The sequence below is a fragment of the Apteryx mantelli genome, chromosome 1, assembly GCF_036417845.1.
Source record: "Apteryx mantelli isolate bAptMan1 chromosome 1, bAptMan1.hap1, whole genome shotgun sequence".
NCBI lineage: Eukaryota > Metazoa > Chordata > Aves > Apterygiformes > Apterygidae > Apteryx > Apteryx mantelli.
Window position 1 is genome coordinate 20,310,048 of NC_089978.1, and position 58,603 is coordinate 20,368,650.

Here is a 58,603-nt window from a genome sequence, read left to right on the forward strand (position 1 = left end):
CAAATGTCAAATTCTTGCTTCCTTGTTCTCTGCTGAGAAGAAGATTCCCATGCTAATTTTCAGTCATGTCTCTGCACATACTGACAGTGAATAATTCTCCTTTTTGCTGATGCTTTGGAATTTCTGAGAGCAGAGAGCATGACCCGCTCTGACCCACTTCAGGGATCCCCCAAGTGATGTCTCCCAGCTGCAGGAAGCAGGTTTGCATTTGCTTGATTTGCTCGCCAGCAGGCACAGCAAGGGAATTTCTTGACTGGTTCTCCCTACCCCCAGCATTATTGACCCATTTTGTGGCCTCAAAGTGCCTTAGGATGTTGATTTGCTTTTTCATGAACAAGGGGAAGGTGGTAATGGAGGCAGGCATCTGCCCATGTTGTCTAAGTTCATGGATGTATGAGGCAATCAGTACTTTTTTTACTAACAAAAATGCTCTGACTTGTCAAAGGCAGATTTCTACCTCCTGCTTTATTCTTTTGATCGCTTCCCAGGCTATGCATCTCCCTCAATGCTATAAGGTTGCAGAAACCCAACCCAAGGCAAGTCAAAGAGTTTCAGAGCTTTCTCAGTAATTAGGCTTATAAACAATAAAATGTTTATACAGAGACAAACGTCAAAGGTCCATCTAGCCCAGTGTCCCATCTCTGACAGTGGCCAGCTGAAGACGTCCTGTGCAGAACATAAGAACTAAGCAAATATACAAAGGATCCAGCAGGGCTGGAAATTAGTGCTTGGGGCTCTCTTAGGGACTTCCTGAACCAAAAATCTCTGCATCTTTGTGTTTAATAGCTCCAGATGGATTTTTATTCCATTAACTTGTCGACTTGCTTTTTGAACACTTTGCAACTTTCAGCAAATTTCTCCTTTTGTTTCTCCGGAACCTAACATCTGGCAATTTCATTAGATACCCCCTAATTCCTATATTATGAGAGACAATGAGTAATTGTGCTCTATTTTCATGCCATCCATGGTTTACAAATCTCTCTCATACTGTCTCCTGGCTGTGTTCTCTTCAGGCTGAAGAGCCTGTTCTGTCTGTTCAGTCACATTTCATAGAGAAGCTGTGCCATATCCTTGATGATCCATATTATTCTTTTCTTGTTCTGTATCTTTTCTGAGATGCAGAGGCAAGAACTGCTTGCAGCATTCAGAAAATAGGAGCACAATAAACTTGTACAGTGGCATAATGATGATTTTTGTTTTCTGTTCTTTTCTACTTCTGTCTTTCAGCCACTGCTGAACACTGAGCTAACGTTTTCATTATAACTCCAAGGTCCTTTGCCTCACATGAAGTCCTATGATAGTTCTTCATTTTGGGTTTTAGTTTTTATGACCTGAAAAAACTAATATTATCATGAAATTTTGCTGCTTAATTCCTCACCTCCTTTTCCACATCACTTATGAGTATGTTGATCAGCACAGGTGTAAGTGCATGGGCCTGTGTCAGTAAATGAAATGGGCAATATGTGTTCTGTGTGGAAAAGCATGCTATTAATCTTTAACAGGGAATCAGTAATGGAAGAAAATCTTCATTCTTTAAAAGGATAAAAAACTATACAATTGGACAAAGTTGTCCTTAGGGGGAAAAATTGTTAGGCTAAAACTCCTTGTGGACAATGTCATTACCAGCTCTGCTGGTAATTCATTCAGCACTGGCAATTACTAAAATAGCTTTTTTAATTCTAGGGTGTCCAAAATGTGCATGGGTTTATTCTCATAGGCATGCTGATTAAAGACTATAATAGCAAAGCTAATAGAAATAAATAGTATCTTTAATTAGACTAGTTAACATGGTTGGGAAAATAGAAAAGCTATCAGACATACTGTTCCCTTATCAGATCTAACACATAAACAAATGCCAATTGTTCTTGTTATAAACTATTTATGTGGAATTGTAATGTGTAAATGAACATTAAACTATTTTTTAATTATATAAGGCTTTGCAACAGCAAATCATGCCTAGAAAATAAGCAAAATACTAAAGTTCACATTAAAAAGTTCTAAGGGTTCCTGGCAGTGAGGATGGGAGAAATTAGTATTGTGCGCATGAGGTAGGTCTGGAATACAAATAATAAGTAATTTTATCTAGTTTATGTCTATAGAATCTCATGTTTATGTTAACATTACGTAGGGTTTAATATGGAATGTGTTTGAACAGACTGACAACAGTCATCTAAATAATTTTTATTTCATGTTTGACTCGCATGAAATTATCAGAGTTACCTCAGCAGGTCACTGCAGTACAACTCACCAATCTGCATGCAAGCTAGGAAAATAACAAAGATCTTTGAGCACACTCAGAGAAAAATGTGACAAAATATTTTGTGTCCTCCAAAGGGCACAGGAATGACTGGGGATCCTACTTTTTAAAAGAAAAACAGAATGTACAATGGGGCTAGATAAACAAACGATGACTAATCAGGAACCTTGGATTAGATATAATCACAGAAAAATGAGTGTGGAATGGACCTTGATTAGTCACCTACTCCATACTCCAATTCCAATGCCAGATCAACAGTACTTACTATTTGTCCAGTACATCCTTAAAGACCTCCAGTAATGGAGACGCTACTACACTCTGTGTAATATATAGCAGTGCCTCACTAATGTTACATCAAAAAAGCTTTTCCTTCTTGATGCAGTTTAAGCCCATTACATTTTACTCTACCCACCATGATAGACTATTGCCTTTTTCTTTGCAATGGCCTTTCAAGTGTATGAATACTCCTAGCACGTCTTCCTTCTGCCTTCTTTTCTTCTGTCTGAACAAGTCTTCCTGGTCTTATTCCCAGTCCTCATTTTGTTGCCATCTGCACTGTCCCCTGTTGGTTCACATACTTCTTGAACTACGGTGCACAAAACTGGCTCTTCAGCTGATGTCCTACCAATATTGTACAGAGCCAACAGATCGCTTCCCGTACGAACATCCTGCTGGGATGTTTACTGTTTTTGCAACGGCATCATGTTGCTGACTCATGTTCAGCTTGTGACTTACTGGAGACTCCAGATTCTTTTCTGAAAGATTTCTTTCCCACCAGTTGTTCCTCTTCTTGCATTTGTGCAGTTTTTTGTACCTGCCTAAGTTTAGCAGTTTGCTTTTTATTCCCCACTTCATGTTTTCTAGACCAGTTTTGCAATTTTTCAAGATCCTTATCCCCTCCTTCAACATGCTTTTAATTCTTTCCAGAACTGAATAGAAACAGATTTGGATTCCTAGAGGATCCCATCTGGTACCCCCATTTTGACATGAGTCTTTTGTATCTACTCTGCAAGCATGGTTGTCTACCTAGCTAGGCATGAGTTCCATAGTAGCTCTATCCAGACCATGTTGCTGTAGCTTTTTATGAGAATAACAAGGTGCAGTATCAAACAACGTAATATTACATTTTTGCATGACTCAGTTGCTGTGGTAACATAAATTAACAAAATGTACATTGTCGTAGCAGCTTTGTCATATAAAGTATGTAGGCTTTTCTACACAAATAACGGCAGAAGCAGCACAAGATTTTTAGAGATGAAAAAGTAACTCGAAGAAATGTGGAGCTGAGAAGGAAAAATAATACCTGTTGGAGATTAAAGAAAGAGCTAGATTAGCTGGGTATTTGGAGGATGTCAGTTTTGAATCAGGGACCACAATTGTGTTTTGAGTGAAAAAAAAGAAAGGATGAGGGTCTACTTGCAAAAGTTACTTGAAAGACTGAGGCAGGAGGCCAGCAGGAAGTAGACTTAATGTTCAGGACCTTAAAGTAAAGCAGCAGTTATTTAAGAAGATAAAAGCAACAGACTTATAACCATGACATTCTGCTGAAATTATCTGCCATGGCATATGTGATAATCTCAAGAACAGGCTGGACCAAGAGAGACTTTTGAGCAGGTGTTACATGAGAGAAGCAGACTGCTGTAAAGGAAGGCACTACACACAGGTTTCTTACGCTGGAGGGTGGGTAGGTTCAATTAAATTACTTGGCCAAGCAGGACACCTTGTTGGACAACTGCAAGAATAAAAGAGGCATTCTTGAGGCTATAAGCAGAAAATTAACAAGTCAGAGAAACCAGCTATAGCTAGATAAGGAGAGAGCAGAAATGGCAGACTAAATGCACAACATAATAGAGAAGGTACAGAAATTTGATTTTTTTTTTTTTTTTGTAAAAAAAGGAAACTGTGATGTGAAGTTGCTAAAGCAAGTCTTACTTAACAGAGATTTCTAATCTCAGGAAAGAAGACACAGTAGGGAAACTAGAGTTAAAATGTACAGGAGGGTGGTTTTAGAAAAAATGTGTTTTTTATGAACATATTATTCTCTATTGTTATATTGTAGTTATACAAATACAGATTCTGGAAATAAAGGAGATACTGATTCCAGAAAGGGGCAGCTGATCCTATTTTCCTTTTTCTTGTTTGTAAGTACTGATTATGCTCACGGGTACTTTTTTATTAATAACAATTTCTTCCTCTATTTGCTGACCAGGAAAACATTGTGCAACATGTGAAAGTCTCAAGGAAGCTGCTGAAACCCTGGGTTTCAGCAGAACCTGAAGAAGAGTGATGTGAGAAAGATTGTGAACATGCAATGGGGAACAAAACTCAGAGGGAGAAGAGAGGTGTGGGAAGTTCTGGGCAGGGGGGATGAATCCCCTGCCCCTGGCTGTCCTAGTGAGAGGAAGTCTTCTAACTCCTGCAAAGATCCCTTCCAGATACTACACCCATATTTGGGTTTTGTGGTGATGGGACAGAAAAATCGTAGGCTGTGACTCCCACACTTCTATCTTAATTGGTAAGCAACTTCTGAAGCTAATAGAGAGGAAACAGGCATTGGGGTTTTGCCAGTCCCGTGACATCAAGCAGCTTATCTCATTTTGAGCAAACCTCATATCTGAGCAGTTACTGAATTAACTCATGCTTATAATCAGCATGTTTTAAAGTGCAAATGTACTGCAGGTTTACAGAATCTAGTCTCAGAATCTCTTCTGAAACAGAAGATAAGGTCAAAAAGATCCTTCAGACAAAACTCACTGGAACTATAGTTTACTAAGGAAAAGAAGTTAATGTGAAACTCTCTTGTGACTTTAAGTAGTTTTAAATCAATTCCATTCTGTATTACTCTGTTCTCTTATTCTGATAATTGACAATCATTTTCTCCAGTACTGTAGTGCTTTTAACTGACTCATGCACTCCTCAATCAAAGCCAAAGACTTCCATAATAAGCACTAAAGTAGCACTGCAAATGTCTGTTTAATTCTTTAGTTCTGCTTTCACTGATTTACTCCTTTAAATTAATATTCATAGCTGCATTTGGACACCACTCTCACATTTCTGAACCAGCCTCAGCATGTCCAGGACTAAGGGAACAAGCTTTTTTTAATAGAAGAGGTCTCAAACTCCTTCTGCACAGTTAATTGAAGAACTAAACCAGAGGAGAAAGCCAGCCTCCCACACCATGAGCTGAACCCTCCACACTCATGCTGAAGCCAACTGGGGATGAGGCACTGAGAATTTTGACAAACTTTGGGTTGAGTGAGTCAAATGCGCAAAACTGTGTCATCAAGCTTACACGCTATGTCAGCTCTAAGAGGGAGAGTTTACTGAAACATATATAGGAAAGCAACATAATTCCGCTCCTCTAGAATCTTTTGTCCAAGCAAACCTTTCACATTTTGCTGGAAAAATACAACCTGCAAAGTGGCCTTTTAGGTAACTATCAGGCTCATATTTCTGTTCAGGGTTTGGGTAATTAGGTGCAAAATTTAAAAGTTTAGCCCCTTCTCTGCTGGGCACCTGAAAAATCTTTTATGAACTTCAGTAGTAGAAGAAGAGTGAATAACAATTAAATACACATTCTAAAGTCTGTGAGCAGCAATAGCTTTATGTATATATAATATGTGTATAATAGCTTGCACACACTCAGCCAACTAGCAGGGTGTAATCGCAATATCGGCGTTTCATTCATAGCATCTAACCACCTTCCTGGCATTGAGCCACGTCTATGGAACACAGGCGGCACAGTAGGATGGTGCGAGGTAGATCACTTAGTCTGCAAGAAAGTAACAGTGAGGTGGGAGGAAACGTGGCATAATTAGAGCCCGGGACTAAAGTTAGCATTCCCAGGACCATTACCAACTCTGCCACAAACTCAGCTTGCGATCTTTGGCAATAAGCTCTCATCCGATCTTCGTTTCTTCACATGTAAAGACAGGGGCAATAAGGCATAGAAAATTTAAATAGTCAGCGTCTTTAAGCACCTTGAGATTTTGTCTGGGCATTAAAAAAAGTACAAGGACAAGCTTGCGGCAGCCGGGCGGCAGCTCGCCCTGCAGACTCGATACCCCGTCCCCTCGGCGCGGAGGGCCAACCGCCCAGGCCACGCGCCACCGCGGCTGTCTTGGCCAGCGCAGGCCCTTGCTGTGCGCTGCCTGCCCCGGGCACGGGCCGGAGAAGCGCGTTGCTGCGGCGTCCCGTGATGGCCGCCCCCGCCTCCCCCGCGCTGGCGACCCGCGACATGGCCGCCGGCCCGGCCTCCCGCGGCGCCCCACCGCCGCCACCGCGGCTGGGGACGGCGGCCGGCCCTGCCGCCCGGCCCATCGCCCCGGGCGCTGCGTTTCACCCGGCCGCGCCCGGGGCCGGGCCCTGGCGGGGGGAGGAGGCCGCGCGGCCGCCGCTCGACCCGGCGGCAGGTGCCGCCTGTGAGCCCAGCCTCCCTCCGGCGGCGGCGGCAGGCGGAGGAGGGGACGAGCAGGCGGCGGCGCAGCGCCGAGGGTGGCGCCCCGGGCGGCGGTGCCGGCGCCGCCGGCGGAGCGCCCCGGGCAGGCGGCGGGCGGCGTGAGGGCGGCCCGCCCGCCCCGCCGTGCCGCGGCGCGGCCCCGCCGCTGGGAGCCGGGAGCCGGCGCGCCGCTGCGGCTGCAAGTGGGTCGTGGGACCGGGGCCGGGGCCGGGGCGGGCGCGGTAGCGGGCGCGGCCGCCCGCGGCGATGGCGGCGGCGAGGGGGAGTGTCCGCGGCGGAGGCTGCCCCGCCGGCCGCCCGCTGACGCCCATTGCCCGGGCCGGCGCGTGTGTAAACGGGGCCTCCCCGAGGTCGCCCGGCGAGGTCGCCCGGCCGGCGGAGGCCGCGGCGAGGCGGAGCCGCCGCTCGGCGCTTCCCGGGCAGGTAGGAGAGGGCCCCTTCCCCCGGGCGGCGGGGCCGCGGCTCGCTGCCCGCCTGCCCGTCCGCCCGCCCGTCGGGGCCTGGCGGCGGCGGCGCCGCGGGAAGTTTCCGGCGGCCGCGGCGCTCCGGCCCGCGTGGGGCCGGCGGGAGCGGGCGGCCGCTCTCGGGGCCCCTAGGAGTGGCCGTGGCCAGGGGGGCGTTTCGCTTGAGGTACTGGGCGTTTAAGAAGGAATTTAGTAGTTGCAGGTACTGTACTTATTCTTCCGTTCCTGTGCTTGTGACTTTTTTTTTAAGTAATTTTGTGAGAACAGTGACGATTTACTTTCAGCCTCTCTGCATGGGCTCAGCCAGGAGCGCTCGCCATGTAAGTTGGCTTGTGCTATTTAACGAAACCTGTGATAGACAGAAACCCCCTAAAAGCATTAGCTGAACCATTTTCAGAGCTAGCTGGAGCTTTTAAGTTGTGGTTTCTCTTAAAAAAATCGTTTTCATTCAGCTGTGCGTCTTGGACTCGATTCTGCAGACAGGTACGAGTAGTGTCGGGCAGGTACCGTTGCACTGGTAGAGCTGTGATGTTGTTTTGCCCTCCCTGCAGGGGAGGAAGCTCTGGCGCGATGTTTGTACAGCACCCACCGCAGCTGGGCACTCCTGTGCCCCACCGCTCCGGCAGCTCAGTAGGGCCCGATGACCCTTACTAGGGATTACTGCTGAAAGTTGGCTTAAACAGGTAAACGCACCTTGCTAGACTGTAGCTCGCGTCTCCTTAGTGGGAGATGTGTGAAAATGTCGTGTTTACTGCACCTTGTCCTCTTGGTCTGTGTTTGCAAAGTGGAGACGTAATTCATAGTTGGGGGGTCTTGGGAATTGGAGTTACGCAAATACCAATGTCCTTGAGGAAGTGCTAGGTGTGTAACAGTCTTTTGATATCTAAAGGAAATAAACAATTCGAGTATGTGTGGGTTTTCAAAGTGGCAAGGTACTTCCTTTACCACTTAGCATTTGCCCATATGATAATCCCTTGAGTTTACTAGAACAGTTCTTTGGTACAGTGTTAGATAAATCTTAATGAGCTAATTTTTCTCTCTGGTGTTGCTCCATGGTGAGGTTCCCATTCAATGAAGTGTAATGTAGTGAATGAAACAAATCCTCTTTAAAATGGCAATATGCTAGAACTTTGTTATCTCAGCATAAAATAAGTTTACAGCTATTTTAGTATGTTGACACAGTGATTCCACTGCTTCATAAAAGATTTTTATAGAGAAAATGGTTTTTTTGTTGTTGTTGTTTTGGGATTTTTTTCTTGCTTTGAGCTTTCCCTCTCTCCCTCCCCTTTTTTTGTTAATTAGACCAATCAGTTTTGAGAAATCAGAAAAACTCTTTGGCATACCACTTTCCTGTTTTTCCTAATGGAAGTAGTGAAACCAATTTTTTGATATTTCTTCTCACCACAAACCTTGCCTTATTTATGGTTTTAATACAATATGGCTGTTACAGTTATTACTACACTAGACTTCTGTAGGGCAGCAGTCACTCAGTGGTCTTGTAATTTTGCTTTGTCGTCTCAATATGGTATGTTAGACTTCTGCTCTGAGACTTCTTGCAATTTAAAAATAATGTACATATTAAAATTTCTAATAGAATTTCTGAGCAACAGTTTTGAGTTGTGTTCTGCAGACCCAGAATGTCCATGGACTCTATTTCTCAATTATCATTTGTGGTCCTTCTAGAGAAGCAGATATTATTTGAGATCCTGGTCCACAGACCTCCAGTAAAAAAATACATTATACATCTGTAAATCAAAAAAGCTTTAACTGTTGTCTTATAATGTAAATGCAGGGAGAATTAGAGGTTATTTAAGGTATACATTTTAAAAACAAAACACATGGGCTCAACTTGATACAGCGTGAAGGGATTATCCAGACTTGACTCATCTGTGTAGACTCTGCACTTTATGCAGAACATTGAGCTGAGCAGCAGTCCTTTGGAGTGATTTCACCGCTTGCATTTCTGGATTGTACCAGCCTATGAAAAGAGGAGTGGTATTCCAACGCCGTTTATTTCTTTGATGGAAACTAGGCTAGCAGTTGATGGGGCTTGAAAAGATTGGAGATTCGGTGCAGATCTGATGAAACTATTTACTGTGCAATTTTACAGGGGTAGGTCAAAAGCCTTATTTTTTCCATGAGATTTTATGCATTCTATGTGCAGCTGAAAATAGCCTGTGAGTTGAAACAAGACAACTGAAAGTCAGATTGAAGTGAAATTAAGAACTTATTTAGATCAGGTCAGTTCTTAGCCATAGCCGTTTCTGGATAAAATAAGCAACTCCATGTTTGATATGTGTGATTTAGTTTGATTTCTTATTGAGCAAGATTTTATGATTTGTAATATATTTTCTGCATGAGATCCATAACTCCAGGTTTGAACTAGTACTTAGTAGAACATTTCTGCTCTTGAACACTTCAAATCTGTAGTTTTTTCAGTGGATACTTTCTTTTTTATAGGAGATACTAGTCTGAATTTGGTTAGTCTCAGCTTCTAACCATGGACCTTTTCACAGTCTGTGTTATACATATTCTTAAAAGCTGAAATACAATGTACTTGAAGGAAAGTGACAGTAGGAAGAATGGGAGTGTTATAATAATTAAGAGGAAAGTTGGAAAACGTGACAAAGTTGTGGCTTAAAATTTATCATCTTTTTCCTGTTCTGTAAATATTATTCTGCTTCCTTTGCTATTCTGTGATGTGGTGTCACTCATATATCTAGGAAGTAGTGGATAGAATTTTTTTAAGCTATTGAAGAGATATTTCTTCGTTCACTCATTTCCGTACTGTTTGTTGCCATGGCAGCTAGCCAAATGCCTTATTAGTGATTAAGACAGTTACTTTTTTTTGTTGTTTTTGTTTAAAACTTGTGGTCCTGGAAACTATATCTGGGTTTTCATAAGAAACAGATGTTATACAAAATGAGTTGCTTCTGTGAAGAGACTGAAATGTTTGTCCTTTGACTGAAGTTATTGTATAGTTATGCATTATATCTCTTATTATATACTGTATGGTTGTGTTTAAAATCCTATCTTCAAGCATGCTAAGTATTTAAAGTAAATGTATTACTTCTACCATATGCTTGAAGTGATAAACCCATCGACTGAACAAGCTTGTATTTTTATGCTTGAAAGAATTGGCACCTTTTTTAATACTGAATTGTATGTTAAAAGTAGTATATAAAAGAAGTATATAACGAAAGTATGTAACAAAAGTAGTAAGATGGTGTAACAAGAAGTGGAGTCATTTTTCATACCTCGTGGTCTCAACATGTGTTCATTTCCAGTTGGCACACAAATGGAAAATCAATTGTAATCTGTTCAGAACTGCCTTCCTGGTAGAGCCGTGAGGCTTTCCCCCCTCCCTGTGTTTTTGCCTCTGTGTGTCTTGTGGAATATGCGGCTCTCCAGAGTTAGAGGGGGAAAAAAATACAGATGTTTCTCACTGTAAAGCTCTGCATCTTTACATGTTGTTGTATAACAACTTCAGGCTTTGTCAAAAAACATGTCATTTTAATGATGAGCAGAAACTGATGAAGGTTTTTATAACCTTGGGGTCTTCTGCTTAGATAAACCAGGCTTTCTTCTTTTACATATCTCAGGATTGAATACTTCTGCCTAGATCCTACTTTTTGTGTAAAAATGCTGAGCTTACACTACCAAAAATTCAAAAATATGAAATTAGACTTGACACTCCATCCTTTTACTTTCCCTTTCTGCAAGGATATTGTATGCCCACATTAGGGATTCGTTTTAGCTTTTTGGTAAACTAAAGCTCCCTTAATTCTTGATTCACAGCTATAGAATAAGAATGTTTTTAAAGAATACTTTAATTTTCAGACTTGTTGTCCTGACTGGAGAAGTTCAAAGAAGACCTTTTCAAAGTTTATGAAAGGCGAATAGAGAAGCTCACCCTGTGAAATTTCAGGGTTTCTTTTTTATTGTTTCCTCTCTCCAGGTTCACCTCACGGGCACACTCCAGACTGTACCTGTCTTGACTGCCTTGCTGTTTTAAGGTGGTTCTTGCTCTATTTATGATACCAGTGTCACACTTGAAAGTTTTACGTACGTCATTTTCCTCCCTGGGAGGGAAGATGTCTGTTTATATATCTTGTTAGACCATTTCCAGGGTCAGTCTGTTCTTTAAATGTAGAAAACTCATGTGTACTCAGGAAATGCAGCTCCCAATACCTCTATTTTGGACCAAAGTGATTTGGACCTGAGCCCTTTTAGGTAAATGGGCCCCTTGCATAAACCTTCTATGGCATTTTACAAACTCTGTAAAATGTGTTCTTTCTCAAAATTATAGTTTACTTGAGGGTGGATAGTAAGGAAACTAAAGCCATATTGGGGAGAAAGGATTTTACTTAATCAAAAGTTGGTATTTTGAGAAAAGAGTGGAGACGGGGAAAATGAGGGATAAACAAAGCAAGACGCTCAGTGGTTGGGAGTGCAGGAGACTTCAATTGATATTAATGATCCTCCCAATGGAAAAAATAGAGTAATTTCTTTTGGTATGAAAGGAATGTCTTAAGAGGTGGTTGAAAGTTGCAGAATAGTGCCAAGAATGGAGAAGTTAGTGAAGCTGGAGGTGTAGTGCTGTTGAGCAGAAAACGTGACACAGGTTGTTGCAAATGCCTGAAAAGCAATCTGCTTGCTGTGGGTAGGTAAAGCTCAGAGGCTGGCTAGGGTCTTAAATCTCTGAGTGCTTTAGCAATTGACAGAAATTGTCGTAATAATTCCTAAATAACCTTTTATGTGTGCCATCCTCCCATATGAGCTGTAACACATAACGCGTTAAGTTGAGAAATTAATGAATTGGCTTTCAAAGTAAAATGCAATCTGACTGATCGTGAAGCTTTCAAATTTTGTGATGAGTTGAAAATCTCTGTTCTGCTGTGACTTAGATCTTTTATCTTAGGACTAATAAAATTTGGTGTTTTGGCTGAGCTTGGCTGGAAAAGGGATGGATTGCAATTCCTTCAGCAGAAGCTACTTTTAAAGTCTCCTTTTGTTCTGCAAACTGTTAACATAAGGAGCTGATATTAAGTCCTGGTCTCTGGACTTTCCTAGTAGCAATTATAGTTGGTGTCCCAACTCTGATAGGTCTCTTGAATCCTTCATCATCTGTAAAGATATTTGAGCCACTGAGTTACCTGGTCTTTCCAGTGCCAAGCATTGATGCATGGCCTCATCCCTGGTAAGAAAAATTTCCCCTGTAAGGCACCATTAACGCTCATGGAGGTCTTCAGTTTATCTAAGTGGTGGGTCTGAACGCCTCAAAGTTTGTAGCAATATCACCTAAAGTCTTTCCACTTTAAAATATTCAACTGATTTGAAAACCTGAGATGATTCCTCCTTCTGCAGTAATTCCAATACATACTATTTGTATTGCCGGATACACCTCTGGAAATGGTTTGTTCTGGCTAAGTTGCAAATGCCCAGGGCAGTGCACCTGGGTTAAAAGTCTCTGTAGCAGCTGCTTCTGGGCTTTTTGCTGCTATTCTTGCTGGCTGCCAGTTGGGTTTTTGCCACTCTTGCTGAGCTGTAAATTGGACTTGTTACTGTTTCTGGAACTGTCACTGTTGGATTGCAGTTTGGATTTCTTGAAGCTGTTGCTGAGCTACAGCCTATGCTTACTGCTGAAAGATTAAAATCTGAGCTTCCTGCTTCAGCTGTTGTTTCTTCAGTCAGTTGCTCATTTTTCTGGTTTTAGCTTTTATTTTAGCAGTTGGGGGTGGGGGGAGGGGGAATAACACCTGGTATCATGTGTGCATTGATAGGACTTTCATCATGTTCAAGCAAAAGACTGCATGGCTCATGACTACATTTAAGTGGTACCCCTTAGCTGGAGTTTGACCTTATTACCAAGACTCACTCAAAGTTTAGACTGTTTTTGTGAGCTTTCTGCTTTATTCTCTGAATGAGCTGTCCCTTACACCCTTGTCCGGTGAATTACAAGTAATTAGACTACAGTTCCTTACAGAGATTTAGCATGTGCTTGCATTGTAGAATTATAGCCAAATCCAGCCAGTCTTTTTCAAGACTCAAAATAATTATACTTTCGCTTTAAGTTTAATTATGTTAGTTCCATGTATGGCCTCTCCATAAGGTTTTGTGCAGTATTTAGTGATGGTCTTCCATCTGATTAGTTTTATAAAGCTAGCACTTCCCAAGTTTCATGAGACTGTGATTGCAGTCTGTAGTTCACATGGAACTGCATAAAATAAAATAAAAAATCTGTATTATTTTCAATTCTGTCTTGGTGGTACCAATGCACAATAGTCTAGCAGTGTTTGAAACTAGGGTTGACAATGGTCTGCTTACTCAAAAATGACTTTGGCTGTGTCGCTTTGCGGGTGAGAACATCTTGCTAAATTTCAGACGGTAGTGTGTTACTCATTAGTTACCTTTTGAGGTGTTCATCTGTCATAAGAGAAACCCTGGATAAACTCATTAGTATGCGAACAAGTGTCATCATCCTAAGTCTGGCCTGTCTTCCTATGCTCGATGTACTTCCATAGGCAGTTTGAATTGTTCATCTGCAGTTTGGATGCATTCATCGGTATATCTGTGGGAACACTGGAAAGAAAACTGTTTTCAGTGAGACCGCTACAGAAACTGCCTCCAGCAGGCTCTGTAAATAGTTTAGCTCATCCCTTCCAACTTGATTATTTCATTCTAAATGTTAATAGCATCACCAGTTCTGAATGAAATTTTCACATTTCCATCTGTCATTATCATAAGATCTAACTTCATGACAAGGTAGAACTTTGAAAAGCAAAATGTGTGAACTGAGAGCCAAAAAAAGGCTCAAAATATTATCCTTAATGAAAGAATCCATGCAGGTAGTCACAGGACTAGAGTCTAGTCTGCTTACCAACTTAAAAAAGAAAAAAGATTCATAGGGTGGAGACTAAACCTAAGGAAATTCATTCTGCAACATTCACTTCTATTTTAAAAGTTGCAAAATTCTGAACTTAGAATGAAATGACTCTAATTAAAGACCTACAAAGATTATGTAAAATCACTGACAGATGTTTTGTCTTTTTGGGGGTGTATTAGGTTATTAAACAAAAGCGAACAAACTGCTTTGTTAATGGATAAAATATTAGGGTTTCAAAGACTGATGTACCTAGTTTTGTTTGCAGACTTTCTGGTGGTCTCTCCTGAGTTCTGGGTTACAGTAAATCTGAAGAAAATCCATAATGGCAGGTAGTCAAATAGACTTCTACTGTGTAGCTGTTTTCTTTTTGTTTATTTCTGAACTTGGGTTTACAGCTACAGTAACTCTGGCTATTGTTAATACTTGTCAGTTCTATTAAAAGCTTCCCCAGAAGGTAAATGAGAATTATATACTGAGTGTGTTTTGACAAAGCATCCTACCATCTCTACCTTTCTTGATTCTTACCTTTCTAAATCTGAGTAAAAACATCAGGCCTTGGTATATTCTCTGGCTCTTCCAGTCCAAAGGGAGTAAATTGCAAGGTTGAAAGTCTTGTAGAAAATCCACTGCTGGCAGCTCTCTCTGAGAAGGCTCCAGTCCAAAACGACAACTGCAACAGTGTGGTACAGGCAAAGGAATTGTCTCTCAAATAAGCATAGCCCTGTGAAACCATTTAGGGCTACATAGAGTCCAACCAACACCTTGAACTCAGTCCAGAAACCCGGAGATTATGGAACGCTGTTGCCAGCAGCATGACCTGAAACACAACCTGGCCATGTTACTAGACAATTTAAGGGGCCTATTTTCTGAAGGTCCTTTCAAACTCTTGATAATAGTCTGCAGCACAGATAACAGCTGTTAGGTTGACTAGCTAAGTCTCTTAAATTTGTATTTAAATGAAGAGAATACTTTTTCACATAACCATGTTAGTTTCGTTAGAGGATTTTGTTCTGACAGATCAAATTTGAATAAATGTACTTTGCTAAGCATGACAGTGTACACATTGTATAGTTGTAGGTATTGTCTGGCCGCCCAGTATTGTCACAAGAAAAGTTAATTAGACGATTCAAATTTTCATGTTCAGAAAGCATCCAGACAGCATGATTCATTCTGAAAGTGGGAAGAGATCAAATCTAGTGTGCATTGCTGGAAACTTTTTTTTTTTTCCTAGAACGATTTGTATCTCAGTGTGTCTGCTTCAATTCATAAATAATACAATTAAGAAAGAAATTAAACAGAGTGCCCTCGGGCATTCCGCTTAAAATAAACACCGTTGCCTGTTTTGTTCCAGAAATCTATAGCGTGTTCTGTGCTGTCCTGATGTTGATGAGAATGGTTGCTCAACAGCCATCTAGATTAGTGCATGACAGGGGTTTTCAGCGTTTTCTTGCAAATTGCTGAAAAAAATTCCAGTAGAGATAGAAGACCCAGTATAGATGTAGATTGACAGCAGGTTGACTCTTCTTGGCTTTCTTTTGCAAAATGTGTAAAAATAGGGTTTACCCTTCAGTATTTGTAGACTGGAATTCAAAAACCAGTGGTGTGTGATTTATTTTATATATATATATATATATATATATACACACACACACATACACACACACACACATATATATATCTTTCTTACTCTGAATATAATTTTTAATTTGAGTATATTTTCTTAATAAATTAAGGAGTTTTAGGCTCTTGCGTACCCTAAAAGGGCAGAAATAAATACAAGATATTGGATTAACGTGCAGTCTTAAAGACAGCTAAAAGCTATTATACTTACCTCTCTATTCCTTGCATTTTAGACAGGAAACACTGAGACATCAGTCCTGAAGTCAGAGTTGCAGGATGGGTTCTTATGCTCACACGCAGCTCAAGTGGTGTAAGGAGTAAATCCTCTTAGTTAAACATGGTGATTCTTTTTGTCACACCATCAAAGCTATTCACTTTCTAAATGAAAGTCTTTGTTTCAGAGAATATATTTCATTTCAGGAGTTACTTCCTAGTGTGATACTGAAGGGCGATTTCACTGTTTTTCCTGTTGCAGAATGCTTCTTACTGCTTTCTGGACAGTTGATTTTTATGGCTCAAGCCTGTCGGCCTTCTTACGTAGGCAAACTGTTAGCTAGATGCAGCTGCATGTGGGCACCACATCATCTCATGACAAACGGCTCGCACGCTCGTGGCCTTTGTCTACCCACAGGTGAGGAGAGGCTGGAGCTACTTATACCCATAGTCAGCAAAGAAGTAATTGCTACTTAGGGTAAGACTGAAGTTTTTTCTCTTCTCTTTAAACCACGTGTTAGAGGATGTAATGATGAATGTTGCAACACTTTGTGCAAGTCTTACATGCAGTCAATACTAATGATTTAAAAGATTTTTTACTAGAATTTACAGACCTCCTAACCCTCTTTTAAGATGAGGGCCTGTTGGAAAATACATCTCTGCTTTTTTAAATGTTAAGGATAACTACAGACAGCTGAGTCTTCTCTCTAAAAGTGAAATGTGAAGTGTTTCTATATATTTTTCTACAGATAAACATACCATTCTTGAAATTATAGTTGATACTATTTAAATGAAATTTTGAAAAGGGCTAGATAATATTTTTTCTTTGCCTAGAGAATAGCATCACTCATCTTTATCATAATATCAGGGGTTTTTTTCTGAATTCCGGAGATGTTTTACTGGTCATGTAATTCATTCCTCTGCATGGCTGTAGAGTTTTGGGGTCTTTTTTGTGATTGCATATAGATGCAGTCTAGAAAGAAGTTTGCTTAGTTTTGAGGAATAGTAAGTGGTACTCTAAAGTGTTATACCTGGGATAGTTTGCGTCACTGAAGATACAAACTGGTGAAGAGGAATTTCTGTTATATGGCCGCTTCTTAATTTGAAAGATAAGCAGTTCACTTGCAGTTCCCAAGTACAACAGTAAATGTAGGATATTTTGCAAAAGCACGGGAGTATATTGCAGACAAAGTTCACAAGCTTTGTCTTTATTTCGTAAATGCAATGGGATGTGATTAATTTTTAACTTATGCAGTGTATTCTTGCAAATACATTGTTTATTACTGGAGATTTAGCCTGAAGTTCTACAATAAAAGATAATGAAATATTTTAATGGGATAAGTCCTCTTTCTAATTGCTGCAACAATCCCACTAGAATTACAGAATGACTATTCTGTATGCTTGTATAAAATCATTTCTTTTTAAATAAGCCTTTGTTTTCAACGTGTCTGAAATAACAAGAGTTGGCTGGAACTAGCAGCTTTTTTTTTTTACTTCCCTTATAGCAGCACTTCCCTAATATTTTCAGCCTATGCTGTCTGAATTTCCCAGCTGTTCCAGCTCTCCCTCCTTTGGTCTTTCTGATCCTCCCCTGCATGCTTTTCATACCAAACTGGGCACGGTGGGGAGGGGACTCTCTCCTCCCCATCCCTCGCCCAGCTGAGAGATTCACCCCAGTCAGTGTCCCTCTGCAGCATCCCAGCGTGTCCCCCTTCACCTTGCTGTGCGCCGTCCTGAAACCTCCGTCCCCCATTAAGTGCTTGAGTAAGCTCATGGGGCGCGTCATCTCCAACCAGTTCATAACTTTGTGTTAGCCTGCTGTTTAAATAAATGATGCTAGGAACCTGATGAGCACATTGTGAGGTACACACAATGTCTGATCTTTGAGCCAAGAAATAGAGGTGTTTATTGCTTAACTGATCTTGAAAGACCAGAAATTTGAGGGATTGTTACGTATGCCGTATTTCAGTGACTGGATATAACTTAATAACATTTCTGTGTTTTAAATATGGTAATAGGAGATTGCTAAACTAGCCAGGTTACTGGATTTGAAGGTTTTAGCAAAAGAAGTAGCGCTTTCTTTGTTCATCTGCTCTGTGTATTTTCTAGTGATGCTATTGTAGCCTGTCACAGATGGACAAGAGATTCATATTGTTTCTTACTGGGGTTTCTTTCTTGACCTCATCATTCCCAGTAGGAAATCTAGTGTACTGGTTAAAACCTTAATATGAATGCTTTTTTTGTCCCAATGTTTTTCAGTCATCATAAGCATTATTTAATAGAATGATCTGACATCTTGTAAACCTTGGACATCACAATTTCTTTTAGGGAAGATCTGAAAAAAATTCTTCAAGAACAGTCAGCTGCTTTAAGTAATGGATACTGTGCAAAAATTAGAATTAGAAAATGTTTTCTTAATTCCGCGCAATTACAGCTTGTTAGAATATTTTATGTAAATGAAACGATATAGCTTAAGTCTTCAGGTTACCTAGTTTCAGTTTGGTTGTAGTCAGTGCTGCAGTATAGCAGTAGCATGAAGATTAATCAGCAACTGAAGTTTAGACTTGGTTCCCAGAAGACATGCACTTGGAGTATGGAAACTTATTTTGTGGGATTTTTATTATTATTGTAGAAGACATCAGAGGGGCATGTCTTCCCAAGTAAGCCTTTTACAACATTATTTTTAATACAGACTTTTAAGCCAGATCATATACTTGTCCTCGTTGTGCATGTAGAGCCCTAAGTACACCACTTTTATGCCAGAAAATTATCAGTTTGTTATGGATGTACATAAATGGCATCATATGTATCCTCTGCCAAAACAACAGGAGTTTCTGGTATCACAACAGGAGTGCTTGGCTCTGTTCAGAGGGATATTAAACTAATGACTAGCCAACTGATCCCGCTTGTGTTTAAGGGCAGTTCCAGGACATAGGTAAGCTAGACTGGCTTCTTATTTTGCCTACAGAAGTTTTAATATGCTTAACATTATCCAATACCGGCAACTAAGGTAGTCTAAATACCACAGCAGGGACTGATTAGCTTTTTCAGATCACTGCTTTTATTCGCTGTTTGCAAAGAAGCTTAATCCAGTGCTGGAGATCAGGCTTCCCACTGTGCTCGTGGGTAGCTTTCTCTCAGTCTTTGTGTTCACAGTGACAGAAATTAGTGAGGAGTCTCCTGCCTCTGACTTGAAAAACTCCAAAAAAGTAGTGTTAGTAGCTAGCTGTTCTTAGTGTTTAATGGACAGTGCAGAGAAACTGTAGTTTGGGCTTTTGATTTGCAGCTTGATATCTGTGTACATGATAAATGCATCAGTGTAATAGCATGCTGGTATGTGATTTCATTTACTCTCCTGAATAACTTAATATCCACATAAAGCTTGGGAAATTACTCATATGGTTCTAACAAACCTATTCACATTCTTCTAAATGCTTCCCAGTAGACTGCCTCTCCACCCAAGCAGAGGAGGACAGCTACTGCTGTGGTTTTCAGTATTGCTCTTAGTCATGTAATGATGCTGAAGTTCAGTAAACGTACTTTTGTCACAGTCATTCAGATGAAAATTTGCAGATGGAGAATCTCCTCAGAATTGCATACTTATCTGCCCTGAGCTATCCTTACTAAAGTCACCAGGACTTTTTATATGAAAGTCCACATCACTTTTTTCAGCAGACATCAAACATGGCTATTCTTATATCACTAAACATATAAATTGCAGGACTTGTGATATTGGACATGTTGGAGGGAGAAACACTGGAATTCTTGTTTTTTATTTTGCGCTTGGGTTTTCTTGCAGCTTACCTCAATAAAAATAATAGCAATAAAAAGCTGGCTCTGTCCTAGCTCCTGACTTTTGTTCAAATCTTTCTTCATTGCAAAGAAGCAGAAAGATCTTGGCATCTAGAACAGACTTGTGAAATAAAAGGGAAAAAGTTCTGTTGCAAACAAGTATGAGTGACTCCAGAACAAAAGGATGGTTCATAGTTCCTCTCTATCAAGTGCCCTAATGTTTCAATGCCATTGGTTAAAAATATCCGGTATTCCATGAATTAATATGACATGTTTTCAGCGTAGTCAGTTTCACTTTCCATTGGAACTGGAAATATACCTCTAAATACTCTGTTATGGTTGCATACAAATACAAGCTTATTACTTTTATTGACTGTGCACTAAAGTGTCAGGAAATTCAGAAAGCAGTTTCTGAATACATTTCAGTGTTTGGTATGGGCTCCTTTCATACTTCTTTGTGCATTTACCAATATGATTAATTTTACTAGCAAGAATAGGGAAATGCAAATAGCTACTGATAGATCTTATTTCTCTTAATATTTTTCCATACAAAGAACTCTTAGCTTCCATTATAGAAGGGATTATATTCTTTAGGATTGTGGCTTGGGGGGGGGGCTTTTTTTTTTTTTTTAATAGGAACTCACAACTTTTACTACTTAAAAATAATTCCTTTCTTTGTTTCATGAATTAGAAACAATGAGGAGAAGCTGAAGTCTGCCCAAGCCAGGTGTTTCTTGTTGGCAGCCTGCTCCCTAATGACTCTGGCTCTCATACAGCAGCTGCCTGCTAGTCTCTTTTGTATGGCCTATTGTTGCTGCACACCCCTCGTTAATACACATGCTGCCCGGGGCAGACCCTGAGAATGACATCAACTTGCTTATCTTAGAAACCTCCAAACCTGATGCAGGGTGGGGAGGTTGCCTTGCATCTGCCTGGCCAACTAATTGTGAGCTGTGCGGGTTGTGATTGGCTCCGATGCCGCTCGGCAATAGGTTAAGCAAAGACGTTGCGGGTCCATCTGTTCATCCATTCATTGTTCTGCTTGCTTGCCTGAAGTCTGCAGCCGAAATCGTGTTAAGGAGTTGCTTCTGGAACAGCTACAAGAAGCCAATGTCTGTGTGTTTTCCAGCGAATGTAAGTATATGGGTTTCTCTCTGCAGAAATAGGACGTTTCACCTTTCGGATGTTTTGGCACATCAGTTTGTATTCTGACAACATAACTAGCCTGTGTGTCAGCTGAGATTTACACACTTTGTATGTGTCTTGAAAAAAACGGAAAGAAAAACATTTATGTTTGAAGACTAAGAGTATTAAAGAGTGATCTTTTAGCACAGTGCATTCTGTTAAGGAACTTTTAAGAGCATAAATAATGCTGTATTTCCAAGAATTTGGAAATGGTAGGCAGTATACCAACAGAACAAATTTTCCATTAGCCCCTTGGGGAGAAGGGGAGGTTTCAACTTTAAGTTATGGATGTTCACCCCTTTTCCCAAATATACTATTACTTAATTTGGGAGCGAGAGAAAAAAAGCGTTTTTTTTTTTTCTTTTTTTAAACTTTTCAACTGTACCATGTGATGAGTGAAATTTCCTATATTTGTGAAAATAGGAAGGGCTCCATGGTGGGATATATGAAGTTACTACAGTGTAAGATGCAGCATTAGGCTACTCTTAGGTGGAAACGTTTTCCAGTCAGAGACTTTGTGCCTCTTAGATATGTCAAATCTAGCCAGGTTATTTTTATAAAGTTTGTAATCTGTTTTGTTTTATGTTTTGAGTTCAGATGTTAGGCTGAAGAACAAACACTATATACTCCATGAGCCTGTTTTCCAAGGATCCTGTAAAGAAAAAAAAAAAAAAAAAAGACCTTCAGATATCAGTTGGGAGGAAAAGAGGGCATATAAAAGGGTTAAAAAGAGGTTTGCATTTCTACCACATGCCCTATTGTGTGAACATATGCATGAGTCTATTGAAAGTTTTCAGAAGATGGGCAGGCCACCAGTTGCTGGTCTCCTGCAGTTCCAGTAGACATCTGTTGCCCCAGAGCATTAACCAATCTGTTCAATGGGACATCCTTCCTTTGTTAGATAGAATGATGCAGACAACAGCACTCGCTGAAATACAATGGTAATTAAATACATAGAAACTACAGCAGTAGGTATTTATTACATATTCATTATTTTATTTGCATTGTTGCAGTATCTTTACCACTTGGATAACTAATACATTCATTTTTTCCTTCTGATCAGCTATGCACTTCTTTTTGTGACAAGTAATTACAGCATTTCAACAAGCTGTGATCTAAATATTTCCCATTTACTGTTTAGAAGACTTAAAAAACAATCTTCCTGTGTGAAAACAAGATGAACTATTTCACTGTAGAGCGAATCTTCAGAAACTTTGAAGCTCTTTTGAGAATACACAATTGCTGTTACATTTTGCTATAAGATACTCTGTTTCACTCTTTGTTATATTTTCCTTCATGTACTAAGTTTGCATTAAACAACTATTCTTATGTTCGGTTGGAAGTGGAAATATTCAGAATATAAATTAAAAGATTAGATGATCTATTTGCCCACATCCCTTTTAGAAATAGAAGTGTTTTGTGTGAAGTGAATTAATGAGCTGATTACTCTTAATGGTTAGTGGAAAATAGTGGTGACTTAAGAAATGGAGAAAGAATATGGTTCTACAGTGTAGTGGCACGGTGTTCATCCAGAGTGTTGCATTTATGCTTGATAAATATCTTTGAGTCAATAATAGAGTATTTTAGGCCTTTAATAGTGAAGCTAGTCTGAGGTCATAGTTTAACTTCTTAAAAGTTTATGATGTCATAGGTATGTCTGAATTGGGGCTTACTGTTTTATTAATTTTTTCATAAATAAAAAAATTTTTACTCAACTGTGAGTGTAACCAAAAATTGAAGACTTTTTTTGGCAAGAATTTTTTGACTTTTTTTTCCCCTGTCTCTGACTTGAGTCAGAACTTGTAGCAGATATTTTTCTTATCTATATTGCATTGTATCAGGAAGCATACTTTAAAACCATATGTGCATAATGAGTTCCTTGTAAGTGAAGAATGTAAGGAGTTCTTCACATTTGATGTTACCCCTTGAATAAATGTGACCTTTTCTGTTTTTCTGTGAGCTTCATTGTCCTATGTATAGGTGCACTAGTGTTTGTTTGGAACATAAATTCATTCTAACAGACTAGCTGGCAAATCACTCTTCACTAAACAGCTCAGGATAAAATAATCAACTCCAACAGGGTTTAGCAGTGACAGCTGATTTTCATGGTTCTAGTTAATGACTCTCATAAAGGACATGTGGGGATCTCCAAAGTCTAGCATTTCTAGGAGATGTTACTGACCACAAATATGGTGTGCAAAGTTCACAGATGTTGTAAAAACTTGTCTGAAAATAAATACAGTTTGCATGCAGGGTGTAGGCCAAATTCCGGGAATAGTGCACTGCTTATGCAAAACTATTTCAGAAATCTTTAGCTTTGGGTTTGCAGTAGATGCATCACTTAATTACCCTTTTAAAGCAATAGTGTGGTGATTATATACTATCAGTGGCAGATTTTAAAACTGCTGCTCTTATTACTATCTTCTCTAAATAGTCTCTGAAAAACAGTAGTGTTAGGCAAAGGAAGCAATTCTACTGGAGCAAGATGGAGACTGACAAGAGACTTAAAGCCACACTCATTATGTATACATTCCCCACAGTGGACAAGTATCTCTGCTTATGGTCTTTTTCACACGTAGTTAATGTACAGATCATCTGAAGTGTTTCATATAACATCTTATCTTCAAGTACATCTATATACTATTTTTTTAATTGCAATGGAGGATATTATGACTGTAGTTGTAAATCATTTACAAAACTTCAATAAGGAAACAGTTGGAGAATGACTTAAGTATTGTTTTAACTAACATTAAAAAAACCCCTCCTTCTGATCTATGCATTTTCAGATTTGTTTATTCCATGCTGTTAATGTCCAACCTCCTGCCCCCTCTTCCAAAAAAAGAAAACCAAAAAAACCCTCCCTCTACTTTTAGTTCAATGCTAAAATGACATTTCACAGTACATGGATTTAGGCAGTGACCCATTATCTCAGTGTATTCTGTAGCGGCAGTACATGAGCCAGCTCAACTTTTCAGTCCAGTTTAAAAGTGTTGCCCATTAACTATACTTCCTCCAGCCGGAGCAGATTGTGGCTTTGGGGGAACAATGTCGTCGGCGCTCCCAGATTGGCTTGGCAGCTGCATTGTTCGCCGAGGGGAAACCAGACGCACTTAAGTCCCAGTCTTTTTCATGGGCTTTTGTTCATACCAAATTATTCTTTCACTGTGCTAGTATTCATGATGGTATGTTAAAGGAGCGCATCCTAGCAACTAAAGGCCGGTTGCTAAGCAGCCTTGCTTCCAATAGATTTTTCTTGTTTGAGATTTTTTTTTTTTTTTTGGTGTCAGTTCTGTGAAGGCCACAGTGTTGGTTTTTTAACTGTATCCTTTTATTGGGATATTGTTGTGATTTGTTACTAGCACTGTTCTATCAAGTGTATTACATTAGTTAATAAATCACCGTGTGAAAAGGCTCACTTCCTAAATTCTCATTGTATTTAATCTGTGGTGTTGCTTAAAATCCTAAAGCTTCAGGTTAAGAGAAAGTAATGTTCCTTGATGTGCTACTTGAGAGAGTATTATAGCCTTACTCTCTTCTACCAAGATCAGATCTAAATAAAACTTTAAAGTAGCATATTTTATTTCCTAGCAGTCTCAGCTGGATTAAGGTGTTGGAGAAGAAAAAGCTGATGATTGATTTTAAACTTAAAATGATGAAGTTATCTGGTGCAACAACTTAATTTACCAAAACGCTCTACCACGCTGGTGATGTCTTAACCTTCAGTGCCTATAGAATCTGTTTTTACTAAGTCACAGGTTGGAATTATTACTTGATTTTCCTTTGTCTTGAAACAAGCCTGAATTAATTTCTCCATGTACGCTCTGCAGCTTTTTATCCCAGATAGAGGAAAGTAGACTGTATTTTAAGAATACTTGGTCACTCTTAAAAATGCTAACTTGTAAGGGGAAGGGAGAGTTAATGTCCTTGCTGACAGAGAAAGATCTTGGCTCTTGATTAAACACATCTATAACTTACATAGTGTAGATCAAGAAATTCTGTTTGATATAGTGATTTTTTTCTCAGTATAACCTCCTTTATTAAACTGGTCTGTACAATATTTGTCAAATTTAAGCAAAGTCCTTTGCATGTATTTCTTACTTCTGTATTTTGCCTTGTAAAATGAAAGTGTGAAAGAGTTCTTTGTTTTGTAGTCTTCCCTTAATGTAGATTTTTCTTTGCAGTACAATTGGTCGATATGGTCCATTTTCATCTATGAGAAATATTTTTTTTTTTTTTTTTTAATTGAAGCAGTTGAGACTTTAGCCATCTAAAAGAATAAGGGAAAGATGTAGTAAGTTGCCTTTAAACATACACTATGGAGGTAAACTTTCTGACAAAATGGGTAGCTATTTTCTGTACAACTGCCACTATGCAAAATCCCTCCAGAAAAACTGATGTGACTGGTGTTAAGAGGTCCACAAAAATGCAACTTTTCTTCTTCCGTTTTTCCTAGATGACTTCTTTCTATGTATTTAGATTTTGACCTAGTGAAAGGCTTGCATAAATCTAGTGCAGTAGGTGAAATTAGTTTTTAATTTTGTTGCTTTATTGGCTTGATTAATGGCTTGTTGAAATCATTAAAAGACTTCCATTAGTTGTATTAGGCATTAGATCAGTCCAAGTCTCCAAATCCAGCATGTTTTAGTGATGCTGCACTCTGAGACCAATTAGTCTGTCTTAACTATCACTTTATAAGGTAATTAAGAAATAGTTTGATTGCATTCAGTTGAATTGATAATGCATTTTAGGGCCAATCGGTTTTTATTTAATTGCTTTTTTCTGTCACTAATTCATTTTCTGTATTATGACATTTTATGTTTGCCTAACAAGCCAGATAATCTACTGTTATGCTAGTTTCTATTCAGCAGAAAGCCTGAGCTATTTACTCTGAAAAGCTTTTCTAGTACTCTTATCTTATGGCTGCATTAGTTTTTAGGGTTTTTTTTTCAATTGTTACAATATTATCTTAAGTTAGATGGAATATCTCAGTTACTTTAAATCTGGACAGGGGTTCTATCTCTGAGTTACAGTAAGCAAAGTTGTAATCTTTGGTTTCCCATTCTTTTATGAACCCATTTTATTTCTGAAAGTGTTTAAGTAGAAACATTTGATACACTCAGAAAACAGATAGTTAGGTGTTCATCAGCTTAGCTGTATATATTCCTTATGAAAAGTTTTTTCCAAAAAAAGTTTTCCATGTCTTAAAAAAAATACATCATATTTCTCTCCTGGGAGAGAATAAATCCAGGCATTAAGCAAACAGCACTTTTCCTTGGAAATGAGAAAATTTTGAGTTAGCAAAAAACCTAGTTCTGAGTTCTGAGAGCAAGAAAAACCCAAGACACGTAATCAGCTGCAACGTTTTTATTCTCTCCTTAGGAATACAGAACACTTTATATTCAAGAATACAAGAAAAACGGCAAAGTGGAGTCAAGTACATGCAGCAGCTTCATGGGCTTGAAGGATCATCTGGGGCATGATTTAGGCCATCTTTATGTGGGGAGCACTGGCACACAAATAAATGCAATTGTACCTTGGTCAGTGGTGGAGAAGCCAACAATGGATAAGGTTAATTCTAGGAAGGAAGATGCAGACAAGGAGGCATCTGAAGAAACATCTGGAAGCTCCAGCTGTGACTCTGAAGAAAGCACAAATTCTGATAATGAGTCAGAGAGACTGAATAATACTGCATCAGAAGCACACTTATTGCCTAAGACTCACCGACAGCTGTGCCGATCTCCTTGCTTAGAGCCTCATATATTAAAAAGAAATGAAATTTTGCAAGACTTGAGGATAGAAGAGGCTCAGATAGTACCTAAGGAAGTCAAAAAGCCCCCTGATGTGGTGAAAGAATATCAAACCAAACTGGAGTTTGCACTTAAGTTGGGTTACTCTGAAGAACAGGTTCAACTTGTACTAAATAAACTTGGTACTGATGCTTTAATAAATGATATTTTGGGAGAACTTGTCAAACTTGGAAATAAAACTGAGACTGACCAGACCGTAAGTAATGCGAACACTAGTGTAATGCGTGAAGCGTCTTCCATAGAGTCTCAGAGGTCAGAGTCTCCACCGCAGGAGGATGTGACAGAGGATGGTGACAACCTGAGGCCAATAGTTATTGATGGCAGCAATGTGGCAATGAGGTATGTGACCCTGAAGCTTTTGCTAATATATTTAAATGGAAACAGAATTACCTTGTCCAATTCAAGCACTGATGTTCTGTATAATTACTTAAAATTGTATGCAGGTTGCTGTATGCGGCAGGCTTCTTCCTCAACCAGACAGGATGCAGATCTTTGCAATCAGGCTAGAGGCCAGTAAGAGTGCAGTGGTTTGTACTCACTGTTAAAGCAACCATAGGTTAATTATGTCAATCACCCTAATTATGTCAATTGCCCTATGTTGGAAGCTATCAGAGCTCTCCTTCCCGCTGCCTGTCTAGTACTTACTTCTTGTTATGCTTAGCAAACCTTTAGTAGGCAATATTGCTAAGGGCAATTGTTGTATCCAATTACATATAGTAGGGTAAAGCAGATGTGAGATTCCTTAATGTTATAAAGCAGCAAGTGACTTAGAAAATAAGTGTCTTAAGTGATACTTCTTGGTAGGTTGTTCTATGAAAACCAATCTGTCTATAAAATTTCAGTGTTGATTGTCAGATTGGGAGTTAGGTTTTACTGCCATTAATTCCTGAGACTAGTGTACCTTTAGACTTTCACTTACATGCCCACAGGTAATGCTTCTCTACAGCATTCACCCGTTCTGGCCACTCATCTAGGTATATAGCAAGAAACTTGAGTGCATGGGCAAGCTCTCTCTTCCTCAGTGGTTAAAGATGGGAGAAAGGAAATGGCAAAGAGATCTTGAGAAATGGTTTTATGTCTAATATGAATGACAAATTGATTAGTAACTAATTGGATGACTCATAAGGATTATTTTATTATTAGTGTCACAGTTTAAAAGGTTCTTTTTAGTTTCCTGATGACTTGACATGGTTTTTATTAGCTCAGTAATAAAAGTTGGTGCAAGATGTTTCAGGGCTAAAGGTTTCTGGGTTTTTTTTAGCTCCTAATCATGTCTGTTTCCTTTAAATAGGACTTTTTAAAGTGAGATTTAAATATAGGTCTTATTTATGGCAACAAGATGACCTTTTTAGACTTAAGCAAAACTGATTAGCCCGTAAATTATGGGTATTGCTTCTTTCCAAATGCAGTATTCCTGTGAGTTCTTTCTACCTGCCATATCATGCTAATCTTTTGGTCCAACTTGAGTTGTAAAGGAAGTACGTTCCAGCTGAGTAAACACTATTTGAGTATTCAACCTAAAAGCCATCTAGAGACTTCTAAAATGGGTTGGAACTGAATTTCATGTAAGTTTGAATCACTTCTTTAAATGTTCAGAAGGTTCTGATTTCCTGAAACAGAGCTGCTGGTTTGGAAACTTATCATTTTAATTTTGCTATCTTTTGGTCTGTCATTTCTTAGTGGTTTGTAGCTTCATCGTTCTGTGATGGCTCTCAGCTGCTGTGAAATGCCTTGGGGGGTGTTATTAATTAGCACAACTCAGACTTGATGGGTGGACTTAAGTGTGACTTTCCCTGTGAGCTGCAACAAACATATTCCAGAAGTAGCTCAGGATCAGCCACCTTTCCTTAATGTTTACTCAGTTACTACCACGATAAATATTTAGGATATGCATCTTCCTATGCTTAATTATTTTCTTGTCCGCCTTTACAAAATGAGCCAAATATGAATGCATGCTGTATTCCACAGGGCCTTAAAACAATTCTGTTAATTGATTTAATCTTCTGTGTCCAAGAATCAAATCAACAGGTCTGCAGTTGGTTTCCACCAACTTTTAATGACAAAATCATTGAGATTGGAAGGAACCTCTCGAGATCATCTAGTCCAACCCCCATGCTCAGAACAGGGTCAGCTAGAGCAGGTTCCTCAGGGCCATGTCCAGTCAGCATTTGAATATCCCAAGGATAGAGACTCCTCAACCTCTCTGGGCAACCTATTCCAGTATTTGACTGCCCTCACCATTAAAAAACAAAAAAAATATATCTTTTCTTATGTTCAAATGAAATTTCCTGTATTAAAGTTGGTGCCCATTGTCTCTTGTCTGTTCACTGGGCACCACTGAGAAGAGTCTGGCTCTGTCTTCTTTACATCCTCCCATCAGGTATTTATACACATTAACAAGATCCTTTGAGCCTTCTCTTCTCCAGCATAAACAATCCCAGATCTCTCAGCCTCTCCTCATATGTCAGATGCTCCGGTCCCTTAATCATCTTTGTGGCTTTTCACTGGACTCGCTCCAGTAAATCCTTATCTCTGTTTTACTGGGGAGCCCAGCACTGGGCACAGCACTCCAGATGTGGCCTCACCAGTGCTGAGTAGATGGAAAGGATCACCTCCCTTGACCTGCTGGCAACAGGATGCCATTGGCTTTCTGTGCCACAGAGGTGCTTTGCTGGCTCATGTCAGTTGCTGTCCACCAGGACTCCCAGGTCCTTTTCTGCAAGCTGCTTTCCAGCCTGTCAGCCCCAGGGTTTATTGGTACATGGGGTTATTCCTTCCCAGGTGCAGGACTTGGCGTTTCACTTTGTTGAGCTTTATGAGGTTGCTGCTGGACAATTTCTCCAGCCTGTTGAGGTCCCTCTGAATGGCAGCACCATCATGTGGTGTATCTGCCCATCCTCCTAATTTTGTGTCCTCTGTAAACTTGCTGAGGGTGCTCTCTTCCCCAATATCAAGGTCACTGATGAAGATGCGAAACAATATTGGCCCCAGTATCAACTCCCAGGGCACACCACTATTGACTGGCCTCCAGCTGAACTTCATACAGCACATCACAACCCTTTGAGCCCTGCAGTTCAGCCAGTTTTCAGTCCACCTCACTGTCCACTTATCTAGCCCGTACTTCATCAGTTTGTTAATGAGCATGTTATGGGAGATGGCGTCAGAAGCTTTATTAAAGCAAACAACATCCACTGCTCTCCTCATCCACTGAGCCAGTCGTATCATCATAGAAAGCCATCAATCACCTTTTTATCCTTCATATGTTTGGAAATTGTTTTCAGAAGGATTTGCTTTTTCACCCTCCTAAGGATTGAGGTGAGGCTGACTGGCCTGTAGTTCCCTGGATCTTCCTTCTTGCCCTTCTTGAAGATAAGAGACGTTTGCTTTCTTCCAGTCCTCAGGAAACCCCCTGCCCAATCACCATAACCTTTCAGAGTTTAATGAGAGTGGCTTTGCAATGACAGCATTTGTAGGTGCAGCCCCACGGACTTGTGGATGTCCAGTTGGTTTATTTGTTCCCTAACCTGATCCTTTTCCACCAAGGAGAAGTCTTCCTTGTTCCAGAGTTTCCCATGGGTCTCAGGGGTCTGGGATTTCTGAAGGCAGACCTTACCTGTAAAGACCAAGGAGAAGAAGGCACTGAGTACCTTGGCCTTTTCTATGTCCTTTGTCACAAGGTCCCCTGCCCCATTCAGCAGCAGGCTCACATTTTCCCTAGTCTTCCTTTCACAGCTGATGTACTTGTAGAAGCCCTTCTTGGTGCCTTTCATCTTCCTCCCCTGATTCAACTCCAAGAGAGTTTTGTTTTTTCTAACACCAAACCTGCGCGCTTGGACAGTGCCTCTCTGTATTCCTCCTGGGTCACCTGTTCCTGCTTCCACCTCTTGCACACTTCCTTTTTATGTTTGAGTTTAGTCAGGAACTGCTTCATCATCTATGCAGGTCTCCTGCCACCTTTGTTTGACTTCCTGTGCATTGGAATGGACCAGTCTTAAGCTTGGAGGAGGTGATCCTTGAAAGTCAACCAGCTCTCCTGAAACCCTCTTCTCTCCAGGACTCTATCCCATGGGATTCTTCCAAGCAGATCCCCGAACAGGTGAAAGTCTGCTCTCCTGAATTGCAGGGTTGTGATCCTGCTTGCCTTGCTTGTTCCTCTCAGGATCTATTGACTCATGGTCACTGCAGCCAAGGCTGCCTCCAACCTTCACATCACCAACCAGTTCTTCCTTCTTTGTAAATATGAGGTCCAGCAAAGCACCTCTCCTCATCAGCGCCTTGATCACCTGTGTCAGGAAGTTGTCATCAATGGACTCCAGAAACTTCCTCGATTGCTTGTGTCTTGCTGTGTTGTCCCTCCAGCAGATATTGGAGTGGTTAAAATCCCCCATGAGGACCAAGGCCTGTGAGTGAGGTTTCTTCCATTTGTCTGAAGAAGGCCTCACCTAATTCTTCCTGATCAGGTGGTCTGTAGCAAGCACCCACCACAATGCTGCCCATGTTGATCTGCCCTCTAATCCTGACCCACAAGCTCTCGGCTGGCTCATCACCTGTCCCTAGGCAGAGCACCATGCATTCCCACTACTCTGTCACATAAAGGGCAACTCGCCCCTCCATGCCTTCCTGGCCTGTCCTTCTTAAAGAGTCTGTATCCTTCCATTGCAGTAGTTCAGTCATGTGAGGTATCCCACCATCTTTCTGCAGTCCCAATGAGATCATAGCCCTGCAACTGCATGCAGACCTCCAGTTCCTCCTGTTTGTTCCCCATGCTGCATGTGTTAGTGTACAGGCGCTTCAGAGAGGCACCCAGTCATGCCAATTTCCCTGTAAAGGTAAGAGAGCTTCCTCCATCATGCTGTCCTCTCAGCACTTTCTTATTTATGTGCATAGGCTTGAGATGGGTCACCTTCAGCCCTGTCTTGGTTCATTAAGAGGTCTCTCCTCTCCATGTCACACTGCACCCTTTGCTTACCATCCTGGTCTACTACTTCCTTGCTTGTTTGGGTCATCATCTCCTTCCCCTGTCACTCCCAGTTTAAAGCTCTTCTCCCCAGGTTGACGAGCCTTTTGGCAAAGATGCTTTTGCTCCACTTTTGACCAGACTGTTGGCAAAGATATTTTTGCTCTACTTGGTCAAGTGGATTCTGTCCCTTCGTAGCAGTCCTTGATCCCTCAAAGGGTGTCCCATGGCTGTAAAAACTGAACCCTTGTTGTTGACACCAGCTGCCCAACCAGTTGTTGACCTGCAGGATCCATCCTTTCCTCCTCAGGAAATTAGGTAATAGTAAATAGACACTTTAAACATTAAAAGGGAGTAGTTCAGCTTTTACATGTAAAAAGAACAGTGTTCAAAACAGTGTAGAATGTCTGAACTGCAGGTGAATTTCTGTATAATCTTGCTCAAATTTCTGTATCTAAATGTCCAGGGTGCTATTATGAGTACCTAACACCTACAAACTGGCAAATCTATTCCTTAATTTCCTTTTCCAAGGTATTTTCGATTAGCTCACTTGAATAGCTAGCTAATGGGAAATGGTGCCTGTGCTTTCAGCAAAATTGTAACTAGTCCTTTGGGAGACGTTGTTGAGAAGTTTCTCCCATGTGCTCGGAGATAGGCAGACTGCAGTCTGTGTTCTTACTCCCATGTTATCATAGCTGCAGGCAATAAGACACATTCTTGATGACACCATTTACTATTACAATTATTTTAAAGAGGAACTAGTAATTTCCCATTAAGGGGTTTATTTGATGTATGCAGGGGAAAATGGTGTTCTGAAGAAGTTTGAGGTGAGTGATATCCAATAATACAAGTGGTGTGAGACACTTGTTCTGTTTTGGAAGTATCAAACACTGTGGGCTGCCATGTCTCCCTACTGCATGACTAAGTGTATGTCCACTGAGCAAGAACGTGGTTTCATAAACCATCTAAAGACTGGCACAGAGTGACAGTCTTGCTCTCAGCCTCCCCTCTACCTGACTATCAGGGGTACTGCCCCATCTGCATCTCATCTAGTGACTGAGCAGCTGCAAAATGAGTTGATTCAGCTTCGCAATCCAGGAGAAAAAAAATTCAAAAAGCATTGTTTGCCATTAGACTTGCTGATGAAACCAGCCACCTATGTGGTTGGGAGAACAGCTAGTTCTGACACAAGGAAGGAAGGAAGGATTTGTCTGAATACATGACTAGATGTGCATCTTTGTGTAACTGGTTGCATCCAGTCAAGTGACAGTGGGCAGATTTGTGAATTCCTGGAGGATAAAGGGCAGCACAGAGCACAGCTTGGGCTAGAATAACTTGTTTTGGCCAGCCGGATCCAGCCTATATGCTGTCTGGTGACTAATCCTGTTCTAGAAAAGCTTCTTTGGCAAGCTATAGTAAAAATAATAATAACGATAATCTTGATTACTCTAGTGGTCTTTCAGTAATGCTTGGAAAACCTTCATTATACTTTGAGATGGCATTGCTTGTTATTGGTCCCTTAAACTGAAAGCTGTTAATCAAATGCATCTTGGGTATTTCAAGTTTTAATGCTCCAATATTGGCTAGATAATATGACCTAGTTAAAGTGTAAAAGAACAAAACAAACCTCCTCTTTCAGCTGAACAGCAGAAAGGTGGCTTTTGCGGCCCATGAGTTAGAGAATTGCCATTTAGTTTCTGTTGGATGCTTCAATCTGTTCTTGTTTTTTCATTGTTCTAATTTTCATATTGTTGACTTAATCCTTTCACAGAACAGGAAAATTGACTGTGTTTAAGCCTAACACACAAAATCTTTTGTTAGAATATTCTTAGAGGCAAGACTGGTTTTTAAACATATAAACTATATAAACATATAAACTATATAAATTAGAGCTGAACAGAACATTGTGTAACCCCCTAGAGCAGCTGTAGAGCACTTGGTATACATTTACCCCCAACTGAGACGGAAGTGGGACTAAATGTTAGGAACCTAGGATTCAATTGTACCCTACTTGAGCAATGATGCATGTTCCAGAGAACTGTGCAGTTTTAACACTGCTACATAATATGGTTTTTTTGCATGTAGATGGTATTGTAATTTAAGATTTTAATTTAGAACCTTAGTCCATGTGAGCAAGAGAAGTATTTGTCCATTAACACTTTAAAAAAAAAAAGAGCACTCAACACCTTATTTAGCATAAACTTCACAGTATATATACTACAGGGATAATGAACACATTTCAGTCGACAGTAATTCTGGGTCCCTCTTTGCTGAAGTTCAAGCTACCTTAAATCCTGCCTTTATGTAACTGAGGTAGGCAAAAGAAGCAAATTTTGCCTATGCAACAACAGCAGATCGTCACCACTCTGTCGCTTTGTTCTCCAGTGTAGCCTTGGACCTGCTCTTCACAGATACCGAGGTTCCTCAGCTGAACCTCAGCAATCTGGAGTAGAGAGGAGAAGGTCATTTTTCTCCAAGTCTAACAGATTATAAGAGAAGAAACACCTGCTTTCTGTGTTTTTTTTTTTTTTTTCCCCCCTAAGACAGAAGAAGCAGCAAGGCAAGAGAAAAGCTGTGCAGCATATCTGACACTCCTTTTCCTTTGCTTGTCCTTTTCAAAGGCAAGGTTGGTACTCTGAAAATTGCCTAAAATTAGTTATGAGATGGTCGTGATACTACTTTTGCTGGAATCAAAAACAGGCTTTTGCCACCAAAAAGCAAGGAATAAGGAACAGAGCAGTTAGTTGCAAAGACAGCTGGAAAATTTATTTTATTTATGTGCTTCTGTCTTTCATTTGTAGTTTTTAGTGGTTGCCACGGGTGTCTTTAAACTTTCTTCACTAACAGGAAAAAGAATGAATTTCAGATTTTACATAAATGTACTGCTGTTGAGAAATTTCTTGCTGAAAAGCTACATCTAAACAAAAAAAAGTCCAGTTCCTTGTTGCTGTGCTTTCCATGAGAGCAACATGAAGACAGCATTGATAAGCAAATAACCAGATGTGTCGTACTTGTATTTAGAAAAAAATTTTTTTTCAGACAACCACCTTCAGAATTATATAGGCAACCCATGTCATCTGAATTTATATATAGAAAACATGCCATCTGAGCTTGCAGCTTAAAATCAATGAATTTTGTTTTGAATAATTAGATTTTACTGAAAACCTCACCCTTAGGATTCCAAAGGCATGTAGGTAATGAACTTTAATCTCCCCTTTTGGAAAATTTTGGCTTGTATATTTAAATGGTGCTTGATGGTGCTTCATTGCACAAAGAAAAGGCAACCTGAAATAACCATTGCATATGTAGTTTTTATTTGGAAGAGGAAGATGTTGGTTTGGGTTATTGTTTTTAGCTAAATGTGCTCCCACTTCAGAAAGACATTTCACACTGTACTGATAGCCTTTGTTCCCAGCCTTCCCTGCAGCTGCATGTTTTAGATATATCTGAAACTTGCGCCTTGGCTTGGCAGATGGGACACAGGCCCAGACCCCCATGCCATTGAGGAGTAGCAGCTGGAGGATGTACGAGATACCCAAAGGTGCCTAAACCAACATTAGACATCTCTGTTTAGGCCACGGAGTCTTGTCCCCATGTGCAAGCCATGAGGCATGTCATTTGGTGGTAGTGAGAGGTTCTCAGATACCCTGTCTGTGTAGAAGTTTTGCCACATCTGTAGGTCACTCTATGCAGTGGCAACTGAAGGATGATTTGATTTGTCACATCTATGCCAAATGTTGTTTCCATTTAACAGTTTAACTGCATTAGCCACTTCTCAAACTGTGGCACTGAACTTGATGGGTACTACAACCTCGTTTCAGACGTTCATCTTCCAGTGACACCAGCAGTCTAATGCAGCGTTTTCTTTGTAGTCTGATTTGGTTCTTAAATTGTTTTGAGAAGTCACTTTAAGGAATAGATAAAAATATTTTTCCAACAAGTAATGATCATGTGGATAGGAGCTTGTTACTGGCAGCTTTGAGTATAACTTCTCTTTGTATCCACTTCACATTTCCACCAAAACATGTATATAAGGAACAAATGCAAGACTGACAGAAGGCCCGGGTTACTGAGAAATGCTTTGGTACAAATTATTACTGTGGTTAGGAAATTAGAGGAACTTTTAATTTAAAAAAAAAAAAAAAAAAAAAAGCCAGGCTAATGAGTCACCAATCTGATCCAGGATGGAAATTCTTATATTTCTATATTATGAACCGAACACTGTTTTCCTTCCCTGACAGGATGGAAGAAAATAGTTTGGCAGTTCTCTAAATTTATCATTAGACTGATACCTGTTTTAATTTTGTTGTTCTTAGTTTTAATTAATACACTTTTACCTGTGAAGTGTCTTGATATGTAACACATTTCCGTTGGATAAAAACCTGCATATGTATTGCAACAGAGCTTATTTTAGACCTTGGCTCTAATGTCTCTTGCCATTATAAAATAAGTGTATAAGTATTCTGTAGTTTTCAAAATTTGGTAACTCCATGGTGGTCTGAATATTGGAGAAGAGCACTCCTGAAATCCTGCAAGTATTGTAAATAGTCAGCATTTTGGAAGCATACTACAACTCTCTTCAACAACTTAGTCACTTGAAAATCTAGTCTCGGGGCTAGGAAGGTAACAGAGAAAATGAAAATGTTTTCATCAGATGTTTTACCACACTTCTGCTAACTCTGCTAGCCTAGAAATGCTTCACTGATTTTGCTCAGGAAGTGTTCAGTGTTGTACTACTTCTTTTCTCATTTAAAAATAAAACCACAGCTATCAATGGGCCAAATATAAAAATGGTGGTAAAAAAGAACCATTTGTGCATGATATGAAAGTGAACTAGATATTTCTTAAGGAGTTTTCTTGATCTATCTTTCCAATCACAGTGGTAGATTAAATATAGTCGGCAAGCAGAACCAAAGCAGAATACTCCAATGTCTCAACCAGTGTTACTGCCTGTCATCTTGAATGCTCTCAGCTTTCATATACTTCTAATATTTGGGAAGAGATATTTAAAAATATCTTTCTTGACAAAGAAGTACAAATATTTCTTCTCTTCTTTACACCTCATCAGAAGGAAAAACAAGTCAGAGGAAGAAGCATGATTTCAATCTTTTCATCATATGATGTATCATAAAGCTGATGAAGCAGAAAGACTGCAAAAAAGAAAGCATCAAATCTACATAGCAACAATACAGAAGAAAAGGGCAAATTTTAATCACATGTCATCTTCACAGACTTTCTCACTGGTCATTTAAATTTCTTTGGAATTTTTATCAACTCAGATACCAGCTTAGGCATGTGTCTGAAAAAATGTGAAGACTTATGTGAGCTATAAATCTCCTTGCTCAGCAGTGCAGAAAAGTTAGTATGCATTGTAATATATTTCCCATTTCTGTTATACACACCCACATGTAGAGATTAAATATATTTCGCATTTATATTCTAGATGAAAAGATTTTAATGGTCTGTATTAGGTGAGAGAGAAACCAGGGAACCGAATTGCCTGATCATCCCTCTGGCTTTAAAAGTATGCCTAGAATTTCGATCCGATGGAAAGCAATAGGAAGGAATTTCCATTTCTTTCCATGAGGCCAGGATTTCATTCCAGAAATGACTTCTCAGATTTACAGGAGGAAACATTCTGTTTCTAAAATGCTGTATAACAAAAACCATGTTCACTGTAGGGAGTGAAAAGTGTTTTTATCCCTTTGAAACCATGGAGATTGTTTAGAGTAATAACAGTAGAGCAATCACTCTTTCACTGGAATTTGACTAGTAGCTGGAGCAACCTCTTCTCAACTGTTTTAAAAGGTATTACAATATGTTTATTGCACATGACTTGCTTATAGCATTAACAGTAACTTACTGTATCAGGCTTTGCAAAGGAGGCCTTATAGCAAGGGAGGCTGAAGCACATAGAGAGGAAACCTCAGATTGCTCAGCTGAAATAAAAATGTCATGTTCGGCCTGCATCCTGAGTGCACCTGTGTCCTGTGTTTGTGTTGTCCGATGACACCTCTCTGCAACCTGCCGTGGCTGGAGAGGCTGGTGGCCCTTTTTCGTCTGTGTATGTGTGTGTGCGCATTTCAGATGTCTGTTCATGCGTAGCTGGGTTTCCTGTTCCTGGGAAATCATGAAATATACAAAGTTACTGCTCTTTCAGCCAAACAAACCCAAGAATAAATGTATAATATAAAACCATACCTAGAAAAAAGTGTTGCTGTGTTTTATTATTACTACAATGTTATTACACTGTAATAGTGTATTACATATTACTGTATAAAACAGGGAATGTATTATTGCAGAGGGCTATACTCAAAGCTAAATAGGATATTAAGATACTTGCACCTCTTGCTTCTGATAAGCTTCCTAGTATAATCCTAAAGGCACAGAGAGAGGCTTAAACTATCTTTAGAGTGCCCTGCGCCAGCTAAAATTCACAAACTTTGATTATTGCAGTCTGTAAGAATTGCAGCATCTTAGTATGTGATTATGTCTCCAGATCCTGTCTCCAGCATCTTTAGAAGAGGATGTAGTATAGTTATCTATTTAAATCACGTATGTGTATGCCGTATTCGTTGAAGGCTTCTGCAATCTGAATATTATTTTTAATTTTTTTCTCACTATTATTGTGGCACTTCATCCATTTCACAATTACACAAGCTCCCTCAAGGTATCAAGGAATGTATAGGCAATGCTGTATTTTAGAAAGCTGGAAATAACAGGTATTTTACAATGGTCCTACTGAAAAAAAAAGTTTTAAAATAACTTGCTACTGTTTTTATTCACCTAGAAACATGCAAGTAGGAGGAACTTTTAGGATCAATGTGTCTAGTCCTCATCATATTGTCCCTTTTACAAATCACTGCTTGATCCAAGAAGTGTTTCTTACCTTTCTGGAAAGCAGATTATGCAGTATGCATGCTATACCTGACAAGCAAGTCAAGTGAAAAGTAATGGGCCCCTGTTGTGCCAGTGTGCTTTTTCTGCTACACAGAGCTGCAGGGCTGGGAGAGACCACAGAAGAAATTTCTGTTCTCCCCATGTGCTTGGGACAGGATGTGGCCCATCCCCTGCAGAGCCGTTGGACTCATTCTTCAAAGCGTCCATGAGGAGACTGCCAAACATCCCTAGGCTGGTTGTCCCATTCATCAGTTAGAAAGCCTTTTCTAATATACTGCTTAACTCTTCCTCCTGCAGGTTAGGCTGACCTCTCTGCTCTTATGCAGTGGAACTGATCAGTCATTGATCACTGTTCTCTGTTTTAATGACATCCTATGTATTGAAGACTGTTTTGTTCCTCCACAGCCTGCTTTCTTTTTTTTTCCCCCCCAGATTAACTAGATGCACTTCCGGCAACCTTTCCCATAGATCTTGTTTTGCTTTCTTTTGGATTCTTTCCAGTTTATCTGTGTCTTTCATAATATGTGGTGCCCAGAATTGGATGAAGAAGTCAGCTGAGGACTCATCTGCCTTTGGAAAATGAAATAATTGCATCTCTCATCTTACCTCAGACAGTTATTGCACAACAGATGTGCATCTTTGTTTTGCTTGTGTCTGATCATATTCTGCTGAACTTCTGTCTCTCCACATTTTTTTTTACGTGTGCGTTTAAGTTCTCTTTCTTAAGTGCAGTACTTTGCAAAAGCTTGATTTGGTCTTGTTGATTTTGGACAGTCTCTCCAGTTTGTCTAATCTGTCTTGCAGAACGCTTGCCACCCCTTTTGGCTTGGAGTCGCTCTCATCTATTTCCTCCTCTGTTTAGATGGGATCTGGAAGATTCCCACTGCAAAGACTCTGCTCTCTTTTCCCCAACTGCCTTTGCCCACAAGCGTTCAGTGTATCTACCAGCTTTTCCTAAATAAATTGCGCTCTTTCACGTCAGTATTCCAGCCCTACTGTTTTGCCTCATCAAGTTTCTGTGGTGCCTGTTATATATAATATGTTTGAGAATTTTTAACTCTCTCTGCTTATATTTGCCTTATTTGTAGAATCTATGTACACATATTGCAGGCTTGGGCAGATTCAGTATTCCTTCTTGCTTTCTCTCTCTTTGGCCTCTACCATTTTGCAAGGGATAGCTATGTCTGGGCAAGGTTCAAATGGGTAGATATGTGTTATGCTACATTCCATTTACGGTTGTATGAAATCAAAGCCATATAATTAGGAATTTTAATGTGTGTTTCAGCCATGGGAACAAAGAAGTATTTTCTTGTCGAGGAATAAAATTGGCAGTAGACTGGTTTTTGGAAAGAGGACACAAGGATGTTACAGTGTTTGTGCCAGCATGGAGGAAAGAACAGTCGAGACCTGACGCTCTCATCACAGGTAAGTTCGGTTTTGCTTTCACTGGTTTGTTTTGTTCCTTGTGCAGCGTAAGTGGTACTGTTCAAATGAACAAATCCTTAGAAATGAAAATTTTTATAGTAAAAAGTTTCTTTGGTGTATTAGTCCCATTGCAATCTTCAGGAAGGAAAAAGACAAAACAGTGCCCTGCCCAAAACCTGCTTTGCTGCTTGCCTCTTAAGTTTTCCCTGAACATTATTGCTTATTTCTTGAAGAATGTAATTGTCATTTTTAATAATTGTTATACCTATGGTGTATTGACAGGGAAGAGGTTTCAGTTTTTGATTCACTGACTGATCTTTCTTGTGGTGAGTAGATTTTCCCAGACTTGTCTGTCTGCTGGTCACCTGCAGTGAATCACTGTGCCTTATACTTGGAATTAATGGAATTATCCTCACAGAAAGGGAAAAGTTCCCCTTTTGATCATTACTTTTAACAAGTGAGACAGCTTTTGAAATTTTTATTTGAAATATGTTTATCCAGGAAAAAAATAATGAGGTAGAGGTATTTATTTCTTTATCAAATTTCTTGCTTTTTTTTATGAAGGCTAGAGGGTCATCCTCCCTGCTGCCTTAAAGTTTAAGCAGAAGAGGATTCTGGAGTAAAAAAAACCCCCTGGAATTTAGAAGGTTTTGGGGGGTTGTTTTGTTTTGTTTTTTGAAGACATGGCTGCCTTTAATTAAGGTGAAAAAAAGTTTATGAGAATAGTAGCTGCTCCTTCTAAAAGAAAATGGAAGCATGTTTTGATCTTCACATGCATTTCCAAAGACCTGGAAAGATCTTTACAATACTTCATATCATTTGCTTGATTGCTACTAGAATGTACCTTGTTAATGCAAGAAAATATTTGGAAAGCTGTTGTTGTCGCCTCATAACAGGCAGTTTGGAGCCTTTCTTTGAAGTTACTCCGATAAATCTTTACTATAGATTATTGCAAAGGTAATAAACAAAACTGTAACCCAAGAAGGAAGAAGTATTAGCCCATCATAAGAGGTGGTCTTGCTCAAGTTGTTTCACTGTTACTAGTGTTTGAGGTGTGAGAGAGAGCATTAGCCAAGTAATAAAGATTTGACTAATCAGAATTGGCTTGTAATATCAGCTAGAGCTATGAACAGGGCTACAAGACCAGGAAGGAGTTTTGAGAATTTTAGAATTTTAGTTTAGCATTGACAAGCTCTCTAGCAATGAAAAATGAGTTTGCCATATGTTGTTATGGACCTTGAAAACAGGGGGAAAGCCAAGCTTAGTTATTGTATCCTCTGTAAAATAAAGGTTCTTCAGTTGTCTTATCAGGATGGAGGGAGCCTGATTGCTGCTAGTCTTGTGAGATAAGTTGTGTTGACAGTCCATTTCCAAAGATATGTACTTGAAGTATGTGGCCATTTGGAATTTTGAAAAAGTCTGAAATGACTAATGTAAGGATGATTCTAAACTGAATATTTGTGGAAAACCTCTTAGACTAAAGAACAACTGCATCTTTCTTATTGTTACCTGCCATTCATCTAAACATGGCAAGTATTTTGTTCTTAGTGGGGAAAAATATCACCTTCCATCAAACTCTTATTACCACAAGGGGGAAAAGTGAATACAAAATGGCTGGATTTCAAAACTTGTGTTTTTTCTAGTAAGCAGATAAACATGTATATCAATTATATTACTCACATGTAACATTAATGCAGTATTTCTTCCTGTTGGAGTCTTTTTTCTAGATGGAAGATGTTCCCTGTCAAGTTTCTTGTGCTACAAAACAGTTGAGTTGCTTGAGATGTAAACCATTATTAAAAGCCAGGAGTTGTATTCACTGTGCAAACATATTCTGCAGTTTTAGATATTGCCTGGTTTTTTATTTATTTTCATTTTATAACTTGCCTGCTCTGTGGACAGCAACGGCCAGCAGAATTGACTGGGGTATGTGCCCCAGTCCTTGGTGTGCTGCTGCTACATCCAGTATCTTAGTTCAAATTGCCCTCACTAGTAGCCCGAGCTCAGCTTCCCAAGCTCCTTGGGAACTCCAGATTTCACACAGAGAAAGAGAAAATGCTATTGGCTCGGTGATTGAAGGGCAGTGTAGAACAAGAAGGAATTATGCAAAATGTTAAATACATGTATTTAGCAGAATTAAAGAGAAATCTGTTTGGACTTGGTACAGTTTTTTATATAAAATTTTATGTCCTTCAAGGAAAAATACATTCTGAACTGTTACTGTCACCAAAAGACCTGTTGCTGTTGCTATTTCTTTCTGTAATTTGGTTACAAGATGGCATCAGAGGTCTTTTTAGAGGAAGCTGTTAAAGTTTATGAAGAGCCTGAGTGTTTTTACAGGATATAGGTTTTCTAGGCCTTGTGTGCACTAGTGGCAACCCCTCTCGTGATGGGGAGGGACTTTTATGAGGCAGCTCCATTAATATGAGCAACTGGAACTATTTCAGAAGCTTCCTCTTGGTGGGTACTGCACAGGGATGGAAGAGGTCTGTCTTTAGCAAGGAGTTCAGTTATGGGAAACTCTTGACAGTAGTTGGAGATAGCCCTCCTATTCACTAAAGCATCTGATAAGATTAAAGGTTGGGGTTTTTTTCTTCCTCAACCAGAGGAGGTTTTCATGGGCATTTTGATAAGTAGTATTTGTTTTAAACACAGCAAAGTGAACAAGGTCCCCCGTGTTGTTCTAGAAATGGTATGGAGGGGTTATGGGCTTGTGGGGAGGAGAGTTGTTGTTTGGGTTGGGTTCTTTTTTTTCTGGAAAGTATTGCCAGTTGACTGCTGACTGTTAACTTCAAATATCATGCATCCGATGCTTTCTGCTGGACTATAACTATTTCAGATGCATTTATTCCTAAATGCTTGGGTTTTCTTCCTCAAATTTAATGTGTTTGGAGATCAAACAAACATATTCTTCTTTCTTTTTTTTAACTTCTGATTCTTAATCCTTGTAGACCAAGAAATCTTGCGTAAATTAGAAAAAGAGAAGATTCTTGTGTTCACACCATCCCGTCGAGTGCAAGGAAGAAGGGTGGTATGCTACGATGACCGATTTATAGTGAAGTTGGCTTTTGAGTCAGATGGCATCATTGTTTCTAATGATAACTACAGGGATCTAGCTAATGAAAAGCCAGAATGGAAGAAGTTCATAGATGAACGCTTGCTGATGTATTCATTTGTTAATGACAAGTAAGTCATTCTGTCTTTATATGTGCCACTAAAATAACTGAGAAAGGAACAATTTGAAGACTTGTAGGAATTTGTTAGCTTCTACCCAAATCATTAGCTACATGTTAGGAAAATAAAAGGATTAGTCAATCGTAGATTTGGTGTTCTGATTAAAAGCATTTGAACGCTGTTTTTTGCCAGAGCTTTTCCATAATGATCTCTTTATATTTTTTTTATTCTAGATTTTTTTCGTCTTTTGGTGTATGTCAAAGTGTTTGGTATATTTGATGTATGCTAAGGTATAGGATTCCTATTCTCTTGATATACTAAGCCAGTATTTTTGAGTGCCTATGGTTAGACTCCTAAACTGTAAAATCATAGAACAGCTCAGATTGAAAGGGCCCTCAGGAGGCCTCTACTCCAACCATCTGCTCAGATCTATGTATGGTATCTTCATATACCTGGCATAACTACAGTTACTACCAGTAGCTTCTTGTAGTGGGAGTGAATCAGTACTCTGCCAAACAGGCACTTGTATTTGAGTGCCTAAATATTGATGAAAGAGCCTTTGGTACAGACAAACAACATATTTTTGCAAATTTATTTGTGGCAATTTAAGAAGTTGATGCCTGTGTTGCTGCCCCATCACTGGTTTAGGGACAGGTTGTGTGCAGCCCTGCTGTGCTGCAGAGCAGCCAGCTGGGCTAGAATGAAGGTGGCTGAAGCAGGCTCAGGGTGCTCACATAGTCTTTTTCTGGGACTCATCTCTGTGGGCAGTACCTACAACAGAAATGCGGTCTTGCACAGCTGCAGTACAGTGACATCAAGAGCTGCAGCTGTTTTCAAAATGACCTTCTGATTCCACCGTAAATCTCAAATAACCCGGGTTAAAAATGTCAGTATATGAGGTTATGGTGCAGGGACTCGATCATGAGGTTCTGGTCTTTGCATGAGGTTTAGGAAAATCCCTGCTTATTTCCATAACACTTTTTTGTCTTTTTTATAGATTTATGCCTCCTGATGATCCTCTTGGCCGCCATGGCCCAAGTCTGGACAATTTTCTTAGAAAGAAGCCTATTGTACCAGAACATAAGAAGCAACCATGTCCGTATGGTAATTTGATTTAACTCATCAGTTTTCTCTACTGCTGGGACTGGGGACCAAGTTCCTGCTTTATTTTAACATGACCAAAAATAAAAACTTTTAAACAGAGGTTTTACATCATGGTCTTAGTTTCTGAACATTCGAAATGCTGAGCACTGGAGTTTGTGGAAACTGAAATGATTTTTTTCATATGCTAGTTAAGGAGCATGTTTTTACATGCCAGTTGAACTAAAGGAGAAGCTTTTATTAATGATTGGCAGGAGGAGATCCAAAACAGCACCTAAATTCTGCAGGGTCCAGAAAGCCCTTCTCTAACCTGCTTAGGCCATAAGATGTCTAAGTTTTCTTCCAGAAAATGGATTGAGCTGCCTAAAGTTTAGTTGCTGAGCATCCCAGCAGGCACACCACCATCTTGACTGAGCTGAATATCTGCTGGTCTTATGACTCTGTGGGACTTTTGCATTAAGTTTCCCACTTATATATCTCCTTAGCACAATACAGCAAATATGTTGCTGTACAGCATCATGTTCAGCTCAAAACATGGCTGGTAGTAGCAGTCTGTCTGTCTAGAGCACTAACTACAGCACATTACCACCTCTTTTTCCCATAGTACAAGAAAGTAGATCTTAAATCTCATACCATGACACACAAAAACATTTGCAAGATCTTTCAAATCACCAGTAAAACTTTAAATGAAGGCCATTTCCACTGTGTAATGATTAAAAGATTTTGATTTATGTTTTTATCTCATTATGTTTGTATTAATAGGGAAGAAATGTACCTATGGACACAAATGCAAATACTATCATCCAGAAAGAGGAAATCAACCTCAGCGATCTGTAGCTGATGAACTTCGTGCCATGTCTAGAAGCACAGCTGCCAAAACTACAAGTGAAGGAGGACTGGTAAAAAGCAATAGTGTTCCCTGTAGCACTAAGAATGATGGCACTTCTGAGCTGAAGCGTGCTGCTCCAAAGAGGCAATCGGATCCTAGTATAAGGACTCAAGTCTATCAAGACTTGGAGGAAAAGCTTCCCACCAAAAACAAATTGGAAACCAGGTCTGTACCTTCTTTAGTTAGTATACCAAGTTCCTCTGCTGCAAAACCCCAAAGTACTGCCCCTTTAGTCAATGGCCTTCCATCTGGAGTTCACTTCCCACCTCAGGATCAAAGACCACAGGGACAGTATCCTACAGTGATGATGGCAACCAAAAATCACGGAACACCAATGCCTTATGACCAGTATCCAAAATGTGAGTCTCCTGTGGACGTAGGGTATTACTCTATGCTGAATGCATATTCAAATCTAAGTATATCTGGTCCACGTAGTCCTGAAAGGCGCTTCTCCTTGGACACAGATTACAGGATTAGTTCTGTAGCTTCTGACTGCAGTAGTGAAGGGAGCGTGAGCTGTGGTAGTAGTGATTCTTATGTGGGCTACAGCGATCGCTCTTATGTGAGTTCGCCTGACCCACAGCTGGAAGAGAACTTGAAGTGCCAACATATGCACCCCCATGGCCGCCTTAACTCTCAGCCCTTCTTACAAAGCTACCATGAGCCTCTAACACGAGTGCAAAGTTATAGTCATGAAGAACCAAAGCATCACCACAAACCTCCAATTCCGTACATGGCTGTGCATCTACAGCATCCAACAGTCGGTGCTCGTTCTAGTTGTCCAAATGACTACTCTACATCTCAGAGTCCAGCGCATTCAAAGACCATGCATCTGGGGAGAGCGCTTGTGTCCACAAGAATAGACAGCGTTTCAGATTCGCGTTTATATGATAATTCTCCATTAAGACATAGAAAGCCTTATTCTGGCCAAGACGGGCTTGGAAGTTGGGATAGGCCAAATTACGGAGTTGATGCATATGGCTATCGTCAGACCTACTCTTTACCTAGTAACCCCACACAGCCGTGTTACGAGCAGTTTGCCTTCCAAAGCTTACCTGAACAGCAGGACCAGACTTGGCGCGTACCTTACTGTGGAATCCCTCAAGACCCTCCAAGGCATCAAGACACCAGGGAGAAGGTTTACATAAACCTGTGCAACATCTTCCCCCCTGATCTTGTGAGAATTGTTATGAAGAAGAACCCTCACGTGACAGATGCTCAGCAGCTCGCTGCAGCCATTTTAGTGGAAAAATCTCAGCTAGGTTATTGAAAGATGATGCATCTTTGTGGTGTCTAGTAGTTTTCAGTTCAGCTCTAATGCTGAGGGAGGTTTGCTACAATAGCATTTGGGATCTCCTTCTCAGCAAGGAGGTTATATAGTAATCCATTTATGTGAAATACTGTATCATGGAGTCTGTATGTATAGCCCCATGCATTGGAAGTAACTGATGAATTTTATGTTCTAGTTTGAAAAATTTTAATGGCTATATTCGTGGCTGGAGAATGTTCCAGTTTAAATTTTTATTTTTATATATATATATATATATGTATGTATAAATATATATATATATATATATAAAATCTGTGGTCTCTGGTTATAATCTTTGGTGCATCAGGGGTTTATATGCAGCACTTTCTATATCCTTGTAACATGTTGTTGGGATTTTTGTTTATTGTTGTTTTTTTTTCTTAACTTGCTGTATGTTTGTCCTTGGGCTGCGTGGCATTAAAACAACCTGCAGAAAGAGGATTTTGCTACTTCTGGCAGACAATTTTCAAGCCAAGTTTTTGAACTTTTTACAACAACATAAATATGGTTTTTTGTTTGTTTGTTTTATGGACTTTTTTGTGCTATAATCATCTATTTATAGAAAACAAAGATTTACTACAGCACTGACTTTATGTTTTAAACAAATTAAGTTACCAGTTAATGGTGAAATGGGTAACAATATATTAGTATTTTATAGTATGGCACTTTTCATTGCTTGTTTTGTTTGAATAGTTACATGTTTTGTTATGCAGTTGATTAGTAAGATCAGATACAATCAGAGGAAAAAAAAAATCTTTTTTACTAATTTATGGATAAGATGAAAGCCTTATTGCCTGATTTTCAAAGGTGCTGAGAATTTGCAGCTCTCTTTGAACCTAATAGAAACTGCAAATGCTCAGAACTTCCTAAAAGCAGGCCACCCTGTTTCAATTCCCATATGTTGTTATCCAGCTGTGTGTATTTCTGGTCAGTAGAAATGGGCCTGAAATCTTAGGCTTCCATTTAGTTGTTTTATGTCTTTTTCTTTGTATTGCTGCACAAGTATACTGGATAAAATATGATTTTCATAAAATATTTACCTGTTTTTAAATAATTTAATTATCTCAATGCAAGTTTTGTATTTAAGATACTGTTCAATTTTCTTGCTATTTATCAAGGCTGGCCTGAAAAGGTTGTGTGTGTTGAGGATATGCAACATTTGTTAACTGCACTATGGTAATGATATTGTAGCTGAAAATAATAACTTAAACCTTTTTTTCTTTCTGTTTTGGTTGGGGATAGGGGAGGAAGGGATTGGGGGGAGAAGAAATACTGTGTATGCTCCTGAAGTTAGTTTTTGGCCTGTTGTATCATGTAGGCCTAATTCTTGACGCAAATAGTGTAGTTTTAGAAACAGACAAAACAGTCTGTTTTAGTACTAGTAAGGGATATTTCTGGTTTTAAGTCATGGGTTTTACTAGCACCTTGTAAGCTTTTTTTATATAATAGAAATAGATTTTGCAATTGATGACAGATGTGTTTATGTGACATAGTCAGTTGCCTACAGTTTTAGGTTTCCATGCATTGTAATGTTGTTCAGTGTTAAAAATCACTAGTTTACAATGTTACTGTTGATAATTTTGGTACACTTGCTGGAATTTAAAGTAAGGCCCTGAAGAACCAGAAAGTACCTTTTACTGTTGATACAAATTGTATCTTTTAAACTGAGAACTATTTTGATTTGTAGATCTAGTGGAAACACAAATGTATAACTATAATTAGTCTTTTGGGCAACATTTTATCCCTTATTTAAAAATTATAGATTTCAGACATAGAATAAGAGTTAGGCAATTAAAAATAGTTATTTATTTAGGTGTCTGTCTCAATTTTACATGCTAAAAAGAAAAAGAAACAATTGGCATCTTCTTCCTTCTAAAATCTTTGTAGTGTAAACTCACTAAAATAAAGGTAAAATGCTGCCTGAAAATTATGTCCAAGCACCTTTGAATAGGAAGACATTTTCACTACTTGTGTGACACCATGTGTTGCAACGAGTAGGATTTGGGTATACAGTAAATGCTTCTAAAAAGCATTGTGCTTATAGACATATCCAATAATCTGAACCATGTTCAGCAAACTAATTCAGGAAGTAGGGTTCTATACAGCTTTTACTGTTGAGTTGGTGTGGGATCTGCATTCATCTGTCCCTGTGACAATACAGGAGGTGCTGTGCATAATCTGTCCTGCGTTGTCTGGTTAGGGAGAGGACCTGTTCGCTTGTGACAATAGTTTTCCCTTGATTTGGTTGGTCACTATCTGTAGAACATGTTTTAATGTAGAGGCTGATACAGCAGTGACACTGAGGTTTTGAATGGTAAATGGATCTCATCTTAGTTGTATGCAAAGACTTTTTTTGATTGAATTACACTTAAGTACTACACCATAGTGTAGATGCAGCTGTTTTAATAATGCAATTATATTTGTGTTTTTAAAAGATGAGTTTCTACATTTATTTTTTATGTAGGAATTTACTTCTGCCAAAAGTTGAATTCCTTTAAACCTGAACAGAAATATATGTATGTAATAGAGGCATTTTATCTTTTTCCCTATCACATTAGCATCAGAATGCTCCTACTATATACATGTAGCAGTCTGGCTTAGAGTATTCAATCAGCAGGCCTAGCCATGTTGTTAAAACTGTGAGAGGAGACGCGTGGGACTGTGTGCCAAAGTGCCCAGTTCTGAGTTATCAGTATTGATTGTCTCCCTGTATGTTTAATGCAGTATTGAATCCCTGAAAGTGTGTTGATTGCTAGAGAATTCTTAAAATATGTTAAATTCTGTGCTTTGTACTAGAGCACTAAAAATGCTTTAAAAGTATAAGAACAGGAGTTATTTGGTGGTTTTAAATGTTGTGCAATGATGTGCTAGTTCCCCTTAGAATATCTTATGTTGGGTAGAGAAAATTTACTGTGGACAAAATATGGGCCTTGATATTTCCTTTGTTGTTGTTGTGAGTGATAGAGAGAATGAGCAGTTGTTTGTGAGCTCTTCCAGGATGAAGAGATCAGTCTATATATTTAACAGCCTACAAAGGGGACACCAGTAATGAACATGAAAGTGATAATACTGGTCAAATGTTAATTTGTTTTATGCAATTGCATTGATGCAAATAACAGAACTGTAACATCACGTTTTTCCTAAACAGTAAAAGATAATTCACTGATCTTGCCTTCACTCTAATCGAGTGCTAGAATTTCAGTTAGAAATAAAGTACCTTAGAGTTAGGCCTGCCCCATGGCTAAAAAGAGGGCAGCACTTTCCCATCTTTGGTACTTGAGAATTGTTTTGATACTTACCAGAAACTCCGTGTTTTTAAATACAATCCCAAGCTATTATTAGCTACGTGAGTAATGGTATGTAGATATCCAGTATTTTGAATGCACATTTGTATTAGGCATCTGCCCACACTGTTTTGTATAACAGTGTGTTGCCAATATTTAGAGTTTTTAAATATGTCCCATGAATAGTTATTTTAATGAGCTAAATGTGCCCAGTCAACCTTTTTCCCCTGATGGCTCCGTTCTTTTGAACGGAATTACTCAGAACTAAACTTGGCTCTTATTTTAGAGCAAAGCTGTGACAGTGTTAATCACTACGTTGTCTTATATATATATACACACACCATGAACCCACTTGCCAACTACTGCAAATAGTCTAAGGTAAGATCATATCTTTTCAGATATCCTGTTTTGTTTGGTATGTCTGAATTGTAACTCAGTCCTCCACTGCAAAATAGGTTTTGGGAGAGCCAAAAGTCTGATATATTTGTGTAATACTCCCAAGAGAAGTAGTGTTAATCTGGAGAAGCCCTTGATGGGGTCTTTTGCAGCCTTTGAGTATGTGGACTGTTGTCGAGTTGTTGATGTTTTTCTGCTGTGAAAGTAATAGTCAATGGTAAATACTTCTATAAAAAATCAAACCTGTCAGTGTAAACCAGAGTACCTCACTTGAAACGGAAAGCTGGTGGCTTTTACCCCAGCAAGGTGACAGATGGAGGAGTAAATGCCTTGCATGAGAGATACCACAGTATCTTGCCACAGTAAGAGACTACCAAAATATGCATCAGTTTTATCAGTTGAAGGTTTGACCAAGATATTTTTGATGTGTAAAGCTTGAAAAAATGAGACACAATGCTTTCATGTTATCTAGAGCATTTAGAATGATACCCAACTGACTTTGCATTGCTACTGAAAAATAAAATACTGTGCAATTAAAGAGACCATTTTTAATAAATATAATTTAGAAATTATTTATTTTGATTTACAGTGTGACTTGCTAATTTATTCCTTGCATCGTTAGGGCGTGGTGGAGTACCATTTATATTTTTTATTTAGTATAGAAATGAAAACTATCAATATGAAAAACAGTAGATTAAAGCTTAAAACAGAACAAAACCCTGTTACCTTGTTTTGTTTTTTATAAAAGGGCTAAGGTTTTATAAATGTCAAATCATGCACTTTGTATTCTTTGTAGATTATAGAGAAGTTTGGAAGCTACAGTGTAGTTTAAGGAATTTGTTTGAATTAAATAAAAATATACGTGCACATTGTTTAGACTAAACATGTAACTAATCCTGAAATCATCTGTGTTAAATGATTGTTCCAGCTAACCTTTGGCTAGATAACACAGGGTATATTCAGACTTCATGTTTAGATGTTTGAGAATAATTTCATATATTTCATGTACCTCTTAAGACTTCATCAGAAACTGATGATCTAATCATCTATCACACATAAAATGTCTGTACACATGTGAATTATACTACTGTATGTTGGGTTTTCTTTGCAGTGCATTACAAGATAATACATGGGTATATGTGAAATTTATAGTAGCTATTTATAAAGGCACTATCAAATACAGTGTGTTGTTAATAGTTGTAAGTATGCTTTAAATCATTTTCTAGCTTCCATTTTCAATTCTTAAAGGGTTGTCATAATTTTTGTTTGAATTGTTCGTTACTCTATCTACCCTTTAACCTCTCAAGTTTAAATGACTGTAATAGTCTCTGCGCCCTGTGAGAATCTTGGACTTCGGTCTTGAGACATGTTTTTCCTCTCTCAGATTTAGAAATAGCCATTTGAGGGCCCAGTCTCTCAAATGCTTATGCATATGTCTGCCTTTAGCACAAGTACTTGCTTTGGCTGATTTTAGTGAAATTAGAGAAGACATGAATAAAAGTAGGCATGTGTGTAAGTGCTGGAGGAATCAGGGCCTTGAGTCTGCCTATATTTGCAACACAACCAGGTAACAGTCTGCTTCCATAGAGGGGTAGTATTTCATTGGTGCTGGCAAATCATTTGGCGCAGATTGCAATTTGTGATCATTTGGAAACAGTGTACAAACCATATCTATTTAGGAATTTAAGCACATTGGTGCTCAGTGTTTCAAAGGTGTGATAATCTACCCTTCATCTTGTGAGACAAAAACCGCCATCTTTTGTAAGACGATGTTTTTTTGTTTGTGTCTCAGATGAAGTCTAATTTAACAAGTTAGGTTGGCTGGTTGGTTATTTTTTACTTATCTGAATGCCATTCTTAACTAAACTGATATATAAAAGATGTTTTACCAACATATTACAGAACTTCATGCAAGGAAATAGAAATGCAGAAACAGCAGCAATAATTGTATTTTGTAGTTCTTTTTCCCTTCATTAGCTCTGTACATTGTATTAAGTAGGTGAGATTTTAATATTGTCCTGAAGTCCACTCTGGCAAAAACAATAGTTAAAAATCATGTTTAGACTACTTGATAAAGTAATTGTCAAACTTGCTCTTCATTCCTTCACCGGTTGTTCTGTATTATTTCTGCGATGTGACTATTCACATCTTAAAACCACCTCTTAAACCATACAAAAAACCATGTACATGGATTCTGCTTTTAGAGAAAAAAAATAAAGATTCATTTTCCTCATTGATGGGCTGTTTTTGTTTCATAAAAAAAAAAAAAAAAATTGAGAGCAGCACAAAAGTTAGCAGTGATTTTATAGATAGCTTTGTGTTCTTACCTGCACGACAAAACTCACTTTGAGTATATTTTATCAGCAGTAGTGGAGCCAAGGGCTTCAAATGTATGAAATTATTATAGACTATCAGTTCACTTTTAATGCAGTAATTTGGCATTAAATTACTGCAGGATCTTTTCAGGGACCCACATGTCTCGTACCTTTCTCCTGGCTATAGCTTTGCTGCACTCTGAAGGGTGCAGTTTGCCTGGGCTTACGCTGGTCATGGAAAGGCTGCAGCCCGTCCTCGCCTTCACTGCGGAGGGACCTGGAGCTTCATGGCGGCCAGATTTTTTTTCTTTGTGCAAGTAAGTGTAGATGTAAAAGAATCGAAGTGACTTAGAGCAGAGACCCAACAGGCTCGGGCTGAGAGGGGTAGCCCCCAGCAAGAACTCTGTTAGGGAAAAAACGCTGAGATTTCCAAGTGTTTCTTTCATTTCACACCAAAATAAAGCAGATCTTTTGACAGTTACGTTCTGGTGGAACTAGTATTGTGATGAAAAAGCCTGTAGCAGAAGGTTTCCTCCTACCGTCTGGTACTTCCTTTCTTCCCATCGGAGATTTCACAGAGTTTCTCTCTTCTGCACATCCCAAGCTCACAGGCCTAGGACTAGCTGCAGTCAGGTCACCCACCAAAGCACCTGCCAAGCTTGATATCATAGTGCAGACTAAGGGCTAACGTTTTGCTGAGGTGAGATAAGCCCTTGCCCTCCTGCAGAACTGATGCCTTTTTTCACCTTTTCTCCACAGTGTTTATTCAAAAAAGAATGAAAGTTGATTGTTTTCTTTCCTCTCTGTCTGCAGTTTTAATGCTGAAATTCTGTTTTGGAGAGGAGGAGGGGAAATGACCTTTGTGGGCGTACTAGCTTGCCAGCAACCTTCCCAAGGTTTTTCAGTTTTGCCCCCACCCATACCGAAATCCCACCTTCAGCTGGAATGGGGAAATTCCTGCCTGATTGAGAACAGGGCCTAGAGGGAAGTTATTCCTGTTCTTCAGTGATTTCATTTCATATATATGCACTAATAGCAGTGTTTTTGTGTGACTGAGATGAGTCAGACTTGATTCTGATGCTACTTTCAGGATGCATTTTCTCCATGCTGCAGTTTCTGTCTCGTAGATACAAGAAATCTTTAACTATTGGGGTTTTTTTGCTTGCATTTCATTTTTCTGATCTGCTGCTGGACTCTGTGAATGCCTGCCTTTAACAACTGTCAGAAAAGCCTGGGATATGCTTCACCCTCTGAGCAAGAGTTGATCTGCTGTTCTTTACCAGTCACAGCTAAAAAGTGAGCCATTGCACTGATTGCAGGTAATAAGTCATTTTTTCTGAAGTACTATTTGAATTGACATAGCTACTTTTCACTAAATCAATGCTTGTAGCTTGAGCAAAGTGTGTGTATTTAAACAGCTGGATTTGGGTTGAACGATCATCTCTCCAGTGGGAAGAGATCAATTTATGACCCGCGGTAAGGTTTGCCATTTATCTTGATTTGTTTGGCCAGTTGTTTCAAGTTTTCCTCCAAAGCATTTGCCCTGTGTGTCCAAGATAGATCCAGAAATGTGTTTATTTGCAGTAGATGAGATAGCATCCTCTGGACACTTTCCCTTACACTTTTTGAAATAGTATCATATTCTTCTGTTGGTAAGAAAATACAATATTGGAGGGCAGAGGCTCCATCCCTCAAAACACGAGTAAATAAAGGACCCATTTTATGGCCTCAGAGGTGCAAATTATTTCCACTGTATTTATCAGGCTGAGCAGAATTGTCTAAAAATAGGACAAACATTTCTCCAGGGCCCCCATCCTACTCAACCTGCAGCCCAAGAAGATGGTTCCTTTTTCCAACAAACCAGTGCTCACTGAAGGCATTGCTTAAATAAGGAAAGAAAAAAACACAGTTCACCCATTTCAGATGAAGAAACAAAGTAAAGGTGGGAGATATGCTGGAGCTGAGCTGTTCTGAACTCAAGAGCCAAAAAACTTGAGAGCTGAGTTGCAGAGGGCAGGGGGTGGCTTCGCCCTGTGTGGCGCCCGGGCACCACTTTGCCGGCCCTGCTGTGGTGACGAGCCAGAGGTGATGCAGGTGATGCGGCCTGGAGCGTGTCCTCGGCGGTTACCAGCCTTGGGTATTAAGTATAGTGCGAGGGCTAATTAGCAGGTTATAGCTTTTCTTTGTTACACAGGTATTTATCCCACTGCAATGATTTTCGTAAAATATTTGCAGCTTCCCTTGCTGCGTTGCTCACTTCCCTATTTGACTCTCTACTGCATAATTTTCCTGATCTTGCTCAGCAGCTGTGAGCGATGGTGCCTGTCTAGCAGGACAGGCACTACAGGGGGCTGGTGCAAAAACCATCACAGCTATTCTCTTCCATGAGGTCGCCAACCACCCCAAGAGTGCAGTTTCCAGCCAGCTGGCACGTGCTTAGAGTTGCTTAATTACTGAAGATAGGCATCTTCCAGGAATTTATTAGTTATGCTTATGGCTGTAATCCTGTATTTAGCACACAGCAAAGATCCATTCAGTCCGTTATAGTATGCTCATCAGTGATAGTTTCCAGACACTGAGGGAATTGCAGTAGAAGTGCTGCAGCTGATCTTAACCAATGTATTGCTTTAAAAATCAATTTTCACAGAATTAAATAACTTTCCACAGTTTCAGTTCCCAGATGTAACTCTTCTCCTCTTCAATGAGACCTGGCAGCCCTTACCAGAATCATGTTCTTTCCTCATTTTTTTGAGGTCACATACCTGTTTTATACTGGATAATTCAGAAGCACTGTAAAGTCATGAGATATAATTTGGCATGTCATTGAACATGCTGGTTTCCTCACAGGTGGTGTGCTGAGATGTGTTGGATTTCATTGTACGCGACTGCGCAAAGAATGCCAAATCTAGGCTTTCTGGCTTGAGCCTCTGAGTTGCTGGTGCTGGTGGAGTTTGGTTTGGTGTCACAGGATGGTGGTTGCAGCCTTCCTGAGGGCTCCTCTGCAGCTCTGAATCCTTTGCTGGGTGATCCAGGGAAGGTGGGTCAGTTTCCACAGTTCAGGTGAGTCTTCATTAAGTCCCCAGTGCCATCAGGATCTGCTCATCCACATCAGTCAAGGCAGGCTTGGAAAGCCTGAGGTGAGACTGTGTTATTGAGATACAAATTTATCTGATGGTGGCTTTAGAAAGAGTGCATTTGAGCCAGACAGATCTCAGGGCAGTTTTGATACAGGTCGAAGTGTTGGAGATGAAGGGGTTCTGCCACTCACCCTGAAGTTGAAACCCAAACTAGGCAACCTGAGTGACTTTGTCAGTGGAGAGGCTGCAAAAGAGGCTGTTGTGTGATGACACGGGGATCCTCCCCGTAAGGTTGTTTCTAAGCAAGAGAAATTGATTTTGCAGCTACAGTGGAGAACCCATCCCGCCTTACAGGACCTTTGAGCTCATTCTCCTCTGAAGAAATGGATGCAAACTCTGTATCGTTTGCTCCAAAGGACAGCCAGTTTGCTGTTACAGCAGAGAAAGGCTTATAAGGAATTGGGCATGACAGGACCTCTCATTAAATGCCACCATCGTCCTACTTTTCAACATAACAGCAGCGAGAGAGCCCAGTGTTCAGCAACCCCAGGCCCCCACTCCTGAGAGACCCAGTGTGTTGGAAATAGCAGCTTGCTGAAAATGATTGAAATTTTCTCTGTTTATGAGGTTTGCCTGCTCACGCCTTGTTCCACTGCACCTTCCCAATAGAGCAGCAGCCTCTGAGAGATTGTACAGCCATCACCAAGGAGGGATCAGCTGCCTACAAGCTGGGGGTGCCATGCTGGAGGTTTTTGTGCCCAAAACCCAGAATTGTACACAAACCCCAGAGGCTTCTCCAAGGAGAGCTTGGCAAAATCTTCAGGTTGAGCAGGACCTGCCTAAAGCCAGCATGTGGGAGATAGGTAGAGCTCAGTACGGCTCCACATCACCAGCCTTTCTGGAGCCTCAGAGGGCAGGACCAAGAGTTTAGCTCAAGAGCACGGGAATGCCCATCGCTCATGGTGGCCAACAGCAGACTGCTAGGAAAATAAATGTGAGTGCCCAGTGACATTTATGCAGAATATTTTCCCAGCAGCCAACCATTTGCAGCATGGGGGCTTCCTGGAGAGAGGTGGTAGCTCACTCTGTATTTAATAGCCTCCATAGAAGGTTTTTTGTGTCTCTTCCCCCTCCCCCCCCCCCCCCCCGTATGAATTTGTCAGGAGCAGCAGGTAGCTAAGAAGGAAATTAAATGCCACTATTAATTTACATGAGCTGGGTGAAGCATAAGCAACAGGAGAGTTAGGGATAAGAAGATGATGATAGGCATTAGCCAGGCAGGTTTCTTACGCCAGCCAGTTTCACGTTACAGAGATCCCCCGATTGTGCTGCTGCAACCAGAACTGCTGTTGTATATTAACTGACCTGGTAACTCAGAGGTGAGTCACCTGAAAAAGTTAAAATTGCTCTGTGCTCTTGCCAGCAATGCTTGGGTTGTAGGGAGAGGAAAGTGCTGGACTCCGTTTTTTTTCTTCTGCCTGTACCAAGCTTTTAGACATGCAAACCCTGATTTAATTTGTATTTTGTCAGCTTCAAAAGTAGAAACAATCTTTTTCTCGGAAAAAGAACTGAGTCAAAGCAGCAAAACTCCCCTTTCAGAATTATGGAGTGTATTTTTCTGTCTCCTAACCATGCTTCAACTGTCTTTGAAACCATTTCAAAACCTCTTGCTCCTCTGACAGTTGTCAATCGCTCTGTGATGATCCACATGTTCACAGATTAATTGCAACAGTTAAACTGTTAGGGCTTGGTCACAGTTAAATTTGGAGGGGTGGACAAAGACTACCTACAGCTGTAATCAGCCCCAGGCATTTCTCAGATTTTGGGGTAGCTCTTCCTGCATTTTTTTCCACCGACACCGACATGGGCCGTTTTACCTTCCTTCTCTCGCCACTGTCTTTGCCTTGTCCCCCAGGGGAGGATCCTGGTATCACCAGACCAGGTTGGCTCCTGGCTTCTGTGGCTGGATGATATTTGCAGGTAAATTCACTCTGCTTCTCTGCAAAACATATTTTGTAAAGCGTTTCTGGAGACTGATGAAAAGCCCCAGGGAAGAGGCCATCATCGGTGTCATACTCCAGAGATCCTGCTTGCCCTGACCGATGGCTGAGCCACATCAGCTCCTGCTGCGCAAGGGCAATGTGCTGGTCCCATGCCACGCTCAGCCATTCGGTCCTTGGGCGGAAAGAGCCAACATCTCCACTGGGCGAAGCCATGACAGCTCATCTGCCTCTACCTCCTTGCTTTGGCCATGGGTTACGGCTGTGCAAGTGCAGCAAGATTCATCTGGGGATGGCAAACTGGAAGAGCCGGTGCATTGCTTGCAGTTTGGCCAACGTTCTGCTCAGCAGGACACAACCTGAGGAGAGGGATCATGAGACGTGGCAAAAAAAGGCACCTTTGCAGCTGGAGAGCCTGCACAGCATGTGTTAGCTAGCCGTACACTCATGCGCTGTGTTCACACTGACCAAGTCTGCATTTGACTCTTCATGGTCATCGTTTCTCAGCAGAGCCAGCTGCTCTGGGTCATGGAGCTGTGGCCAAGTGGTTTGTTTAATGGAAGGAAATGAGTTCCCCTTGTCTCTTATCTGTAATTACATGATTTAATTAATGCTCAAACTTTTTGTCTACAGGACAGACCAGAGCTGCTATTGGTTGGCATCGGCTACATTTTTAGAATTGCTTCAGAGAGAGGAAAATGTCAGCCTGGTAAAAAAGGAAAGTATTAGTGAGTCACATGGTACAAGGAAATTGGATTGTTACCATATTCTAAACATGGATCAGGCTTTTAATGAAATTGGTGTTGTTCACCCCACCCTTTTCTTTTGACATTTAAAACTAATTTGGTGGAATAACACCACCCTGCTAGCTGCTAGAAAGTGCTGTCATAGGAATCTGGAGGGCAGGATGGGAATACACAAAGGCTTTCATTCAATAATTTGCCAGCATGCATGAAGCGTAGAAAGCAAAACAGCACTGGAACTTTAGTCATATAATCAGGGAAACTGGGGGAAAAAAAAAGTATGTAGGTTTATGCTATTATCCTTCACATTTAGCACCATGAAGCAGTGAGTCAGCTGAGCTCTGAAATAA

At 39.9% G+C, this 58,603-nt stretch overlaps 1 protein-coding gene across 3 annotated transcripts; it reads left to right on the forward strand.

The window, feature by feature from the left end:
• The first annotated feature begins 7,090 nt into the window (after window positions 1-7,090).
• ZC3H12C (zinc finger CCCH-type containing 12C) lies at window positions 7,091-47,475 on the forward strand. Of its 3 annotated transcripts, none has more exons than XM_067289984.1 (6): window positions 7,091-7,139; window positions 26,256-27,022; window positions 39,826-39,965; window positions 42,917-43,151; window positions 44,137-44,243; window positions 45,003-47,475. In XM_067289984.1, exons 2-6 carry the CDS (start codon window positions 26,328-26,330, stop codon window positions 46,397-46,399), a joined length of 2,574 nt encoding a protein of 857 aa, XP_067146085.1. In that variant the 5' UTR covers window positions 7,091-7,139; window positions 26,256-26,327; the 3' UTR covers window positions 46,400-47,475. The 3 variants fall into 3 exon arrangements, with proteins under 3 accessions (XP_067146085.1, XP_013817670.2, XP_013817669.2); XM_013962216.2 differs by lacking the exon at window positions 7,091-7,139 and adding an exon at window positions 7,851-7,863; XM_013962215.2 differs by lacking the exon at window positions 7,091-7,139 and adding an exon at window positions 11,117-11,196.
• Window positions 47,476-58,603: the final 11,128 nt, after the last annotated feature.

Coding starts and splice junctions, on each gene's coding strand:
- ZC3H12C (XM_067289984.1), top strand. CDS start 26,328: ATGGGCTTGAAGGATCATCTGGGGCATGATTTAGGCCATCTTTATGTG. Junction 27,023..39,825: donor GGCAGCAATGTGGCAATGAG/GTATGTGACCCT, acceptor TGTGTGTTTCAG/CCATGGGAACAAAGAAGTAT. Junction 44,244..45,002: donor GAAGCAACCATGTCCGTATG/GTAATTTGATTT, acceptor TTGTATTAATAG/GGAAGAAATGTACCTATGGA.